This window comes from Thalia democratica, chromosome 3 (genome assembly GCF_965202585.1).
Source record: "Thalia democratica chromosome 3, ktThaDemo2.hap1.1, whole genome shotgun sequence".
NCBI lineage: Eukaryota > Metazoa > Chordata > Thaliacea > Salpida > Salpidae > Thalia > Thalia democratica.
Genome location: NC_139167.1, coordinates 83,790,661 through 83,862,749, shown reverse-complemented (window position 1 = coordinate 83,862,749; position 72,089 = coordinate 83,790,661). Strand labels below are relative to the sequence as shown.

The following is a 72,089-nucleotide window of genomic DNA, read 5'->3' as shown; positions in this document are numbered from 1 at the left end:
AATAGTAAAACATTCATATAATTTAAAATCTTAACAATATTTTATAGCTGATTTATAAATATTTAATTCTATTTAACTTTGACTTTAACGTTAGTTTATAAGCATTATACTATCTATGCTATTTAAAATGTTTGTATTTTATATCGTCCCATTATTGTTAAATTGCTTGAAGTTTTCAAACTATTAAGCTAATAATTTATAAAACATTTTTTTAAATAGAAAAATTTTAAAATTAACTTAATGTATCATGTTAACTTTTCTAAGATAAAAAGCTTAAAGAAAAATAGTAAAAAAGATTATTTAGTTCAAATTATGTTTTAATGTTTGTATAAACTATCATGTGTAAGTTTTTTCTACATAGAAATGTTTTAAAGTTTTTGAATATTTTTTTTTATAATTATTTTTACAAACTAAAATTTACGATTAAATAAATATTAAGTAAACCAGTAAACTTAGTCATCTTTTAATTAATACAAGTGTGTTTGTTTGTTTTTTATTACCAAAGTATTATTTTTACGACCACTTTTTGATATTTTTTTGGGATAAATTTTATAACTGCAAAATAGAGATTAAGCTATTTCTATTATAACTGTTTAGACAAAACTTAGATCAGAAATTGATAATCTGGTTCATGCTTAGTAAAACTGTTAACAAAATAAAAAACGTTTTAATATTTTTAAAGAATAACCTTTACTAAAGAATTAATAAACTGTTCTATTCATAAACCTTGTTATAATATAGTTCTATGATATTTGAAATTCTCAGGCTAACTAAGGTTAAATGATTTTTTTTTATCAAATTCAGTTTAACTTCTTTTATTTTATGAAATTTCAAACTGTTTTTTTTTTTTTAAAAAGTATGATTTTTGGATTATTTTTCTTTCGGTTAGCTTTTTTTATGACTGGATTAATCAAAACTTATTTTATATCAGCAAAGCCTTCACTATGTTATTAGTAATACGTTCAAAAACTCAGGATAGTTTGTTGTAATCAGACTACAAGTTAATCACTTAGACAAAAATTTTGATTGAAACAGTCGAAACCCTAGTAGTATTCAGTTCAAGCTTTATATACAATTAGTTGTTTCCCAAGACTTAATACAACTAAGGGTAGCTTAAATTGATCAAAATGAGGGTTTGCTTGCAGAAAACTGAATTTTTCTTACGTGTATAAAGTTAAAACACTAGTCTGTAAATAAAATAAAACTTTTGAATTTGTTTAAATTTTAATAAATATACTTACAAACAGCACTAAAAAAGACTACGAATACAAGTGTTCAAAGCTTAGTTGTATTTCTGATAAATACAAGATTGTAAAGTATTTCTTTGATAAAATTACTGTGACTTCAATATTGTACAAAAATTTAGGTGTTTTTAACGTATACAAGATACTTGAGGCAATCTTATGAAAACATTAAAACAAAAACGCAGCAATTTAATGTTGTTTCATATTACAAGTGAAGAAGCATCTGAAAGAATATTAAAAGAAGGTTTTAGACACTTTAAAGCGGGTTGGTTTGGAAAGGGAACGTATATGACTGAATACTTAAGAACTGCTTTTATAGTAGTCGTTTTGATAAATATATGACAAGATATATATTAAGATACGTCAACAAAGTTCTAGAGTCAGATAATCTGAAAACATTCAAACACAGTAGAGATCAATACATCCGCGATCAAACTATTAAACTCGAGCACTAGTTTGAAAAAAAAAAAGTTTTGCAGTATGTCAACAACCAATTAAACGAGATTATAAATAAAAATCTATCGGAAAAAAATACAGAAATGTTGAAGTAAGTCATGTAAGTGCAATTGATGAGTATGTAGCAGATGAAAGTGTTGTAATTCCAAGATACTTAATTTTAGTTAATTTTACACCAAACTAGTTTTCGAATAAAGCTTAATTTTCGAACCTTAAATATAAATTGAATGATTATGAATTTTTAAAACCTGACTATGAAGTCTTGAAATAAAATCATAAATAACGAAACTCTGATGATAAACTGAGGAGTAATGCTGTTTAATCGTGTTTATTGTGGCAAAAAACATTTTATATTGCATTTATAAAGTTTTTTTAAAGTTTTTCTTTTTGTACTTTACAATAAATTTTATTAATGTAAGTTATGTTAAGTAATATTGTGTGTATGATTAAAATATCTTTTAACAATTATATGATTTTCTACGAATAAAGTTTAAATAAATTACACTTATATAATGTAAATGTTTATGTAAAAACAGTGTCAACTTATAAACAACTATTTTCCCTTAATATGATTTAATAATTTATTAGTATAATATTTCTTATCTAAATTTTTGAGACTAATAGATTTTCACAAAAAGTAATTGTTAGTTATTTTGTTAGTTTATTAGTTATTGTTAGTTTATTAATATACGTAACATAGTCTATTGACAATTTCTTTAAGTTTCACGTAAATAAGTGGTAGTTAGTTTATAAAATGATTATATGGTATTCACATCAAAAAAAGTTTTCTAGAGTTTGTGGTATTATATGAATCTCGATTTAAGAGCTTGTCAAGTCAATTTAATTTTGAATCAAGTTTTTTATTAATTGATTCATAAAAAGCAAGTATAATTTGCGTATGACTTATTCTTAAAAAATATAATTTTAAAATTAGTAGAAAGTTACTTACAAACTCTTAATAATTCTATAGATATTTTACAACTAGTTGATTAAAACTTTTCTTTGTTAAACCAATTAATTGTTTAGACGAAATAAATGAATAAAAAACTAAAAGCAAAAAAACAATTTTGAATTTATATATATCTTAATAGCTTAATATTTAAAACCAAAATACTATTTGTTTAATATATTTTTTGTTTTATTAGGAAACAGTGCTTAAACGATTACTCTTACAATTTTCAACAATAACTTATTTACTTTTAAATGCTGTTCGTTATTTAAGAAAAAAAACCATAAAACTACAGTTGACGTTATTAGGCTTATTCGCACAAATCTCAACATGAGCTATAACTTTTTATTAGTATTTTTTTATTAATGACACGACATTAGTTGTAAATTTTGTAAAGTCGTTGAAGTAGTGTCTAACATGTTTTAAGTAGCTAAAAGTTTTATAATGTGAGGCAAACTTTTTACAATGTTGATAAAACAATGACTTTAGTTTATATTTGTAATATTTTAATAAACTTAAAGCACTGGTTTACCTACTAAGATTTGCATTTTGTTATAATTATATATGCAATAGTAAATTCATATTTTGACTAGAAGTTTTTAGAAAAATGCTATATCCGAAACTATTAATAAGTTCTAAGTTTTTAGTCTTTGTGTTTCTTTTTCTATTTAAATGACGTAAGATCTTGAATTTAAATGTTTATTAGAATGTAATTGTAAGTCTCCTGACATAAATCGTTTTTTATATTCTCTTTCTTAGCCTGAAAACTATATACTTGGCATTTAACTTATAAATAAGTTCAAAATTTTATCTTACACATCAAATTTAATTTTTCAAAGATATTTGTTTCTAAAATTTTCCTACTATTTTTGCATTTAATGTCTAAGTTAAGCTTTTTTAACCTAATTCTTTTTCTATTATTAAAAGTAACTTAAACTATAAATAATGCAGTTGGTTTTGAAAACATGATACTTTTAGCTACTTTTAGTGGCTTACAAGAACTGCAATACAAAATATTTTACTGTTTCATATTTTATGTTTGTTTGTATGAAGAAACAATTATTGATTAGGTGTTAAGTTTGAATCTTATTTTAATTTTTATCTTCTAAAAACTTAATGATCTATTAAAATTCTACTTTATACCTATTTATTATTCCATTAACTCAGAAACTAACTGCTTTATTATTTACTGAGTTTAATATATTAACCACTATTGCAGTTGTTTAGAGAAACAATTTAAATTTTAAGTTCGTCTGTAAAGATAAAAGACCTCACATAAATAAAAATTACTAGCTCTATTATTAATAGTTTTATTTAATATGAAATTCACAGGAATCTTTGGTTAGGTTAGACAGACTTTTTCTCGATAGAAACCCCAACAAAAATGCGATGCTTTTGTTTATTTTTTAACTAAATATCGCCAAAATTTCTTTTAGATTCATATATTACACACTAATAATTTCTAAATTTTTGCTAAGTTATTTTATATATCGATATGCCAGATGGTATGTAGAACAACATAAAGTTACACAACATAATTTAATATTGTTAAGTATTTGTGAAACTATACTTTTATATTAGCCAGTTCTTATCCGAATTACAGCCTAATGTAATTCAACAAGGTAGTCAAAAATAAGTATTGTATGTTTAAACGTTTACAAATAAAAAGCTAAATGACGGTATATAAAATGAACGTATTGTATTGTTTTGTTTAATAACTAAATTAAATTTCACTTTTTACGCATCATTAAGGTAATCATTTATATTAATATGTTTATATTTTTCTCCTTTAAATATTTTATTTATAATTACTATTTGCATAAAAATATAAAGTTCCGGCAAACAAAGTGTTCACATTAATAATTTTACGACTTAAATATAGTTGTAATTTTAATCTGTTTAAGAAAATATCACGAAAGATCTGATACGTATAAGTAAAAACCTTAAGAATTGTAACCAAACACATAAATGTTGAACGAATTTTTATAGTAGCAGTCGAATATATATAAGAACAATGTTTTTTATTTGGATTTGCATATTTTTAGTCATTTTAATATTTTGTTGCGGTACCATTAAGTACTACTTTATTTATGTATTAGAAGCTTGAAGTAACAAATTTTACTATTTCTATCTGAGTTTTAAATGCTAAATAAAAATTATTTTTTAACTAATAGTAGTAGCTACATTTGAGTAACTTAAAAATTTCTTTCTTTGTGTTAAATGTAAACCATAGTCTCGTTAATTATTATTAAAGCAATAAAAAAAGTTAGTACTTGTAGCTTTTGACCTTTTACGTCATTAAGAGCTTAATAATTCAAATTTTTAATATAACCTTAATCAACATAAAATTTCGGTAAGGAATATTTAATAAAATGTTATGTTGCTTATGTACAAGTAATTAAAGCAACTATCAACAACAATCCATATTATATAGACGAACATTTTTTGATTTAGACAGGTCGTTTTAACGTAGATATAACGTAGTAATAAGTCATTACAAAAAAAAAATTGAACTCATAAAAAAAAAACGATTTTTGTTTGTTATACGTTAAACTTTCCTTAATTCGTTCACCTAACATGTCCTAACACCTCGTAACAAGAGTAGACCTTTCAGTTATAATGACCCTAGGTCAGCCTATTATACCACGACTGGGTCGGATCACACTTTGTGATTGTTTCTCATATAACTTGTGTGTTTTACTATTTGTTCGATATTTTGCCTGTTTATCTACCTAAATTTAAAGTATGATGATCCTATTAATTATCATGCTCAATAAAGGTTAATCATGAAGTAAATTTAATTAAATAAATAAACTATGTTCAGTATTTTATAAACGTTAATTTTTCTAGTCACTACTTAAGTGACTTACAATCTAATAGTAATATGTATTCCAACAAGATAATACTTTTGTTAAGTATGTCAAACAAATTTTATTTAACTTCCATATGTTCATAACTTTTATTCAAACACTTGCTAGAAAAAACTAAATGACGCAAGAATGGCGGTTCAGAAAGCAAGTTGTATTATTTGCTGTTATAGGTAAATAAAATTTTAGTTGCATATTTTGTTCATACCTGACTTTATTATATTATTAAATACGGAACAACGTATTTAAAAAACACACTTTTAAATCAAGTTAAACGTAAGTGATATTATTTCCATATGTATGCAAACAACTTAAGCATGCATAAAATACTTGTTTATCAACTACTAAATAATCTCTATTATTTAGTATAGTAATTTTAAACATAACTCAGTCATTTCTATGACTTATAAACTAGGAAGTTAGAAAAGGTTATTATAAGTTGCATTTACAGTTAGTAATTTAAGTTTTGTAAAGTTTAAAACTTGTACGTTTAAGTAAATTGGCGTTACTTTATAAAGCGCAATTTTGTTTGTCATCATACATACCTGAAGTAAATTGAAAAACACTTTTATAGTTTTTGTTACAAAGTACATAAAGTTTTGTACTTAGTAACTCGGCATGACTATTATTTATATTTCGTATTAAAAACTCAACAGTTTTCCCTTCTACGCTATATATTAGTTTTTGTTTAATTAAAGTAGTTTTACATATTATATTCAAAACTTACTGTAGTTTTAATTCATTTAAATTTTTAAACAACTATAAATGTTAACTTAAATTAACAATACTATATAATATTTGCATATAAAATTTTCATATTATTATTCTTCAAAAATATAAAAACAAGTTTGAGTTTTTTTTTATATATATTTTACCGAAGGTGAGGGTCAGGGGTAACAGTGATAGTATAAATAAGTTGAAAAATTAATAAACACCGAAAGAAAGTTTATTAATAAACTAAAGTTTCGGTTCAAAGTTTGCGTGAAATTGCTTGATTGCTTCGCAAGATGTTAGACAAAAAATATATAATAATATATCCTGTATCATATATATATATAACTTAGTATGCACAAAAAATAAAACAAAATAAATTAATAAAGGAAAAAAAATGATGTTATAGCATGCTTAATAAAATAGGATAAAGTTTTTTTGGGGTTCTGATGATTTTATCATAAGATGCTTTGTGTTAATGTCTTTATAACATATAAAAAAACTTTACATTTTACTGCATTTTGTTTAAGGTTTTTAAAAACTTTGATGATTTTGTCGTTGTTTAAATAGATTTCGAAAATTTTTATTGAAAAGTATGGCTCTATCAAAATATAATTTATTTCTTTTCAAATTATTTAGTCACAATATAGTTAACATCTATGTTTAAATTGAAGAATTATGTAAAATACTTAAATTTATCCAGCCTCCATTGTTCTAATCAATTATATTTAAACAAAGATTAAATCTAATTCTAGAATACTGCTTAATCATTTGAAAATTTTAAAATTATAGAAACTAACTGTTAAATATACATAAAGATTTAAAAATTAAAGTTCAAGAAAACACATTCGATATATGTCATTTAGTTAGCTCATGAAGTTTAAATTTGATAAAAGTATAATGTTCTGTATATTCTTAGTTTTACAATTTTAAGAAATTACATTTTTTTTAATATTTTGACTTTTTTCTGACAGCATATTACGAAATCTGTTAAATAGAATTGCGTCCACTGAATTATACTTTTAACTATCTTATAAAGAATATTTAGATAAATGAGTATTATAGATATGGTACCTTTAACTTTTAAAAGTTTAATCTCAATTTAGTAAGGAGTTTTTCTATTTATTAAGTAAAGTAATACAAGGTTTAAAACATGCTGTAGATTGGAAAATATAAAACTAAGTTTGACATAGTAAACTATTTTTAAACTGAGTACGCCAATGACTCTCCCTAATTTACTAAAATTAGCCATTGCATTTAACAAAACTAGAGGTTAGTGTAACAAAGATAATTATTTTTTTTAGTCGCTTGTTAAGTGACTTAAAAACTAGTACAAGAAGGTTATCCCTCATTATTACTTAAAATTGTATAAATTAACTAAAGTGTTTTTAAAGTTTGCGTGAGTGAGCTAAATGACGTCAAATGTTAGTTTTTACAAACAAATTTAAGTTTAAAATTGAATTTTTAACTAACTTTAGATATATTTTATTTTAAAATTAATTAAATTTTAAAATATAACTGATAATCCATTTATAAGCATTAAAATTGAACAAAAACATTTTTTTAATTACAAGTATAATGACTATAAAACAATTTTTCTGTTTTGTGTATAAGAAAAAATTTGTTATAATAACTCAAATAAAGACTAAAAAGAACATTTTGTATGATAATAAAAGGTTAATTTAGAACATACATCAATACTAATTTTATTTTAGAAAATTTCATATTAATATAGTGTCATATCTTTAACAGCACATTTGTTAGAAACTATACTATATAATGTATATTTAAAGTTTAAAGAAAGTAAATAATAGCTTTCAGCGGCTATAGGTGTAAACTGCATTGTTGTTTGTTTTTTAGTTTTGATTTACATTTACTTTTAATTTTATTATTTTAAATTTTGAAAAAATTGAATTATTTTATAATAACTTGTTAATTAGTAATTAATTTAGTTTTTTTCTGATTTTTTAAAGAATTTTCTCAAATTCTTTTTTATTTAGGTTTGTATTAACCACTTATAAATTTAAAATCTAATAGAAAATTAGAGGTGAATTTAAATTGTGTACAGTATTTTAAACACAGTTATTCTGTGTTTTTTATAATGTTTAAACCGTTCAATTGACTTAGCTTGTACACACATAGGCGTATCATCACTGAAAAAAGTAAATTTTTAATTCAAAAAAGCCTAAAGTTTAAGTACCCTTTTAATGTATAATGCTATAGAGATTTTACTAAATGCTATAAATTTCAGAATAATCAAATATCTTTCCTTCAAAAACAACAGAGCAAAATAAATTAGTAATTTGAAGTAACTGCTGAAAAAGTACTATTGATTGTGTGTTTTACTTTATTTTCTAGGATTTTGTCTTCATTACATAAATAGAAAAGTCTGAAGTGAAATGGGAAACTTTATTTCTGTCTTGTTTTTAGGACTAGTGATTTTTACGATGGTCCTTTTAATCGTTTTATTAATTATATCCGCTGGGTGACCTAATGATCTAAACATACTACTACCATTTTCATTTTCTTTATTTAGTTTGAATTTTGAGCAGGTTTTATACGCTAAAAAAACTAAGCACGAGAAAAGATTTACTTTTTGAAAAGTAGGATAGAAGCACTTCAATGGGATGTGTTGGCCAACCAATGCTGGCATCCAATGTATGGATGTAATAAAAGAAATTGATGTTCGTTGTAATGACACCTCTAGAAAACGTAAACACTCGTCAACTTCATTTTCACGAGTAAATTTAAGTGTATTATATAGTATAAAGTATAGGTTAGGAATTGTATTAAATAAATGTTCTACGTTGTAGCCTTTTTCGTTTGAGCTGGAAATATCATCTACATAACTAATATAAATTAACGATTAATCTATATACTTAAATAAATAGATTGAAGGTACCCGATAAAAATGCTAGCTAATGCAGGACCCAAAAGACTCCCTTTGAAGACAAAATCAATTCGTCTATAAATAAAAATTTTCTAAATGCAACATTCTTGACAGCAATATATAGCATGCTTTTACAATCAGTTCAGGCAGGAAAGACATTGAGAATTTAATATTCAATAATAAGTGTTTCAAACTGTTTGATAATTGTTTATTGTATGTTTTTTTAAACTAAAGTTGTAAAACACACGCTTTGTTTTATGTTGAGTCAAAGTATTTTATGGATTAGGGATAAGATTTTAAGTATTGTATAAAATAGATAAGAGCCTAAATATTATTACTTTAAGTGTATAAATACTAATTCTCAATTGCAGAAATACACGTTTTATATATATTGTCTTCCATGTTTTCTTATGTTCATAATAAAACCACTGAAAAATACATAACAGAACTACTTCAACCTGATTGTTAGCTTTAATATTACGTCACTATTGAACTGTTCTTTTTAGACAACTTTTATGAAAATAAGTTTTTTTCAGTTGATAAAACCTTCTAGTCAACTTTTTGATTTTATAACTTTACTCAAATTTTTCTTTCAATCATGCCTGAGACAAAAATGAACAACAGACAGTAAGCAGTTTGAAATTTTTAAAAGAAATTTGAGAAAATTTTGTTTTGGTTTATTTAAATTTAGATAAAATGTGAATTTGCAGTAATAAATTAGCCTATTTTGTTACAGACTAGTTTTTGTGTCAGCAGACATTAAGAATTTCTTGCATAATAAACACGCATATACGCCAAAAATTTAAGAGTAAATAATCACATAGTAACTCGAGCATGATGTTTTAATTTAAAACAAAAAATATTTATTCAATCATTTTTTTTTTAGATTTTATACGAACCTGGCTTAAATTTACATTAAAACTCATTATTTATAACTTTAGTCATTAACTATTTATCTAAATTGCTAAATTATCCATACTTTATAGTAGGTACACTTTACAGTTTAATACACTTAATAGATTTTTTTAACAAAGTATTTCTTTAAAAATTTTTAATATGTTAACAGTGTGTACAAACTTTAAATAGTCGAGATGAAAGCAAAAAAATACAATAATATAAACTTTAACTTTTTTCCATCTTTTTTTTCTTTTGATGACAAAAATCTTTATATTACAATATACTCTCAAATACGTTGGTAAAAAATTGATTAAAAAATAATATGATTTTTCAATGTTTAAAGTAACCGGATTATGATCATTCATGTTAAGCAAATAATGAATAATATCTAAAATTTTAAAATAACTAAAGTAATCTGAACACTTACAAAATATTTGTAAAAATTAACTTAAGAACTAAGTACTATACTAAAATATTCCGACAGAAAATTTTATGTAAAATACAAAGTTATTGTACATTTAGGCGAGAATTTAATAAAAAATTTCCTAAATTAGGCACTATAGCTCCTTATAATAAAAATAATAATATAGAGGTGAATTTGGCTATCAAAGGCAACTAGTAAAGTTCTACAAAAAAGTCGGGACGATTGATTTTCAAACGGCTGCCAATTTAATAATTAGGATTTTTTTTTTTGTAGAAAATAATTTTTATAAAGAAAAGTCCTGTAATTGAACAGGTAAGTACAATATATTAAAGTAAGGCTGTTTAAAACCAGGTTTTATACTTTTCAAAACTTATATTACCTTATGTTATGAAAAGTTTTATTTGGTTAGTGTTTACCATTAAAGTCTTAGTACCAAAAATAAGTTATTTACTAACTAAAAGCATATACAAGTTTGATACGTGATTATTGTTTTATAAGAGTTTTATTTTTTGCATTTAAAGTAAAAGTAGTATACTAGTTATTTTTTCAGTAAAATATAGTCGAAGAATTTTAAACTTTTACAATAAGATTAATGATGCATATTTATTATTTTTATCTATTGAATTAATATAGACAACAATTTAATGTTTCAAAATTTATAAAAGTAGCAAATATATTTATAAAAAAAGGCTAATTAGATATTTTGTACGAGTAAAAAGTATTAAAGTTATAATTTTATACCGAGTTACAATTAAACTAAAAAAATAGTTGATATACTTTAAAAAGTATAGGAAAACTAGTAGTTACTATTCAAATTTATTCTCTCTTATTTTTGAAAACTGCAGATTACCATTAAGTTCTCAAGTTTTTGTTCAATGTTTTAAGTATCTGAGAAAATACAATATTGTTTATTGAATGAAAAATAAAGCGTTCAAATATTTGGTCCTACGACCTGGTGTACGAAAGAACCTTTTAGTTAATGAGTTACACACCAGGATACAGTTTAAAGTCATATCCAGGACTAATATATAATAGCATGTTTTTTTAGTGCATTATTTTCTTATATTTTTTAATGTATGAAAATTAACTTAATTCTAATTATGTCTTATTTATTATTTAAAATTGATTAAATATGTCTTATTAATTTTTGGCATTACTAAATAGATAACAAAACTTGCGCGAGTCTTATTGAAATTCTAGGTGTTTCCCAACATTTGCTGAGTCAGCATAAAAATAAAATAAAGCTCCATTTTATTGTTAGTTTTTAATATGTTTGGGTAAGGTGGATTAGGGTTTAGGGTATAAACAAAAAAATAAACAAAAATTGGGTAAAGTGGGTTAAAGTAAAGGATTAAGAAAGAAAAATACTGTTTTTTATTTAAGTTGCTGACTTGAAAAGTATTAGGGGAAACACCTGTAAGTAAAAATCGGACTCAACTCATGCTGTATCAAAATGGCTTTTTTTATTTAGAACATGGTAGTTTATATAAAATATAAAAATAAAACTTTTAATATTCCAATTACTACTAAGTGTTATTTTTATTTTGTTTATTTTGTGATTTTTTATTAAATTTTTTTATTTTTGACAGGAATATGTTGAAAAATGCATTTAACAGAACATACTTAATTAAATTAGTTTAAAGTAACAGTGCTAGAAGTAACATCTCAAGAGGTAAAGTTTACTTAAAACATTTTCTATAATCAAATAAATTTCAAGTTTTTCAGCAAGTTCTTCAGAAAAACTAACTATTTGTTTTTTAGACTGTATATTGTGTAAGTTTACCAAAATTAACAAATTTTAGTCTATGTACTTAAATAATTTTAAAATGTTAAAAGTTTCATATTCTTGTCAATATGTTTTTTTTTAACTTTTGTATAATAATATAAGTAGAAAAAGAGATGATAATATTATAACATTTTTTTAGTACAAGGTGGATTAATTACTGAATAATTTTTTTTAAACTATGAAAATAATAATAATGTTCACATTTGTAGTAAAACAATCAATAAGAACAATGAAAATTTGCAACTTTTATGTGAAATATAATTTTGATAAAGCTACTTCAGAGATTACAATAGATTACAATTATAAGCCTATTTTTAAATTTTTAGTACAACTCATCTTAAGACAGGTTTTTTTTCTATTATTTATACTATTCAGTCTAATTTGAATTGGATCATTGTTTTTAAGTCAGGCTACTTATGACAATTTATTTTCTTTAAAGTTATGCTAAAAATTATTTTTTTCATGAGAAATATAACTAGTTGCATTACCTCTGTCTAGGAAGATTAAAAAATATTCACATATAACTACAAAATTAGTTAAGTTAAAAATTAAAGGAATCTTTTGGAACTTTTTTATTCACCTCAAAAACTTTTGACCTAATTTAAGTAATTGGAATTCATTAAAACTCATGCTTTTATGTAGTTTATTGCATGACTCAGCTTAGTTTAGATCAGGGTTTCCTAAATTGATTTATAAAAGGCCCTTTTTAAAATATTAAAAAAGTTCTGGCCCTTTCCAACAAGATTTCCCAATATTTTTTTTGCACTTTACCATCAACTCAAATAATTTAGTGTAAGTATTAAAATATGTCCTCATTGGCCCCTTTGCTGCTCATGATCCCCTAAAATTCTATAATGGCCACCAAAGGAACCACTTGGCTTAATTTAGGAAATCCTAGTCTAAATTGTTATCAATGTATCAAACCAGTTTTTATAACTACCTATGTTTGTTATTGTATTGTATATCATTTTCTTATTATCATTATAAATTTCAAAAATATTAAAGCCTAGTTAACATTTTTATAGGTTATGGCTTTAAAAATTCTTTTCAACTTTAATTATTAACTTAGGTTGACCCAGGCTAGTTTCTTGTTATTCTGGCATTTTTTTAATTTGGCATTCTTGGAGTAATTAAAGTTTAATAAGTTACTCAAATTAAAATATATTGAAATTTTGACTATAGAACTTGGTAGACAGAAATACCACTGACTTGAACTGAAAATTAAACAGCTGAATTTGTTTTTTATATTCTATAGACTGTTTATTTATTAAAATATATGCAACATTTTATTTTTTTAAATTTTAATTAGTTTTATAAAAGTATGTAGAATCTTCCTTGCTAAGGAGGTTCAAATTTGCTGGTCAGTTTTAAATAAGCTATATAAAAGTGTTGCCACCTTACCTGATAAACCTGTAATTTGATGTATTAGGTAAAATAACCTAGAAAAACCTGAATTTTGATAAATTTTGAAAACTCTTGAAAATCCTTAGGTTTTAAAAAATCTTTACATGTTAAGTATCAACATTTTGGTTTGACCCAAATAATCTGCCAAATAGATAGAACAACTTTGTAAACAACACAACTTTTTTTATTAATAAACACTTTTAAAGTAGCTCAACAGTGTTTTTTTAAAGTTCTTAATACAATTTTTCACAGTTTTTTACAAAAAAACTTTAGTTTAAATTAAAAATAGACCCAAAAATAAGTTTTTTCAAAAAACTGGAAGAAATTTTGAAGACCTGTAGAAAACTTGTCAAAAGTCACTGGCAATCCTGATATTAGTAGGGTTGCCACTTTAGCTGGAACAACTGGAACTCAAAAGTTTAGGCAAAAATGCCAAGAAAAACCTGGAATTTTGTACGAAATCCTGGAATTTTTAAAACTTTTTATATTCTCAGTAGTAAAATTCTGATTTAACACAAAAAATATTTCGAATAAACAAAATTTTTTGTCACCATCAGATTTTTTTTAAAACACATTTAAAGTAATTTTACAGCGTCTTTTCAATCTTTTATTCTATTTAACACAGTTTTATATATAGAAATTAACTCAAAACTAAAAGTAGATCTAAAAATGTGTTCTTTCAAAAACCTGGAAAAAAATAAAAAAACGAGTGGTAACCCTGTATTAGTCAATCCTTTAAAAATTAAAATCAAGTATAAAAAATCATGCTTTAAAGTATGTGCGTATTAGTTTTAACTTAACCTGGTTTTAAAATGCTATATTTTTCAAATGTTTCTATGTTTTTTGAAAATCAAAATTAGTTCTTTAAATAAGCTTGTCTACTTGAACATTAAAAGACTTTTAAGCTTTTAAAAGCCAATATCTATTTCAAAATAATTTATCATCAAAATTTACAATCTTACTGCAGCAAATTATATTGAAATTAAATCTATTGCAAACCTAAAGAGGCTTTTAAGTTTACATCAGGGTTTAAATTAATAAACTTTGATAACTAATTCTTGTGATTTGAAACATTTTGCTACTATTTTGAAGGTGCTGCCCACATTCAGGTGCTACATTAGAAGAAAATTTTTAAGAAAACATTAAAAAGTTATTTTACAATCTAATAAATTTTTAGATCTATAAAGTATTTATTTATTATTGCATACGAGCATAAAATTAATTTTATAGGCAAATTTATAAATTTTTCAAAAAACATAAAACTTTAATGTCAATTATTTTCCTTATCTTAAAAGCTATCTAAAAAATTTTTTTTATCTCAGAGAACGCACCTTTGTCTTGAATTTAAAAAAAAATTTGGTTTGGGGTTTGAATTATTTCATGGGCTCCCTCCAAAAATAAAAGTTTTTTTTTCTTTTTTTCATTCTATTGCCTTATAACCAAAAATGAATATTTTTTTTAATTTTTTTTTTGATTTCCCTTAGTTTGCATGTTATTTAAACTCTTAAATAGTTATTTTATAAATAATGTTAATATCTTTTACGATTTGGCCCCAAAACAAAATGATGTATATTATAAACTATAATAATTTAATAAAATTTGTTGTAATTCACATTCTTATTAATTGTTTTTTTCCTTTTATCAATTTTTTATCTAGGAAATGGCAAAGGCAAATGATAGTGTAATTTACATCATTTTGTTTTGGGGCCAAATCGTAAAAGATATTAACATTATTTATAAAATAACTATTGAAGAATTTAAATAACATGCAAACTAAAGGAAATCAAAAATAAATAAAAAATCTTTTTAATTTATTTTTGGTTATAAGGCAATATGAATGAAAAAAAGAAAAAAAACCTTTATTTTTGGAGGGACCCCATGAAATAATTCAAACCCCAAACCAATTTTTTTTCTTAAATTAAAGACAAAGGTGCGTTCTCTAAGATTAAAAAAAAAATTTTTAGATAGCTTTTAAGATAAGGAAAATAATTGACATTAAAGTTTTATGTTTTTTGAAAAATTTATAAATTTGCCTATAAAATTAACTTTATGCTCGTTTATTGCATTACAAAATAGATAACAAAACTTATGCTGTTACAAATTGGCTTTTTTATTTAAAACATAGTAGGTTTTAAAAATATTAAAATAAAATTTTCAATATTCTAATTACTACTCAGTGTTGTTGTCTATTTATAATTTTATATAGTATTTTGACAGGAAGATGTGAAAAATGCATTTTAACAGAACATACTCAACTAGATCAGTTCAAGGTAACAGTTCTAGAGGTAACAGCTCAGGGTGTAAAATTTACTTAAGATAATTTCTTTACTAAGTAAAGTTCAAGTTTTTAACAGATTTTTTAGAATAACTAACTATTTCCTTTTAGTTCTCAGTTATTTTTTAAATATTAAAATATTGACTTTATTGTCAATATGTTTTTAAGAACTTAACTCATCTTTTGTACAATAAAATAACTAGAATAAGGGATAAAAATCATAAAATATTTTTATTATTACCAGGTGGATTTAGATTTTTAGTTTTTTTTTAATTAGATAAGCAATGATAATTTTCAGTTTTCAAGTAGAATAATTTAAGAAAGCATTGACAATTTACAATTTTTATGTGGGATATGAGTATAATAAGCCTACATTAGATATCACTATTACTTTAAAATTGTAGTAAAGCATATCTTGAAACAAGTTCTTTTTTATTTTCTACATTACTCAGATTAGCTTAAATTATTGTTTGGCTTGTTTTAATGACAATTTTTACTTTAAAGGTTTACTAAACTAAAGTTTTAAATTCTTCTTTAGAAACATTTCTAGTGACTTCAAAACTTAACTGAATTTTTTTTTTTTTAAATATAAACACAACTACAAAATAATTTGAATTGAAACTATAAGAACATTTTATAATTTTTTTCTTTTTACTTAAAAAAACCCGATCATGTTCAAAGTTTTTTGTAAACATTAAAGCTAATAAAGATGGTTTCTGTACCTTTTTCTAGCAAGGTTGCCTGAATTAAAAGTAACAAATCTGAATAGTGAATAAATACTTGTTTGTTTTAAGTTGAAATACCAATTATCTGTAAGTGGTTTGTAGTCAATCCGGCAACTATGGCTCCTTTTGATAATTAGTTGTTGTTGTATAGTTGTCTATTCTTTATATATAAAGTTTTTTTTTATTGATGACACTTTAAGCCTTCTAGCGTGATAATAACTTTTTTAAATTTTTGAACTTACTGCATGAACTAACTACAAAGTTAAAAAAATTTAGGCTGACTAATAAGAATTTTTATTTGAATCATTATTTTTAAAAAAATATATCTACTAACCAAGAAAAGTCATTAAACATATTTTTAAAATGCTATCAAGAATTCTGGTGTGACAAAAATAGATTTTGACAAAGTTGTAAAAAAAGTAAAACATAAGAATTTTAGACTTTGATTTTGTACAAAATTTTAGCTTACTGGTGGATGAATGTGTATTTATGTTATGCTTAACTTAAGCAAATTTTATAAACTAACCTTAATCTGTTTAACCTAAAGGTTTTTCAAGTAGTCAGTTGAAAGTTAAAGTTTTGCCTATACATAATCTTTAAAAAAGTTTTAAATCATTTTGTTGACAAAATATAAAAGTCTACATTCTACAACCACTCTGACCCAACAGTTTAGAAATTTTTTATATTTTCTAATAAATTATGAAAATGAATATTGTATTATATTATTTTTGAATTTGTTAAAATTTTGTAAGGCAATTGAATAAGCAATTATAAATTTTCTACCATGAAAAAAATTGTGTTAAAAAGCTTAACTAATATTCATTAATACCTACTGTTTGTAAGATTTTTTAATTAATAATTTAAACCCTGTCATTAATTACAGTTACCACAAAGTATGAATACTCAGGCTAGTTTGAATTTTTCTTAAAACTCAGGCTTGTTTATTTTTAAAGAGTAATTAATATAAGTTTTGGTTAATTTTTAATAAGTTCAGATTATTATTCAAATTAAAATGTTTTAGATTTTAAGCAATTATATCTTTATTTCTCTATTTTTTTTAATTTTTAATTTTGTGTACAATAATATACATATTTTAAAATTTACTCAGGTGGCTAGTTTTTTATAATGTAGGGTAGTTTTTGTTCCTTAAATCTGTTTTTTATCAATCATGAGTGGCAACGAAAATTAAAGAAAACTCACTGAATAGCTAAAATTTACCATATTGGTTCTGTTGATTTTTAATTCTTTATTATTTCTAAAGTTAAATGTGTGCTGGGTTGCCAACAAACCTGGAATCCTGGAAAAATCTATATTTTGGTGATTAAGGCAAAAAGTACCTGGAATTTGAGAAGTTAATAAAAACTTTCATTAGAAAAGAAAAATAAATTTTTAAGACAAACAACATTTAATCATTAAAAGTTTTATCTCTAAAAAAATAATATTTGAAGTAGCTTTTCAGTGTTGCTTCAATTCTATTATACTATTTAAGACATTAGTTAACTTTAAGTTTACCTTTTTTTAAATAAACTAAAAAACTTGTTGTTGAAAACCTGGAAGAAATTTACACCCTGTATATAATAAAACTATTGTATGTTAGGTTGCATAATTTAAATACCAAAAGCTGTTGATTGAAAAAATAATAATTCTAAGTTTAATTTTCGTTATCCTGCCCAACAAACTGATAAAATTTAGAACTAATTTTAACTTTTAGACATAGCGTTATTCAGTGATAATTTATTTCATAAAAAAAGGGTATTATTTTAGGAATTATGTTATGCTAATTAATGACTGGTAAGCATTCATATGTATGATAAAAATTGGTGTAGGCCAGGGTTTCCCAAACCTTTTTCAAATCAACCCCTTTGAAGAAGATAAAAAAGCTATTGCGCTCTCAAACAAGACTGCTCAAAAAACTACATTTAAAACACATAAGACCTTCTTTTTTTTTTTGATCTTCATCTGCATTTCAAGAATATCTAAAGTAAATTTCAAAATTATTAATGAAAACCTGAGACATTTTTTTTTCGCCCACTTTGGCGCCTAAAATTTTAAAATCATTCCTTCTCCCTTTCCCCGCCCTTTAAAAACTAGGAGGTGACATTGCTAACTTTGGGAAACCCTGGTAGGCCATTAAAGTAATGCATAAAATGTGAATTATAAACCTATAAACAAATTTTTCAAATACTCATACTATAACAGTTTAAATTATTTATTGAATCTTAGGTCAAGTAGGATTTTTTTTGAGTTTTTTTAATAGTTCAGGACAATCAAAAGTTTTTTTTTAACAATATTGTTAAAATTAAGATTAAAGGTATTTTTCAAAATAAGTCTCAGATTAATGTGTATTTTTGAGCTTACTTAATTTTTACTTATTAAAACTCAGGCACGTTTGTAGTTTAATGCTTAACTCAGCTTAGTTTAGATCAGGGTTTACTAAACTTTTTTTTTAAAGGATCCTTTTAAGAAATTAATAACATCTTCTTAGTTAATAGTATTTTTTTGGTTTTGATTAAAATTTTTTTTTATAAATTTGATTATTAATTTGGGTTGACTCAAGCTAGTTTGGTGATTTCAGGCATTTTTTTTTTAATTAGACATTCATGAGTAATTTAAATTTTAAGACTCACTAAGCTAAAAATCTTGGGAAATTTTAACTTATGAAGTAAGTAGTTATAAAAGAACATGGACTTTAACTAAAGGAAGCAGATATTATTTTGTTTGTTTTATAAAAGGTCTAATTTATTTATATACAACTCCTTATATTTCAAAATATTGTTAGTTTTGTAACAATTTAATGGATTTATTTTTATAGTCAGGTTCAGATTTGCTGTTTAGTTTTTAATAAGATATGTTCATCAAAACTTAAAAAAACTACAACTAAGTAAGCGGAACATGGTTGCCACTTTACCTGGAATTCTGGAAAAACCTGGAATTTGACAATTTAGGCTAAAAAACCTTGAAAAACCTGGAATTTGGGAATTTGAAAAACAACCTGGAATTTGGCAAATTTTGAAAAAAACCTGAAACAACCTGTAATTTAGAACAAAAATCACTAATAAAACCTAGAAAAACCTGGAATTTTAACAATTTTCACAAGTTCAGTAGTAAAAATTTGATTAGACTCAAAAAACAATCGTTTAAATAAAAGTTTTTTGTCATTATTAAATATTTTTTTGTTTAAAAACACATTTGAAGTAGCTTTACAGTATCTTTTCAACGTTTTTATACTATTTAATACAGTTTGACCTGGAAGAAATTTGGAAAACCTAGAAAAAAATTTTGAAAAAAGGATTTGCTATCCTAAGAGAAAAATAATGCTTTAAAATGTGTGGAGATGTTTTAACTTAACCTATTTTTAAAATGTTATATTTTTAAAATATTTTTAAGTGGTTTTTAAATCAAATTAATTTCTCCAAATTTATTTGTTTACATCAAAATTAAAATTTGACTTTCAACCTTTTAAAATTAAGTTGCAGTATGTATTTAAGAAACGGTGTTAAAATAAAATTTATAAATACATATCAGCAAAATGTTTTGAAATTAGATTAAATCTAATGTTAACTAAGAAAGGGTATAATGTTTAAAGTGTAATATAAATAATAAAATTATAAATTTTATGATCTAAAATTTCAGCAACTGCTTCTAAAGTCCTACATTAAGCTGCTACAATGGAACAAAATTTGTAAGATAAACATTTAAAATGTTATTAAAAAACAAAATCAAATTTTTAGGATCTGTAAAGTATCTTTTGCAAAATATATCTTTAACTCCTTTTTCAGGATTAGCATATACTCCTGGAACTGGTCTAAACCCGCCTTTTTTGGGTAAAAATTACCATCATGTATGACTACTAGTTTAGGTTAGGGTTTTCCAAACTCATTTTCATATTCGTCACCTAGATTAGTTGCCCATTTTTAACCCCTTGCGAGTTATTGCCCTCTGAAAGCCAAAATCGCCGATAAAGAAGCGAAATTGTCAAATTTGGAAAAATGTTGATCCTTAAATGTAGTTGTTGCATCAAATTTATTTCCACGTTAAAGTTCCACTTTGTTAAAGCTCCCCACATAAAAGTGCAATTTTGAATAAAATAATAAAAAATTAAAAAAGTTACAGTTTGTATAAAAATGCTCCCAACATTATCCAATATTTATTTTAACAGTTTATTACAAACAAAACAATGTTTCACTCCTATACTTGCATATAGGAGATCCCCACATTATGATAAAAGTGTGTAACAAAATGATAGCCACATAAAAATAATAGTTTGTCTCAAAATACTCCTAGATTGAAGTAATAAGTTGTATGATAATTTTCCTCACATTAAAATAACAATTTGTATGAAAATGCTCCCCACAATAAAATGGTAATTTGTATGAAAATGCTCCCCACAATAAAATGGTAATTTGTATGAAAAGGCTCCCCACAATAAAATGGTAATTTGTATGAAAATGCTCCCCACAATAAAATGGTAATTTGTATGAAAATGCTCCCCACAATAAAATAATAATTTGTATGAAAATACACTCCACAATAAAATGGTAATTTGTATGAAAATGCTCCCCACAATAAAATAATAATTTGTATGAAAATGCACTCCACAATAAAATGGTAATTTGTATGAAAATGCTCCCCACAATAAAATGGTAATTTGTATGAAAATGCTCCCCACAATAAAATGGTAATTTGTATGAAAATGCTCCCCACAATAAAATGGTAATTTGTATGAAAATGCTCCCAACAATAAAATGGAAATTTGTATGAAAATGCTCCCCACAATAAAATGGTAATTTGTATGAAAATGCTCCCCACAATAAAATGGTAATTTGTATGAAAATGCTCCCCACAATAAAATAATAATTTGTATGAAAATACACTCCACAATAAAATGGTAATTTGTATGAAAATGCTCCCCACAATAAAATAATAATTTGTATGAAAATGCACTCCACAATAAAATGGTAATTTGTATGAAAATGCTCCCCACAATAAAATGGTAATTTGTATGAAAATGCTCCCCACAATAAAATGGTAATTTGTATGAAAATGCTCCCCACAATAAAATGGTAATTTGTATGAAAATGCTCCCAACAATAAAATGGAAATTTGTATGAAAATGCTCCCCACAATAAAATGGTAATTTGTATGAAAATGCTCCCCACAATAAAATGGTAATTTGTATGAAAATGCTCCCCACAATAAAATGGTAATTTGTATGAAAATGCTCCCCACAATAAAATAATAATTTGTATGAAAATACACTCCACAATAAAATGGTAATTTGTATGAAAATGCTCCCCACAATAAAATAATAATTTGTATGAAAATGCACTCCACAATAAAATGGTAATTTGTATGAAAATGCTCCCCACAATAAAATGGTAATTTGTATGAAAATGCTCCCCACAATAAAATGGTAATTTGTATGAAAATGCTCCCCACAATAAAATGGTAATTTGTATGAAAATGCTCCCAACAATAAAATGGAAATTTGTATGAAAATGCTCCCCACAATAAAATGGTAATTTGTATGAAAATGCTCCCCACAATAAAATGGTAATTTGTATGAAAATGCTCCCCACAATAAAATGGTAATTTGTATGAAAATTTTCCCCACATTAAAGTGCAGTTTTAAATAAATGTAATTAAAAAATAAGCTACTTTGTATCAAAATGCTCCCACATTATGATAGCAGTATGTATAAAAGTGTTACCCACATAAATATGATAGTTTGTCTCAAAATACTCCCCAAACGAAAATAATAAATTATATCAAATGCTCCCTACATTAAAGTAACTGTTTTTATGAAAATGCTTCCCACATTAAAATGATGGTTTTTCTTAATTTTTTCCCTACATTAAAGTTCAATACTAAATAAATTTAATAAAAAATAAAGCAAGTACTAGTTTTTTTTTTAATTCCCAATATAAAAATGCTAGTCTGTATGAAACTTTCAGTTTGGTAAGAAAAACGTTTAAAATGAAACATTTACGCAAAATTAAATTTCACAAATAAACTACAAAAAGAACTATTAGGAGTTGGTTATTTATCAATATTGTTTTACTTTATTTTATTTTTAACTAAACTTGTACCGAGTTAAAATTAAAGTAGAAAAATGTTTCAATTGATTTTCAGAGCTAATTTTAAAAACTTATATATTGATAAAACTTATAAAAATGAAATCTCCAAGATCGATTCGCAGCAATATGACTAAAGGTGAAAAAACGCCAAAGGATGATTTCTTAGATTCAGACTTGGATTTTTTTGCAAAAGAATTAGGCAAGATTTCTGAACGTGCTGCAGCGTTTAAACATACAAACTTTGTATCAGGGTCTTCCAAGTATTTTATTATAATAAGAAAACTCGAAATCTTGACTGAGTATGTTAAAAGTAAATCAAAAGAGTATAGGATCATGGAGATTAAAGAAAAAATTTCTGTCCTTACTAAAATAGTAGAAAAAGACACGAAATTAAAAGCAACTCTAACTAAAAGTATAAGAGAAGATACAAGACTCATTGCTAATCTCAGAAGAGAGTTGGCATCACTTAATCAAGATCCAAACGTTGAAGAAAGTAGTACAGATGATGATGATGAAGACAGTAGTTCAGATGTAGATGATAATAGTAGCACTGACAATGAAGGTATTGGTGGCGATGATAATGAAGGTACCGAAAGTAGCAGTGAGGAAAGCAGTGATGGAGAAGAAAAAAATCATGTAGAAGAGATAGCTGATAAACAAACCAAAAATTTTTTCTTTAAAGCAGAATCATTAAAATCGATAGAATTGGGTAATGACGCTGCTGGTTATCATAGTGATACTGATGATGATACGGATGATGATGATACGGATGATGATAAAAATGAGGATGATGGTAGTTATTCAGACGATTCTAGTGAAGAAGAAAATGATGATGATGATCGTGATAGTAATGATGACAGTTCTAGTGCAACAGATAATGATGATGGTAGAAGTGATAATGACTATTCTACTGAAGAAAAAAATGATGATGATGGTAATTTTTATGACGGTTCAAGTGAAAAAGATCATGATGATGATGGTGGTAGTGATAATGACAGTTCAAGTGAAGAAGATAGTGATGAGGATAAAGGTAGTAGCGATGAAGAAATTAAAGATAGTTTTAGCGATGATAATGACAAAAATGTTAACAGCTATAGTGACAAAGATATAAATAATGATGTAAGCAGTAGTGACGGAGATGAAGTAAGTCATACAGATAATGAAAGCCACTCTACCGGTGAAGAAAGTAAAACTGCTATTAAAGAAGATGATGCTGTCATTGAAAGTAGTGATGGTATTAAACAAGACTTGAAAAGTGATGAGAATGACGAATGCCAGAAAGATGAAGGTGACTACAATGACAAAAGTGGTAACAACCATTCTTTAGAAGGAGGCGTCGATGTAATAGAAGAACATGTTAGTAAAGAAGGAGATACTTGTTTTGCCGATAAGAAGACAAACAATCATCTAGCTTCGATCGATAAAAAAAATGAGCTTACATCTGCTTCTAAACTTACTGAAGAAGTTTCTTCTCCCGAGAAACAATTTACTTCTACTGAAGTTGTAGAAGAAAATAGTCAAAAAAATGCAGTCGAAAAGGTCGAAAAAAAGCAATTGGGTACAAAAGATGACCAAAATTCAGATGAAAAATATAAAAAAGTTCAACTTGTAGACCCCAATTCCACATCTGTTCAATCTAAGAAAGAAAAGAATGATATTTATGCAGAGAAAGATAAGAAAGATCAACTTGCCTATTCTAGATCTGTTCAACATAAGAAACACAAAGTACCTTATCCTCGCGAGCAACAAGTATTCATCGGCAATGTCAATTATTCATTAACAAAACAAATGGTTGAGGAGCATTTTGGTTAGTACGGCGTTGTGGTTTAAAATTTTTTACAGATATTTTAGAAAAAATTATTATTTACAAATTGACTGTACAACAGCTTGAAAATATTTACTTATTGTCGGTCAAATCTTTAAAACATTGATAAGTACGGTTTTAAGTCTCATAAAATTATATTTGAAATATATTAGAAGGGTTTTTAATTTTTGAAAACTATCTTCTATTTTTAACAGCTTCTTTAGTAGCTTAAAGATTATTACTTGACTGTTAGTTAAGTCTGAGTATTATTTTCACACAGAGAAGTATGGAAATGTTGGCCAAGTTATTATAAAACGCAAGTTTAATAAACCGAACTACGGATATGTTTACTTTGAAAGTGTGGAAAGTGTTGAAAATGTTTTTGAGAACTTGGTTAGTAATGTACTATTTATTTAATTATTTTTGTATTTTAACTTATATTGTAAAATTATACATTAATTTTAGAACATTCATATAGAAAAAAATATATTAATGTTAAAAAGCTTTATTAAACTCTTGCTTAAAATTTTTATAGTAGTCATAGATAAACTTGCACGTAGGACTCTTTCCGTACATCTTGTATATTAGCTTAAACTTAATCTTTTGCTTTAAATAAAACACTTTAAAAATGTTTTGCTTAGGTGGAAGCTTGCAAGATTGAAAACTATAAAATTAATATTGAAGCCGTAAGACAGAACAATAACGATAACATGCCAAAAATAGAACATCCACGAAAAACTAACCTTTCAAACAAAGTTCAAAAAGAGACTGAAGCCAATGAACAGACTAAAAGATCGTCAAAAGTGAAAACTAAAATTTCACAACAAGTTGAACAAAGAAATTGTTCACAAGTTACCAACCCAACGAACAATTCTCAAACGAAGACTTCTTGGGCGAATGCTGTTGGCTCTACTTCATCTCTAAAACCAGTAACAACAATCAGGCCTTCTATAAATAAATCGAAAGAAACTGCCGTTAAGCATTATGTTAGTTTTATTTATTAGCATAAATTTATTTAAACCTTTTAATACAGAATTTTTATTTCTACATAACTTGTATGTTTACTTCTCTTAAATTAACTTATTATATATAAATTCTTAGACCACTAAAGCTAAAGAAAAGTCATCAACCACCAATCAATACTGTGTGCCGAGTGATAAACCGAAAAACCACAATAAAGCCAAACAAAGAAATTCTTCTGACCAGCGTAAAGTTTACATCGGAAATCTGAGACATTTCCTCACTGAAAATCAGATTGGGGAACATTTCCAGTACTACGGAAACGTGGAAGATGTTAATATAGTCGATCAGAATGCAAGACAAACTGGCTACAGAGGAAAACCTAACTTCGGTTTTGTCACTTTTGAAGATGCTGATTCCGTTAAACAAGTTTTTGATGATTTGGTAAGCTTTTACTAACTTTATATTAACATTTTTATTTATACCAACTCGTTTTTAAAAATAAGTTTTTTTTTATTCTTAGAAGGTGTATAAATATTATGATTACTTTAAATTTATTTTGAAGTAAGTTTAGCAGACAATATAAATTAAATTTTAAACTTTTGCAAAGACTAATGCATGATTAATTGAGAAGCACTGCCTTAGATTGATACACTTAGAATACTTACGTGATTTACATTTGTTATTCTTAAACTAACGTTATTAACTTTATCCAGACTAATGCACGGTTGATCGGTAGATTTCAAATTAACATCGAGGAACTGAAGTCTGGAAAAACGAGGGGAGATAAAAGCAATCAGCACATTAAAAAACACAAAGAATATGATAAAGACGGGTTTGAAATGGTACCAATTAGAAGGAGAAAGTAGAAAATAAGCTGTTTACGTTCAAATCACAACTAGGAAATTTATTTAGATATATTTAATTAAGTGTTTGTTCTTTCATCGTTCAGTTTAAATAAACATTAGTAAAGTTTAATTAAAACAGTTTTTATCTTATAATTATATTATTTAGTTTTACTAAAAACTATGTCTACATAAGTAAAAAAAATGAATTTTCTATATGTTTTATTAATTGCCACGTTATAGCTTCTCTTTTCTTTTTTTTTTTTTTTGTTGACAAAATATTTTTTAATGCAAGTAGTTCTTAAAATAAGATAAAGGAAGTTTATAAAAACCTTTGAGAATTATTTATCGTTTGAACACATAAAGTATTATTGGTACTTTTTCTATAATATTGTGCAATTCACGATATTTTGATAATATATTTATAATTTTTATACACTAAATTAATAGATAAGAGAATATATATACAAAAAATAATGATTAACAATGTCTATATGAAAAAAAAATTACGAGTTAGTTCTTAGAATTAAAGACTTCTACAAATTCAGTTTACAGTCAAAAAACAATATTATAAATTTTGTTTATTTTTTAAATCGATAAGTATTTTAAATAAATTAATTAAAAATCTCTAAACTACCAAGTAGTAGATCATATGTAACTTTCGCGTAAGCATATAGCAAAGAACAAAGACGTTGATATTTAATTAAAGTAATTAGCTACATTTAAGCAATGAAAGTACTTACATTGTACATACTTTTAAACAAATAAAACACTTTTGAATATAAATTAAATATTACCAGTGATACTAAACTATCTAGTTGACGTTTTATTTCCGCCTTAAGATCTATGAATTGCCAAAGGCGTTAATATCTAAAGTTATTAACCAAACATTTTCTAGTAAAGTATCTTGCTTGTACGTATCTCATAAGTAAAATACTAGTTTTCTACAAGTCATTATGAAATTTTAATTTTTGTATTATTTATTTTGTCTAATTTAAAATATATTTTCACCGGTAAAAGTCTAACCTAGGACCTTATATGAAACAAGTAGAAACAGTTAGAAAAACTGTTTACAATGGTTTATTAGTGAAGTAATAGATAAATTTGCTGATATTATTTTTTATTTTTGTTTCTTTCTTTACTTATTTCTCGTTGTTTTGTGCCTGGAGCTAGCGGCTATTTTAATTCCCGTGAAATTTTTCGCGTCGGTTGCAGTTTTAAGGTCGCTTCTGATTGGCTAATAATTTACTTATTTTTATATTAAGTTTTAAGTAATAATTTTTTTTTGGTTAGTTTTTTAAATATTTGGCTCAAGTGGGTAAGGGATCATGATTTAAATGTTTTTGATATTTTGCTGTATTATCAATTTAGCTCATTTATGCTAATGACAAGGTTTCCAAGTTCAAAGAGCCGAACTAAATTTATGTAAAAATATACTCTCGGGCCGCACTGTGCAGAAAAAAGTCGCCCATTGGCCGAAACCCCGCAGCTTTTCATCGAAGGTGGATTTTAAATAAGCTTAAAACACTTTTACGTTGAGTTTTATAAATACTTTGTTTTAATACTTAAACCCTTAATTTTTAGTTTTAATTTTATAGGAACATTCAAAATATTTATGTATAATAAATAAATAATAACATATAAATTTTATTACTTTTTAAAGAAGTGAATTTAACCATTACTCGATCAAATTACATTAAAACATGCTAAAGCTAAAAGTTTGTAAATATTCAAAACAATAATCTTAATAAATAATCTTAAGAATAAACACATAGCAAAATAGACTAAATCATTGTTATTATAACCAAGCAAACCAATTTTTAAAATAAAGTTAAAAATCATTATTTCCTTACACAAAAATAATTTAAAGTCTATCTTGGAATTTCTCAAAATGATTTAGATTAAAATGAAACTTGTTAATTTCAAATATAAAAAGACTTTGATCATATATATACAGACTTGGAAATTTTTTTTATTGTTCTTGCTTATTCTGGTTTAATAATTAATAAAAAAATAGACTAATTTTTTGATTAAGTTAGTATAATCTAAATTTAAAGTTATTTTGACTATATAAATGATTTTTAATATAATTTTTTTTTGTTTTTGTAATAAAACGGTTTTTATATTTTTTTTAACGAAATGAATACAACCACTGCAATTTTTTAAACATAAATTAACAAAATTTGTACAAGCTGAATAAAAACTATAAAAATTAAACATTCTAAAAATTTAGAAGTGTTAATAATGAGTAATGTTTGGTTACAATATACTACCAAACTTTATTATAACAAAAGTCTTTTATTTAACCGATAAAAGGAAAACGCTCGTAAAGTCGTAAGTTTAGGTCCTAGAACATAGTGTTAAAAAAAAAAACTTTTGGTCATAGAATATACCATGTTATAAATTATATTTTTTTTAGATTTGTTGCTTAATTACTCAAGTAATAAGAAAAAGGAAGTTGAATAACTGTTAACGAAGCTTACTGGTAATACTGAAACTTTGATAAAAATTAAGGTTAAAGAATGACAATGAACATTATAATACTAAATATGCATTTTACTCTTGGTTAGAAAAGAACTTTGTTATAAAAGTACAAAAACCTATACTAATTATTTTTTTAATCTAAAAGGTTTAATATAATATTTTTCACACATTTGTATAGCTTTTGATATTTATCTTTGAAATTACTATCATGAGTAAAAGCTTAAGTTTATTGCATAAAAGATTAATCTCCGCTGCAAAAAAAATTTGTTGCAAGAAACAAAAAAGCCAATTTATCTTGCCTCTTTAAATTTTGGATGCAAACACATTTGAGGGACAATTGACCAATAAAAAACCAAATATCATAACTGCCCACAAAATATGGTGTATGGAAAAGTACACAAAAAAGTATTAAATATAATAATGAAAAACAAAAATAATGTTAAAAATGAAGTTATTTTCCAAGTTTTCTGGAAAATATATAATAATGTAGAGAACTAATAAAATATAATAAAAAAATAAAAAGGAGAAGCAATGTTTCTTGTGAGAAAATACAAAAAGAATTTATAATATTAATTATATAATATTTTAATGTATATTATTAAAAATGGTATTCTTCTTTCATCACATCAAGAGAAGTACAATATAAGTTTTCTAAGCCCTAAAATCAATTTATCATTGTATATTAATTTTCTTAAGTTAGTATCAAACACAATCTAGTTTAAACAAAACTAAAATGTATATAAGGATTATTAGTTTTTTGTTTGACTTGTTTAAATTAGTTTGGTATACTTTTTTTAATAAAAACATTGACCCCTCGGTTTTAATTGTGAAAAACACAACTCAAAAAATTTTTAAAGCCAATTTTAGGAAACCTATGTTGTTTGGCCAAACTTTTATTTTCATAATTTCCATATAATAACTGCTGAGTTTTTATTATAAATATAGTAACATATCTTAAAAACAAGTTGACATATGTTCTCTACCATTTTTAGTTTATTGTTAGGTAGGTTTTTATTTGGTTTTACTGGTACTTTTACCAGTTATAAGACTCAAAATAGTTTTAAGTTAGTGAGTAAAGAAATATATTAAGGTGGAAACTTCTAGCAAAGCTTTAATATCTTTGTTACTATAATGTTTACTCATAATTGCAAGGCTAATTTATTCAAATAATCACTTTTGATTCCTAGCTTGACTTCAGAAACAATAAATTGTAAAAAAATCTTAAATTTAAGAAAATTATTTTCTGTGTATTTAATAAACCTTTTATTTTTTATTTATTTTTTATATCTTTTCTGCAGATTTCAAGGTATTTGAAAATTATCTATTAAACAATAACCAAGTTTAAAAAGGTAAGGTTTTTAAAAGTTTTTTATTTTCGAAAAAAAGGCAATGTAAAACTAATTCACACATGTTTGTAACCTAAAAAACTCACCAAGCTTAATATTTTGAACACTTGAACTATTTGTTTTAATAAAGTTTTTTAGCCATACATTACAAGATGGCCATTTAATGTGGAATAGCTGAAATATCTGGAATTTATTCTGGAAAATAACTGTAGTTTGATGTTTTTTGAAATAAAAATTGAACTAATTTTACAAAAAAAATTAATAAAAATTAATTTAGATACAAAGAATAATTTTTATACAATGAAATTTTTTTGTTATTTGAAATTTTATTTTGTAAGAAATATGTTGCAACACATTATTATTTCAGTATAATTATACTATTCAAAAAATAGTTTAAACCGTTAAATTAATTTATTCTAAATAAGTCAAGAAAAATTTTTTTTTTTAAGTCCTGGAAAAACATCAGAACACTTGAAAGAAACTTAAAAAAAATCAGTGGCCATTATTTTTATAGTTATGTTATAAAATCACTTTTAATAAAAAATTACCCAGTGTAATTAAACAAACAGTACTTAAATTCTAAACTTGCCTCCTTAATTAAACTGTTTCCATTTTTTTGTGTGACTTTGTTGCATTTTTTGTGTTTGCAGAAAGGGCAAAAAATTTGAATTTAAATGATTAAAAACTAAAATTTAAGGGAGAATAAAATGTAGACTATAGTAAGTATAAATACTTTGGATTTTTATCGCCAATATGGCAGTTTTGAAAAGAGTGTTTACCATTGTTTAGCTCAAATTTTTTAAATTGTTTTATTAATAAACAGTATATTTTATAAGATGCAAACTTATAATTAATCTTAAAGTTTTTATTTGGAAACAATGCAAACTAAAATTGCTCACCAAAATGTTATCAAGCTTGATGACCAAAATAATTTCCCCACACTAATACATTGACCATAATTGTGAGTGTTTCACACATAATTCTAAAAAGATAGATTTTTAGTGATTTTTTTAAATTTTTGAGAAAATTGACTCCAAAAAATTTGAGGTCTATACATTTGTATTGGAAACGCTTTACAAAAATTAACATCTCAAACGTTAAATAAACATCTCAAAAGTTAAACAAGGTTTTTGAATTCTACGAAAACTGACTTGTAGTTTGTACTCAAAGCTTTCATTGAAAAGCAAATGTTATTTTTAGTAAAAAAAAACTTTAGACCCCTCTATACCCTCAACATGTTTTAAGTTTATTTAATAAACATTTTTTAATAAAAAGACAAAACAATAGTATTTTTTGAGTTCTTTTTACCCTACTTAATATTCTATCCACTGTAATTTTTTTTATGTAGTTATGCACAGTTAATGATATTATTTATTTGAAAGTTATTAAGCCTTATAATTTTTGAAAATATTTTGCCTAAATATACCAACAGCATATTAATTTAACAATAATATACAATTTTTAATTTACAGTTATTGTTATAACATTAAACAAAAATGGGCAAACCAAACAAGCGTCGTTCGGTAGCAATTCCAAACCAGCCACAAGGTGGAAATGGTGAGCAGAAGTTTGGTGGTGGAAGAGTTAACAAGAGGAAAATGAAAAAAAGTAAATCAGCACCCAACATAAAAGATAACCAGGAGCAAGTACGTTGTATTATCACACATTTTAAATTATCAAAGCTGCCACTCTTGGTAGTATGTTATATGTTTGTCATTTTTTCTTTCTTTTGTATAAGTAATAGAACAACTGTTACCTGTCAATCTATTACCCATGATATTATTCAGCATATAGTGGTTAAACTTTGGTTGTATTGTGAACATGTATGTTGTACTATCACATAATTATTTAGTCAAAGATGCAATTTTATCTAATCAAGGTTTTCATACAATAAGGAATAAGTAATATCTAGTTTGGACTTTTTAATTTATCCGGGTTGCCACACTTGGCGTTATGTTGTATGTTGATTGTTCTTTTTAAAATGTTTTTTAAGTTCTAAAGTCCTTTTCTGTGAATGTTATACTCTTAACAGGGTTGTTACAGACTAGGATAACTACTGATATTTTGTAGTTTTTAAAAATCTCAGAATAACTTGGATGTTTTTATTTTTTTAAACTTGAACTGATTCAAATCAGTTTATTTTTGCTGTAATAAAGAGTTCAGGATAGTTTTAAGATTAAAACATTTGACAACCGTTTTTACTAAACTTTAAATGATGTATAGTTAATTAACATGCAATATTTTGTTATTTCATCATATATATTTTTTTGAAGACATTTATTTTTTATTAATTTTTTTTAAGTTATTTTTTTACAATTTAAAATACATAGGATGATTCATGACATCTTAAGGTCACTCAGTACAGTTTTTGGTAACTCTGAACAGTTTTTTATGACTCAAGTGGCAACCTAGATGATGACGTAAAAGTAGTCAGCATCTGGTGTTAAATATGAATAAGCTTGTGATTATTTTATTTAATGTTTGAAATTTGTCTTAGCTTATTTTAAGGGCATAGGGGGGGGTAAACACCCTTTTTTTGGTTTTGATCTTATTTTATATAGTTTTTACTAAGCTACAAGATGATTTTTACAGATTTAAAAAAATCAAAACAACTTTTGAGATATAGCTGGTCAAAGTCAGAGCCAACAATAGGTTCCTTATGGGAGGCGCAAACTAAAACAGCAAAAATAGATAATTTCACTAAAAATCTATCTTCTCCTACGTTTTTTGAGATAACTACCTCAAATTTTCAGGAAGTGTTCCTTGATATATTTAGAAAATTCTGTAGGAAGGAATTTAAAAAAAATTAAAAAAAAAAATTATATAAAAAATAAACAAAAAAACATTTTTTTTTGTTTTTTTATTATAAATTTTTTGAAATTCCTTCCAACAGAATTTTCTAAATACTGCAAGGAACATTTCCAGAAAATTTGAGGTAGTTATCTCAAAAAACGTAGGAGGAGATAGATTTTTAGTGATTTCTAGTTATTTGCCGTTTTAGTTTGCACCTCCCATAAGGATCCTATTGTTGCCTCCAACTTGACCGGCTATATCTCAAAAATTATTTTGAATTTTTTAAATCTGTAAAAAGCATCTTGTAGCTTAGTAAAAACTATATAAAATAAGATCAAAAACCAAAAAAGGGTGTTTACTCCCCTATGCCCTTAATATTTTTAACAACTTTTATTATAAGAGATGTAGTTAGGAAGATGTTTATAGTTTAATTTTATAATATCAACTATAATTTACATAAATCAAAGCAACCACACACTTATGTACAGATAAAAAGTTTTTTTTTAACTTCTGTAAGACTTTACTGAAACTTAAATTTGCTGATAAATGAACACCAACTTTGATTAATTTTATTAATTGTTTAACTTAAGGGCATAGGGCGGGTCTGACATTTTTTTACTGAAAATAACATTGGATCTTATTTGAAAGCTTGAAGTACGAACTACAAGCCAGTTTTTATAAAATTAATTTTTTTTTTAACTTTTGAGATATTGTAATTTTTATATAAAACTTCTGATACAAACTTATAGACTGCAAATTTTTTGGGGTCAATATTTTTGGAAATTAAAAAAAATATTAAAAACCTATCTTATCCTTTATTTTTTGAGCTAGATACCTCAAACTTTTAGGAAACGTTCCATTTATAGTTTAAAAGACTTTGGCTGTTGTAGTTTTTAAAATATTTAAAAATAAAAACTTAAGATTAAAATAACAAAAAAAAATGGTGTTTTTTTTGTTTTTTAATTTTTGTTATCCAAATTAAAAAAATTCCCGCATTTAATCTTTTTAAAATTTAGTAATACACTTTTTGTAAAAATTTAAAGAAGATTGCTTATAAAATTAAGGAGGAGATAGATTTTTAATGAAATGGTCATATTTCGCATTTTTAGTTTGTGCCTTCCATTAGAAACCTATTGGTGTCACCAACTTTGATCGCTCATATCTCAAAAAATACTTGGAATTTTTTCAAGTGGTTAAAAATTTCTGATAGCTCAGATAAAACTCAATAAATTAAGATCAACCTGTAAAAATCAAGGTGCACCCCCTATGCCCTTAAATTTATTATTTGCAATTTAGTTTTGAAATCTTTTTATCAGATTTAATTAACTTAAACATTTTTGACCAAAAGAAAGTTTCTTTGGCACCCAAAATAAAACATAACCAGAGACAAGTTATATATATAATTTTGAATTCATCTTCTTAAATTTAAAAGTTGAAAATGTTGCATATTTGTGTGCAATTTTTAATGTGCATATATCAAGGTTGCCACTTACTTGAGCTAAATTGATAGTTTTTTAGGTTTTTGTATTTAGTAATAATTTATTTAAAACTTAAGATAACTTATACATGTTCTTATACTCAGACCAATTATTATGTCTTTAAGTTCAGCTCATTTTAGCATATTTTTGAGGCACACTATATTTTAATTAGTTGTCAGCTGTAAATGTTTTCAGTTTTATTGCCTTTTTTTTAAATTTCTTTCAATATTTTTACAACTTGACACATGCCAGTTTGAAGCTAGTTTTTAGTCACTACGACTGGCTATTTTCATTCAAATAGTAGCTAATCTTTGATTCCTGGTGATATTGTTCAAATGTATTAAAAAATTGCAAAAGTAGATTAACAATTAATATTTATTTATTTTTTTTCAGCAAGTACCCAGTAAGATGAAGGACTTCATCAGAGCCAAAGAAGAACTCAAACAACCAATAAAAAACAAACAAAAGGAGAAACTTCCTCTCAAGGAGAAACTGGTGGGAGCCCACGGTGTGCATTACAAGGGTGGCATTCATTTTAGGGAACTCCCCAAAATTGAAGAAGAAAAAGTGAATACGAAGAGCGCTTACGAGAGAATGTTTGGAGAAACAGATTATCAGATGAATAAGAGGTTTAAATTCGTATTTAAGTTTATAATGATACATTTATAGTTTGTTGAAATGTAATATATTTAAACTATTCATATGTTTTGAAAAACTAAATACCAGGGTGGTAAATAAAATGTTTAAAACCATTTATCAGTTAATTGGATTTTCATTTAATGCCATTCTGGGGTCAAGACATTTTATACATAAAATATCTGTTCTAAATCTTAAGTAATCACAAAACAATACAGGGTTGCCAAAAACCTGGAAAACTTTTTATTTAGAAATTTTTTATATTTAAAGTAATGAAATTTCGATTTGACATAAAAAATCTATCATTTAATATATATTTTGATATCATAAAATTTTTTTAAATAAAAAAACACAGTCAAATTAGCTGTATAGTATTTTTTCAATGTTGTTATACTATTAAAGACTTTTTTTAACCTTAAGTTTAATTTTGTGTTAAAAATAGACCAAAAAAATTGTATGTACTTTTGTAAACCTGGAAGAAATTTTTTAAACCTAAAAGAAATTTCTTAAAATACATTTGGCAACCCTGACTTCAGTATTGTTTTATACAATTTAAAGCGTTTAAAACTAAGTATATACACTTTTTTACATTGAAACTGCTGATGTTTTAAAATGCATAAACAATTAAAGTAAAACTTTTAAGCATGTTATTTATTTCTAAGATTGTGTACAGAAAATTCTGATTTATGTACGGCCTAATCACATATATTAATACTGATATTAACTTTTAATGTAAAACTTTGATTTGCATTTGATTATATCTTTATAATTTTATATTAGATCAAACATTACTTAAAGGTTCTAATTAAAATATCTTTTGCAATACTACATATTTTTCGTCCCTTACATAAATAGTTATGTTTTACTTATGTAAAGTAGTACTGCCACCAACCACTAAAATTGTAAGGATCTTGCTTGAATTGACATTGTATTTTATAATATAGCTTTTTGATTTTAATGACATGTGTTATAAATATAAATTCATTAGTACTACAACATTTGTACTTACACATGTTTTACTGATATTTTCTTGTACAGTACTAATTGTATGTTGTTTAAGTTTTATAAAAGAATTGTGCATTATATAAAAATTGAAGCTACATACTAAGTAATGTTGTGGGTATGCTTGTTACAGTACTTGTAAAAGTTATTTACCAATAGATTAAGTACTGATTTGTTTATTATTGTTTTGAATTGACATACTATAGAGAGTAAAGATTGCAAATGTAAAATATCAACTAAACAGTATATAATAAAATCTTTAATGTTAAAAATGTTAAATGAGTAAAACCTAGCTTTAAGGGACAATAAGGGGGCAATATTACTCTTTTTGAAATGCCATATTTTCCATTATAGTTAAACATGATTAATTAAGAATTGCTCTGTTTTAGTGAATTTAAGGCCATAGGAGGAGGGAAAACTAAAACAGCGAAAAAAGACTATTTTGTTTAAAATCTATCTCCTACACTTTTCGAGCAATCTTCTCCAAACTTTCACAGTCTAACCTTTATACAATAGCAAAAAAAGTTTTACTTTAGACTTTGAAAAATTTTGAGCAAAAATTACTTAAAAAAAATATTTTTTCTCCTAATTTTTATGATAAAATTTTAATTTTTTTAATTTATTAAAATTCATAAGTTAAGTTTTTTTCTTATAATGTAAGGAACATTTCGTAACAATTTCAAGAAGATTGCTTCAAAAATGAAGAAGGAGATAAACTTTTAGTGATTTTTTTAATTTCCAAAAAAAATTGAATCCAAAAAATTTGCGGTCCATACGTTTGTATCGGAAACTTTTAACAAATAATAAAATATCTCAAAAATTTTTTGATATTTTTGAATTCTATAAAAACTGGCTTGTAGTTTGTACTTGAAGCTTCCAAAGAAAAGCCAATTTTTTTTTGTAAAAAGTGTGTTGGACCCCCATATGGCCTTAACTACAAACAATGTATAAAGAACATTTACAAGTAATACTCCACTTTTTTATCAGCCTACCTTTTGTAGACTTGATTAAAAATTTAAAGCGCATTTAGCATTTGCCAAGTTTTTGACATACACTTTTTACATACTAATAAATACAAAATATTTTACATACTGCCAATTCTCATATCTTTTATTTGACACATTATATAAAAAATTGAAAACTAGAATAGCAAATGCAAAGCATAAGATTAATATTATAATTGATGTACTCAGTCCTTATGTATTTATATAATCATTATCTAAGTAGACAACATACTTATGAGTTTTGGAACTTTTTACACAATTTTATTTGAGTGTGCAATTTTTTTAGATTAGACGAAGAAGTAAGAGCGCAGATACGAAATGCAAAACTTCAGCCCGATGTTTGCCCTGAACTTGAAGATGAAAAAGAAAAGAAGAGGTTGAAGAGAAAGGAGAAGAATAAAGCAAAGGTGATTGAACAATAAATTATATTTGAATCACTTTTTATATTGATAAATTTATATTTCAGTTGTTTTAATTAATATTTGTACTCAATAAAATAAGGTTATCTGATTGTCCTTCTACTTTTTTAGTGTAATTTGTGAATATTTAAAAAGCTTTTTAAAATTCAATATAGCCTGTACCTAGATTTTTTTCTATAAAAAGCTATATCTTTGTTATAATTTTTTTATATAAAACGTTTTGATCTAACAGCAAGACAAGAAGAATGAAAAGAAAATGAAGCGCAAAAGTGACATGTTTTTCAAGAAGAAGGAGAAAGAAGTTTTCAAAAATGAAAAAGTTGGCTTTCAAGAAGTTGTGCATAAACCTCCTAGCTTAAGGGTATGTTACGTTGTTATTGTTTTTTATTTTATAACATAAATAGATGGATATCAAAAAATTGTACATAAGCCTTCTAGTTTGAGGCTATTATGTTTTTGTTACTACTTGCTTATTTGTTCCCAAAAAATTTTAAAGAAAAAAATATTTCAGTAGTACTAAAGCCACTTAAATTAGGACTTGATTAATTTGCTGTTAATTGTAATTAATATACTGTAAAAGTAACTTACAGTTTAGCTTATGGAATTATTGTATAATACTAAATAATATATTATACTTTGTTTTACTATGTATTTAATAAAAAAGAAAAATTCTTAGTTTTAGCTTTTCACCAAATATCTATTTTCTAAAATTAGTAGTTTTAATTAAAAGAAAGTTTATTTTAGTAACAGCACTATATCTTAAACTTTTTTTTCACAGACCAAACCCAAGGGTGCGAAGAACTTGCCGGACATGCCAGCCAAGAAGAGATACAGTTTCATGAGTATGTTCAGCACAGATGGTAAAAAGTTCATCGCAAAATAAATTAGTATTGGATTGAGCATGGCAGACTTATTGATGTTTATAGTGGTCTTAATTTTACATTGTGAGCGTTGAAAGTTATGGATCTTATGAACATTTCACTGTTTTGAACTTTTTGAAATGGTGCTTTTGATACTGGTTTAGTTTTACAATAACTAAGTTGTTCAAAAATACTAATTTAAGTTTAAATGCTTTAGATTTTACCAATAATCTAATTTGAAAAATTCAGGATCTTTTGAACTGTCTTAGAATGTTTTAAATATTTTGAAATGGTGCTATTTATAAATACTTTAGATTTGTTGTTTTAAAAATTTATAAATATTAATTTTAGTTTTTTACTAATAATCTAATTTATTTAAAAATAGTTTTTATGGTTCTTAACTTATTCCATTGTATATTGCATAAAAATAAAAAGTGCTAATAAAATATTTATAAAACAGTTGAAGGAATTTTAAAATATTTTACATTGATATGTGTTTGTTGGCTTTAAGAATGCTAATAAACTATCATAAAAATAAAAGAGTACATTTGTATATTTATTTATTTAAACTGAGCTTAAATTAGCGCTTATGTTTTGTGTGTTTCGTTTAATGTTTTGATGTCAAAAATTTTTTTAATTTTTTTTTGTTTATAGAAATATGACTAATAACAATTATTTAAACGGTACTAGATTTAAAACTTTTATTTTGTTTTTTTTTGAAATATTTTTTGATGAACTAATAATTTCACACCATAGATTTAGAGTTTCGTTCTATCTAGTTTTAATTCTTTTTATATTTTTCTTGAGATTTAATTATTTCTTCAAATAACTCCTTAGAGCAATATTAACTTTGCCAATAATTTATATATAATTGGTTGTTATCTTACATAAATTACAAAAACATTTTAAACCACTAATCTTTTAAAATTTTCTTCAGATCTACTTGGTTGTTAATGTTATGTAAGTTATATTTATAACTTTTTAATGAAGTGTTATCAAATAATGAAATTATAGATTTTAAATTATTATCTTACAATACTTTAGTGAAGTGGTTTACTTATATACTTCAAGTTTTAATGAAAAAGTTCAATGAAAAAATTTCAACTTTAATATTTTGAGTTAACAAGATTATAGTTATTCTTAAGAAGTTTTAAAATATTAAATAAATATAAGATGTTACTTTTTTGAACTTTCAGTCATTTTAAGTATAAATTAAAACTAAACCAATTTTTAAAATGTTGTTCAAACGAATCCTGCCATCTTTGATGCGTCACTCACGACTAGTTCGCAATTTCAATATGACGTCACAAAAAGTACTCGTGATCACGTCACAAAAACCACCAGCAATGACATCACCCAACGTAAGATCTCTTCACACCACTATGACGTCACACAAAGTGGTGCCGTTCGTGTTGTCGGATATCGGGGAGGGTATCAAGGAAGTCGAGGTTAGTTTTACAGAAGATTTTGTATGTAAATAATTTTATTAAACATTATTTTTTGTTTGATATATTATATATTTATTTATACATACAGTTATATTATATATACATATAAATTTGTAGGTCATCGAATGGTTTGTTGACAAAGGAGACGAAGTGTCGCAATTCGACGACATTTGTGAGGTTCGTATTTTTAATATCAGTTGATATTTTGAAATAAGTGTTTTAGTATGTATAGGATAAATACATGTAAGTTGAACAGTTTGTTGATATGAAGAATTTTATCAATTTGATAACGTTTTAGAAATGAGTATTAATTTTTTTAAACATTTAGTGTATGTTTATATTTATCGAAGTTATTTATCCAAATCAACATTAACAGCTGTTTATGTGTTTTTTACACTTTCTTAGAAAAAGTGTTTTTTGTATTAAAACCAAATAAACTATTCCCTGTGCTTAGGAATGGAGTAGAATAGAATTATATATTGTGTGTATAGTTTATAAACACCAACTGTAATTTAAATAATCAATTTAAGTTGTTTTATGTTGCTTTTCGTCCCCCTTGATGTCAAACGCGCTGTCTGGGTAAGAACAAAAGTTTGTCGAACAAAAAAGAGAGCTTTGTATTGGTCACAGGTCGCTCTAAAAAATAATGTAAGAAAACTTGAGTTAGCTTACAAAAAAGATAAGATTAAAACTTAGTAACATTAACAAGAGGTAAATTGCTATTTTAGGTAAGAATTGCAGTGAATAAAATTTATTATGAGATCATAGTTTCGTAATAAGTCATTGTATAATAACGTTTAAACAGGTACAGAGCGACAAGGCATCAGTGGTTATCACGTCACGGTTCGATGGGCACGTGACGAAATTGTATTATGACGTAGGAGACGTCGCTCAGGTCGGTGACCCGCTTGTTGACATCAAGCTCGAGGGAGGTGAGAAATGCACTTAAACGTAGTTATTAGTCAATCCAGATCTTGATTTTTATAAAATATCCGTGTCCTAACTGTTTGATCTGGCAGATAACTGGTTATAATTAATAGTTCACTTCTTATTATAGTTTTATCAAAGTGTTGTGTAGATATTATAGATGGAGGTGATATGAATATACAGTTGTGCTTATTTTTATTATTAGCTTTGAAGATAACCATCAGATAATTTGTTTTTAAAATAAACCCTACGTGTAAACTTTAAACGTGTATTTATTTTTTTATCGAAACATTTTTAAGGCTCAGAGACAGAGGAAGTCAAGAAAGAAACCCCACAAATAAAATCTGAACCGCCAAAAGTTGACCAATCCGCAACAGTTGAATCTACAAATGTTTCATCAGATGTATCAAGTGGGAAAGTTCTGGCAACTCCAGCTATCAGACATTATGCCAAAACTAATAACATTGACCTGACTGCTGTTACTGTAAGTTGAATTCCTAAATTAATTAATCAGTCAACAATGCTACGCTTGTTTGACCTTTTTTGTTTATTTTTGTGTCACTACATTCTTATAAAGAAATATGATGGAAGAAAATCATTAAATTTATAAAGTTTTATTTTATAAAGATTCTGAACTTATTAGCTTTTGTACATATGTTTTGTATATACTTATTTTTATTACAGGGTTCTGGCGAAAACGGTAGAATTTTAATGGAGGATTTGAAGAAACCGGAAACACTAACTTTAGTGCAACCAAGCAAAGTTGTTGTACAACCCACTGTTGTTGCAGAAGATAGAGTTGAAAAAGTTAAGGGCATTAGAAAGGTAAGTTATTTATATTAAAATTTAGTTTAAACTTAATTTTAACTAAATTAATTGCTCTAAAGCAGTGGTCGTCAAGGTGTATACTGGTGCACACTAGTGTACACAAAACTTTTATTGGAGTGAACGAAATTTTTAGGGTACACGAAATTCATTTAGGGGTGCACAAAATTTTGAGATTACAAAAAATATCTAGAGTTAGATTAAGTATGTAATTAATATTTAATAAACTATTTAAAGAATCTGAGCTGGGGATTTTGTAGTAATTGAGGAGAAAAGTTTATATATGTGAGACAAAGCTATATAACTAAAATATCATTGTCCCTACGTATTTGTTCCTTCGATGACAACTTACAACCTTAACCTTTTGAATAATTTTACCTTTTAAATCTACCCCATGCCAAAAACGAAATATAAATCCATAAATGCTGTGTTAATTTACCAACTTATTTTATAAAGTTATGCTAAATTGATTCTTATAACGTCACAACAGGCGATCTTATATAAAACTTTTCATTGATCCCTATTTCTTATAATCTTTACATTTTGTGCGAATCTCACTTTGAAAATCTAATTAATAATTAGAAATATTGTTACGTCACAACAGGCAATGTGGCACAGTATGACGTCATCGCTGCAGATTCCCCACTTCGGGTACGATGACGAAATAAACATGACGTCACTGGTCGAGCTGAGGAAGCACGTGCAAGAAGAAAGTTTGAGGGTCACTGGTAAATCAAAATTTTATAACTTTATATATTTTATTGATTTACAAACTTACAAATTTATCACAGGCTATAAATTTTCATTTGTTTAATAAGTTTAGTTAAATTTTAATAATGAAAGCTCTGAAAAAGAAAATTAATGACAATTTGTAATAAATATTTGTTGTTCAGTGTGTAAAACTAAAAATATCCAATATACAATGAAATTACAAGTATATTTTAAAATGTAACATATATTTTCTAACAGGACACAAAATTTCATTTATGCCATTCATACTGAAAGCTTGTTCATTAGCGCTCAACCAATTCCCCATATTAAATTCACACATTGATGTTGAAAACGAGTCTATTGTTTACAAGGTTTGTTTTATATAAGTTAGTTTACTTAAGTTTACTTTTCTAATGTGGAATAATTTAACTTGATAAATAAAATTTCTTCAGTCTCAACACAACATAGGAGTAGCGGTAGACATACCATTTGCGGTCCATACGTTTGTATCAGAAACTTTTTATAAAAATTACAATATCTAAAAATTAATTGATATTTTATAATTCTATAAAAACTGGCTTGTAGTTTGTACTTCAAGCTTTCATATAAGATCCAATATCATTTTTAATAATAAAAAATGTCGGAACCCCCTATGCCCTTAATATTTTTATTGATCTAACTTATTATAAAATTATCAATCATGATAATTAATGAAGAAGTTAATGATGATAGTAGTTATACATAGTAAAAATATTTTTTTACCCACAGTCCCAGCACAACATTGGAGTGGCAGTAGACACCCCACACGGCTTGCTATTACCAACAGTGAAGCAGGTGAACGAAATGTCTGTAAGTGAGATCAGTGTTGAACTGAGGAGGTTGCAACAACTCGGTATGAACAACAAGCTGCAACCTTCAGACTTGATTGGTGGCACATTCAGTCTTAGTAATATCGGAAGTGTTAGTTGTTCATTAACAAGTGTATATGATAATTTATAGTTGGTTAAAAGTTAGAGTGTATATTGAAACAAAAAAGTTTAAAAATTGAAAACTCATTAATATTTTTTCGTTAAATGTTCATGTCACATTGAGGTACTTTTTTTTTTTCGTTGAAATTTAAATAATTTTTTATTTTGTCAATTAATTTATACATTTTGGAAAATTTTACTACTGTTTTATGTTATAATACGATTATTTAGTTGATTATATTTTTTAGAGATTGGGGGAACTTATGCACATAGATATTAAATTTTACTTATTTATACTTCATAAGTTTTTTATACAGATCGGAGGCACTTACGCACGTCCAGTAGTTTAATTTTATTATTTTAATATTTTTATACAGATCGGAGGTACTTACGCACGTCCAGTTATTTTCCCACCTCAAGTTTCTATTGGAGCTCTCGGAAAAATACAAGTTCGTTTTTTATCTTTTTAGTACGTTGTACATAAAGTTATTTATACTTATTTACTCTAACTCCAAAATTTTAATTATGTATGATATCTTGTCTGCGTTGATACTTTTCCCGCCAAAATACATTGTGTTAAATTGTGACGCAGTTGATCAAGAATTGTTTAGACAAAATAAAAAATACACCTTATGTTAAGCTCTTGTTGTTTGTAATGATATTAATATTTTCCCGCCAAAACAGCAATTGCCACGGTTCGTTTCACCGGATTCAAACGAAGTTTCCCGCCAACACCTCATGTGCGTTTCATGGTCCGCTGATCACAGGTAATATACAAACTATAATAAAAAAAAAATTAGTATAATACATATATGTGTATGAAATTACTACTGATAACAGTTAATATAACAGGTATTATAGATAATATTTTTTTTCTTTTTAAGCTCCTCAATTCAAGATTGAAAAACAATATACAGGGTTGCCACTCAGTAAGGAAAAGTCAGGAAATCAGGAAAAGTCTGGAAAAATTTAAAAAAATGACAAAAGTCAGGAAAAGTCAGGAAAAAATGGGGGGTTTTGAAAAAAAGTCAGTAAAAGTCAGGAAATTTGATAAAATTTAAAAAAATCAGATTTGTCAGTTTAAATTTACAAAATTCCTTGTTTTCCAAAGCCTTTAAATGGTAAAAATTAATTAAAAGTCCTTTAAAGTCAGGAAAAAATTCCAAATTTTCCTAGAAATTTACAAAAATATTTAAATTTATAAAAGTAGGGTACTTGTTCAATATGTAAATAGAAAATTTTTGCAGTTTTATAAAGGATATTTTATTTCCAATGCCTTCACCCGGTAGAAATTAGTAAAATATCCTTTATAAAACTGCAAAAATTTTCTATTTACATATTGATTAAGTACCCTGCTTGAACAAGCAGATTTTGTAAGCTTTTTAGTATTGATGATCTGTAGCACGGACACTTCCATAGTGAAACTGTGATGTATACACAAAAGTTTATCTAGCATAATTTTAGAATCAAAGTGTTCTTTGTTTAAATAATCGAGTTCTTTATAACTAAGCAGTTAGTTTAGTATTTTATGTAACAGGTTAATGTGTATGCTTTACCTCTTTATAATTTTTTCAAAGTTGTTTAAATTTATAAATTAAGTTATAAGAAAGGTATATGCCAAGATTAAGTTTACTTATTGTTTGTATTTGTTGTAGAGTAACTTAAGTTTTGAAAGTAAATATTATATTAATTTGTTACAAATTTTATACTAAATGATAAGAGGAAATATTTTATACAACAGATATATAGTTTACTTTTTTGTGTCTTTTTTTTTACAGTTACTTAAGTATATTCTTTTTTAATTAATTTTTAATTTAAGGATTTGAATTAAATAGTTTGGGTAGTATTTTATTAAAATAAGTGAACAATTTATATAAGTAAAACTGATTTAGAAAAGTCAGGAAAATTTTGGTAAAAAGTCAGGAAAAGTCAGGAAATTTTTCTCAGTTTGATCAGTGGCAACCATGAATATAATTTATCCATGACTTATGTATGATTTTCAAAGTTTTAGATTTTTAAGCATTGATGAGTTTTGAAAGCAAAAACTTATTTTAATGAATAATAGATAAGTCATTTCCATATTATACAAATTAGCTATAATTAGTTATGATATAAATAAGATACGCAAGTATGTGTATTAATATAGCTGAACACTTACTAAATAATTTAAGTAACTTAACTTACAAGTAAAATATTTATATAATAATTATATGCATATCACAGAGTCATAGAAGGAGCAACAATGGCTAGGTTCAGCAATATGGTGAAGAATTATTTGGAAAATCCTGATCAAATGTTGCTGCATTTAAAGTAGAAACTTGTTATAACAATTTGAAATGTGTGTTTCATTATGTTAAATTGTTTTTGTACCTAAAGATGGTAAAATGATATTAAAAAATATTGCAACATCTTAAGTAAATCTGTATAAGAAACACTAACCTGCTACAAAAAAAAAAATTCATGAAAAATTTTAGTTGTTCTGTGTAGAAAACTTCTGTAATGATAAGATTTAACGATAATAAGTTCTTTAAAAGGGTTAAAAATCAGATCAGCATAACAATTTTTTTCTAAATGTTTTACTACATTGTTTATAAATGTTTATAAAGTAGTTTCTAGGTAGTTGGTTTAGTATTTAATCTTTAATGTAATTTCTTCATTTAGTCAATTTAGGTTTGAGACTGTTTCATTTAAAAAATAACTTATTATATTAGTCAAAAATTGAACTTTGGTGTCAAACATTAATTATTCAAACATAGTTTTTATTTACTAATTTAAACTGAATGTAATTTTTTATCAAATTTTTTGAATTTGTTTCATTTAAAAATAAGTTATAGTTTCACAACTTAATTAACATTTAATCAATTGAGTATTGTTTTAGTCAAACAGCTTGTTTTGCATATAGTGTATCACTGTTGTTCTATTTTTCAAACTTACACAAAATTATTAAGCTGCTTTTGATATATTAACAAACTTGGAAATTGTGTTTAATGTCAATAGCTTTGTTTATAAATGTAGGAAATGTTTTAAAAAATTACTATAAACAAAATATTACTATAAGTAAAATGTTTTTCAAATTTAGTTAAAAGCTACAATTATGATGTATTTTTAAGGTGGTATTAAATAGTGTCTAGTTTGTTATTAATGCCAAAACTTGTAGGATATCATATTTTACTGTTAGTCGATACAAACTCTATTTTGATGGTTTTAACATTTATTTTTTTTATTTTAGCCTACCACATTATATTCAATAGATTGCTTAAATTTTATTATATTAATCATTTATATATTTGTTGCTGTAATAAACTTCTACTCTTTTTTGTTGTTTTTATGTGTCGTTTTTTCTTTTTTTAATTTTACATTTATGGTTTTGTAAAATTTTTGTATATAAAAAGTTTTATCTTGAGAATAATAAAGGTAAATAAATACAGTATTTTTGTATATATTGTCTAATAAGATAATTAGATATTAGCAAACTTTTTAGATTATGTCACACAATAATTGGGTATTTGTACATTTACTATTTGTAAATTTTATGGTTTTGGTTTAGGAGTCAAATATGCTCGAAGGTACATTTTTGCACGGATTGATTTTTTTTATTATTAATTAATTTAATGTTTTTTATTAATACAAATTTTTTTATTCATTTAATTTTTTTATTAATTTATTTTTTAAAATTTTGCTCTCACTGTTACCCCTTACCCATGGTCGGTAGGTAACTAACCCTAACCCAGTCGGTAATTGAGCATTTTTTTATTCTTTTTGTTTCTTCAAATTAATTTTTTTTTGTCAAATATTATTATTAAAATTTTTTTTTTAATAAGTTTTTTGTTTTTACTATCACTGTTACCCCTTACCCATGGTAGGTAACTTATTTTTTCTCCAATTTTTATAATGTATTTTTTAAAATTTTTTACTCTCGTTCAAAAATGACTCTTCGTGCATATTTGACTTGTTCCCATGGTTTTTCCAGTTTCAATAAAAAAAAGTTATAATTTTCTTGTTCACTAAATAAGGATTTCCCGAACTTAAAAGTTATAGAAGCTATAAAATGTCACTCTTACCTACTTTGCACTAAGTAAGCACAGTTTTAAGTATTTCCTGCTACTTACCTTAGAAACTTACTTTGAACAAATAATTAACTTATATCTTACTCATTAAAAACACTAAACTGTTCAACAATATTTGAAAAAAAATAATGATATAATGTTATAATTAAAAAGTAGTATAAACTTAAATAGAAAGATATTCTAAACATAAATTACAATATTAAGATACTCTTTTATTAAAAGTTAAAAACTAAAGTTCTATGTAGTGACTTTTTGTAGTACAGTTAAATTTTTTATGTTGTAATTGAAATGTAAAGCATGATCAAGTTTTGAACTGACATTCTCTAAAAAATCCTATTTCTAACCTAAAATACTAATAATAATTTATTTTGAAAACACTTACTTAAAGTTAATTATAAGGACTACAATTTCTATAAGGTTAACAATAATGATCAAAGTTTTCCCAATGCAACATTTTTGTAAAGAACCTTATGTTGCATTTATTTTTATATAATTGAACGGCAATAAAAAATCATTCAATTTAGCTAATATTTTAGAATAATATAATACTCAAATAATTTTGGTCTTATTTTTGTTACACAAAACTGACAATTCAAGTAATTAGAAAGCAAACTTATAATAAAAACTTCGTTTTGCAGTTAATAACTTAGGTAAGATAAATGAAAAAAAAATAAATAGTTTAGTTAGAATGTAAATAAATTTTTAGTCAAACTCGCTAAAAAAAGTATTTAAATGTATGTCAAAAGAAAATAAGATTTTTAGATTCTATTATATAAAAACTTGAAAGAAGTTTTTTAGATTTTTTGTTAATTCAATAAAGCGATCTTAAAAACTTAAAACATATAACGTAGTTTTATTAAGAACTTAGTAGATATAACAATACAAAAACTCTTACATACACCCTAAAATGTCTTCAAAAAACAACCGTACTTAGAAAAATGATTCTTCTCAGTCCAACTCCTCATCTTTGAATTCATTAACATCAGTGACTTCATTTGGACCTTCAGCTTTACTAATGTCATTACATTCATAATTGGTTTGAATATTATCATCATTAAATTTAGTTTCGCCTGCCTCCTTGTAATACTTTTGTAAACTTTCAGAGCTTTCAGTGATAACTTCAGCCCTCTCCTTAGCAAGTTTCGCAAGCAAACTAAACCTGTTTTTTAACACCTGCAATTTGAGCGATGAAACACTTCCATCTTCTAACTCCATGTTAACAAGAAGCTCATGTAGCTTATTTGCGTTCGTTCGAACAGTATTCAGGTGCAAATTAGCAATAAACTTTTCAATCAGGCTCCTACTGTTGAGGCGACATGATTTATCCATACAATAGTGATAAATATCAGACGTCATCATTGATTCTTTTTTAATAAATTCAAAATTTTTAGAAGACAAAACAAATTCTTCACAATCATCGTTGTTGTCAACAGAAACTACTCTTTCACGATCAACTGTTGACGCGCTCATTGTTTCGTCGTCACAAAAACTGTCTTTGTTTACGTAGTTTCCTACGTCATCAACATCTGCTACATCATTATTAACAATGACGTCATCACCGTATTTAGCAACATCATCAGACACGTCATCATCTTCATCATCACTACTAACTAGCCAATTTGAGAATTTTTCATCTTTCTCATCCGTGTTGTTATCAACTCCTACGTCATTAATATCAACTTGGTTTGTTATGACGTCATCTACATTTCCTACATCATTGTTAGCAAGTACGTCAACACCAATAGCTTTTACCAGATTTGAAAGTATTTCAACATCTCTTTTGGCATCAGCTACTTCAAGCACTTTAATGCTGGTTCTAACCGCTTTTGTTGAGCTCTTCAGTTTATATTCAATACACTTGAGTTTTTCTATGGATATGATATATCCTCCATTTATAGAAACTAGTTGATTGAGATTACTTTGTTCGTTCAAACGGCTGAGATGTTGCTTGATAAGGTCAGTTAGTTTATTAGTTTCCTCCAATATGTTGTCCAATTTAGCTTTTGTAATAGTAGCTTCAACAGATGAACGATTACTTTCAGAATTAATGGCAAAATTGTATTCAACAGAAGAATCTGACTCCATGCTTATTATTATAAACAACTAAATAAGGTTATTTGTTATGTTTTAAAATTGATATAACTTTTGTAAAAATTTTAAGTTATTTGAGTTCAAAATTAGATACTTATATATCTAATGTATTATTATACTTAGGTCAAAAGTTGTATAATATCTAAAAGACTCATGTTTGCATATTTGTAGAATATATTTATAAAACCTCTTTCATTATATTAAACATTTCGGACACAAATTTCAGTTGAAGTTGCTTAAAACTATGAAAATAGATTTTCTTTGCAATTCTGAATCAATAGAAAATTGTTTGCAAAATTGATTATTTTAGAATCTTAAATATTCATTTAAGATTTATAAAAAGTAACTAAGCTTATTTTAAGTTATTAATAATTTATGATATATACTTTAAAAAAGACTAAACTTAAAAATTAATCAAAGTTCTGTAAATTACAATTAAAAAAAAAAAATCAAATATTATCTTTTACACTTTATGCAGTTATTTCAACAAGTAAGAAAAATATTTATACATAGTTTTTTATAATAAAGATAAAGTTAAGTTTAATATTTTCAATATAGTAAAAAAACGTAAATTGTTCTTTGACAAACACTTATTTAAGAGCCACAGAACAAATTTTATAATTTAGCATTTAAGAAATTTTATTCTAAAAAATTAAGTTTTAAATAATACAAAGTGAGCCTTTTTTGCTTGAGTTTGAATCTTTTAAATTGTTAAATTTAAAAGCGATAGTTAGTTAAGTTCTGATGGTTTTTTCATTCTAGTGAAAAAGTTAAAGTGTCAACATTGCTAATAAGTGTAGCTTATTTTGTAATATAAAAATGATAATTGGTTTTATACTTTTTGATAAAGTTGAGAACTAAAAACATTATAAAAAGTTTTCACATGTAAAATTCTACATCATTCTATTGACTATAGTTTTAAGTATCATTATCAAATTTCTTAAATATTCATTGATATTATCATAGAAAAACAAAAGAACCTTAAAAATTAAAGTTTTTTTAAAAACATATTTAATAAGTTAAATAAATTATAATTTAAGTATAATTTAAATTTAATCAAAAAAAACATAAAAAACAGTACCGCTAACAGCTATGGTAAATGGAACTGTGTGGAGAAAGACCTTTTGGTGTTGAAACTAACCAACACTTGCTTTGTTTAAACTGCTTTAAATTTTTTTTTTCTAAAATACTCTCAAATATTATTGATATCATTATCACTAAATCTTTATATAATTTGGTTAAATAAATATAATAACTCTTTTTAAAACCAATACTGTCATTATTGCATATGAAAACTATTGCTAACCTTTGGCAATTTAAAGTTAAAATGCTTCAATATATCTTAAAGAATTTAATAATGTAACTGGTTCTTTAAAAAGAAACATTTCAAAATTAAATTAACATTCCACTTACATTAATTTTCTGTTAATGTAATATACTAATAGAGATATTAAATATTATAAATGTTATAGATGTTTTACACTAATACTTCTTGCCTATTGCTCTTTTGATATATCAATTAAAATATAAACTAATAAATAAGCTTCTTCAAACAATTTATATTTATATCCTTAAGTGTTGAAAATGGCCATACTATATTTTTGGTTACACGTTGGTATGATGTTTTTGTAAGTGAAAGGTCAGATTAACTAAACAGTTTTTACAAATAATTTATAGTATAAATTAAAACTAAAAAAAAATGTTTTTAAAACTAAAAAAAATATTACTAACATGTTATAATAACTTAATTATTCTTTTGTTAAATAATTTGTATACTAGTCACACAACTATATTTTTGAAGTAAAGTCAAAAAAATTAAGGGTTAAAATTTAAGAAGTGTATATTTATAGACCATTCACGTCAATCTCTTTACAACCTACAGTAAACTTCGTTTTTTTTTTGTTTTTGAAAATTTTAACTTTAAATGTTTTGCTAAACAATTTTAGTTGAAATTTATTGTCGGTTCGGATACGTTAATTTGGCTTCTAATTGACTTACAGATTACATCAGTGTTCATTGTGAACCTCAAAATATTTGATCCTAAATCTAGTGCACTTTCTTGGTTATCGAGTTGCACACCTATTAGGCTAAGTTTAACGTCTTGTCTAGTCAACCGCATTTGGTATTTTAGTTAAGTGTTTAGTAATTTACCACGGAATATACTAAGAAAAAAAAAGCTTGAAAAATAAATTAATACTAAGTTAAAAAGTTTGGATAGGTATGTTGAAAAAAATATTTGCTTAGCGTGTAACTTAAAAAAACTATTCTATATAAAGAAAATATAAATTCTTATTAAACAACAATTTTAATTAGTACTAATTTGTGCTAAAAATTGTATCGATAGTATTATTTGATAGTACTTAATTCAAAATTTATATTTTTTTATTTACTTGTGTGAGTTTAAAAAATACCGTCATATATTCACCCCTACTCTAAAGTATTCTTGTATAATTTTTTAGAAATATTTCTGTTGATTAGTTAGTTAGCTTATAAAGAAAATAGTTTTAAAAATTATAAACTTTATAACTTAGTATTTTCTTTTTAAGCTTATAATGTAACTTTATTGACTTTTAGATGTAAAAACTTTTATTTGAATGTTATTCAAAAGGCCCCTTTATTGAAACTTAGAAAGTATTCAAACAAGTATTAAAATTACTATTAAAAACGCCTAAAACCTTTTTTTTTGCTCTTCATCATCAACTCGAAAATTCTAGTGTAAGTTACAATTTGGCCTACTTTTAGAAAGCCTGATCTAACATATTCCTCTAAAAAACAAAGTGGTGCAAAATTTTTGTAAAATACAAGTTTTGTTATCATTATTCTACATAAATGTAGAAAGTTATAAAAACTTAACTTTAAACTAGTAAAGAAAAACTTAACTTAAAATTAAAATTTTGTCTTGTTTTTATTTGTTTTTGAAATTAACAATAAAAAATATTTCGTTTGATTAATCCCAGTTAACTTTATTTAACATAACTTACTAGTAGAAAAACTATATTGAGAATTAAAAACTAATCAATTGGTAATCTGGATAAATTGTAAAAATGGTTTAAGTATTTTCTGCAAAAAAATATACAGAATATTGAGTGTACTGTTTATCTGTAAAAAAAAAGAATAAAAATTTGTTTATTGATAGCTCTTCAACAATTTTTACTTCAAGTAAGATAACATTTAAGGCACAATATAATTTAACTAGGATATCTTTTTTTTTTTTAATCGTTGTATTTTATTTAGTTTAATCAGTTTTTGAACATTTAAACGTTCGAATTCAATTTGAGTAAATGCAAAGATTTTAATTAAAAAATTCAATTGATAACAAAATTTATTTTACTTACAAAAATTTTAATTTTAAGCAGATAAGATATAGTATTGAGTATTGATATATCCATCAATTTAATATACTTTAAAATCCAAGTTTTTGCAACTGAATCTATATCACGTAATTTTTTTATAAAATTAAATGCATAACTATTTTTCTTACTAAGAATTGACTTTTTTTAGTTAAAAAAGCTTTACTAATAATAAATAGTTAAATAAAACAAAATTTATATCTAAAAAGATTAAAAATTATAAAAATCGTTATATACGTAAACTTCAGTAAAACTTTTTCATTCTTTTGATCAGACAGTTTACTTATTCAAAGATTTTGTGTACTAAAACATTTTACTAAAAGTAAAAGAAAACAGCTCACTTCTAATGCCCATTTATGCTTAAACTGATTCATGCTAGTGTGTTTTTCATTTTTTTAAAGACATGATATTCTATTGTAACATTACAGCAAAGTTTAACAAACTCATCTTTTCTTCTTGTATTATATGTTTTTATAAACATTTGTATGAAACATCACAATGCTTTATTGTAATAACAAAAATTCATTCGAAAAAAATTATATAATTAAGTCTACTTTGAAAATATGAACAAATAAAAATATTTTTCAAAACAATAATTTTTAATCAAAGCAAGAAAAAAATAATAATAAAAAGACTACAGTCAGGTTTTTTTAATAAAATATATTATTTTAGTAATCACACTTAGTATAGGCTTGCTTCTAAAGTTTACCATCTTAATTTGAAAACATCATTTAAAATCTTAGTATAATTTCAATATTGTTGATTTAATTTAAAAAAAACGTAGATCTACTATGTTGCAGAAAATATTTTCAAACACATAAAGAAATTAACTCATGTAAAAGTAGCTTTATTGACTATCGTGCAACTAATGATGTCTGTTAAACTTTACGACAAACGAAATTTTAAACAGATTGTACAAAAACGGAATAAATTTAAAATTTTTTAACCACATACTAGATATTTTAGCTTGTAAATATAACTGATTAAGTAAAATAATAATAATAAATTTTAACTGATGTAAGTTTTTTACATATTTTATAAATTTAACTATTTAGTAATTAAATTGTATTAAAAATGAAACTGTAAAATATTCAAATTTGAATTTTAACTGTTTTTTGAAACTAAGGTAAAAATTGTAAAGAACAAAAACTAATTAGGATTTATAGTATTGTTTTCTTTAAAGTAAAAAAGAAACTTAACACTTTAAATGAAAAGAGTTTAATAAAAAAAAAAAGTCCGAATGGTAAAAGTATTTTTTTAATATGTAAGTAAGTACTGTACAGTGTCATTGCCTACTTATGTAAAGTGTAAAGTGTTTTGTGAATAAAAAAGTGGATTTTAAATTCACGGAAAACTTACCTCTTTTTAAATATGACAAACACTTTAAAAAATTTTGTAAAGTTAGCAGATTTAAATTCAGGAGTATTTGAAATCGTTAAAAGTTACACATACATTCACAGTATTTTAGAGTTTTTTCTTTTTTTAAAAGTGTAAAAAAATCTAAAATTAAAGCATCTTTAACATTTTACTCCTTTGAGAAAAGTAAACGATTATTGTAAAAAAAATAATAATTTTTAAAATAAGATATAAATGACAGAAAAAATAAATGGTATAAAGTGATTACTTAATTTATTCATAGCTACAGCCATTTGCATTTAGATTATGTTTAAAATTTTTTAAACATATGTTATTTACTAGTGTACTTATAACTATATAATATTAGTGTAATACAAAAAGATAAAATTAAACATCAACTTTTTTTTTTTAGTTAAAAATTACTTTTTAAATTTGATTTATATTTAATAAATTGATATCTTCATTGTTTTACTATTCTAAATACAATAAAATCAAATTGAGTGCAATAACATTATCAAAAGTAGTTTAATTGCATTATTCACATTTTTAATTACTTAAGCAACATTGTGTAACACTTTTATTTATGTCAAAAACTTTATTAAAAATCTTTAATTAAAATAACAAGTATTAATAATGTAAATCATTTATTACTTGTAAAATATTTCGAAGCATATTATTAAATTTATATTCATCAAAAACTTTCTGTCGATTTTATATAAATAAAAAAAAAAGTTTAATTAATTGTCAATTCAAATGTAATGCTTTGTTTGAAATTAGTTGTATAACTAAATAAAAATACAAAGTTATTTTTTACGAGACTTTTAAAAATATTGATTTATAAACTGCTATAAAGGTAATACATAGTCATTTTTTTATATATTTAATGTTTTTAGTAATCTAAGCAAAAATGCAATCAAAAATTTCGATTATTACAAATTGTTTCAAACTAAATAAGATTATTTCTTAAGATATTTTTGTTATGATTATTTATTCAGGAAGCCTTTAAACTATATTATATAACCTAATCTAACGAAATTTTAACAATACTTTAATTCTGTTCAAAAACTTTTATATATAAAGAACAATAAGTTTAAACTTATATAAGCTTATTTAAAATAATAAGTAGAACTTACGTTAAATTAAAAAAAAAATTTGAACTTAACAAATAAAAGTTTAAGTTCATCGGCTTTACTTATCATAACCATAGGTTGTTCATAGTTTTTAAAATTCTGAAATATCTTAACAAAAAAATGAATAAAAAAACATTAAAATTAATCTAAAATAACTACTTTATTGATTAAAATTCTCAGAAAAACAAAATTATTTAAATTTTTATCAGGTTGCAAATTTAAGTAACTTGCTTGATTTTTGATTATAACACGAATTGTCAAATTCTCTAAACTAGGCTAAACTAAAACGATTTAAGCTTAACTCGAGTTCTTAATATGTGAAAAGCTTAATATGAATAGTATAAGTATTTAATAACCCCAGATTAAACGTGTTGTGGTTTGGGTCGAAGCATTATTATGTTGATTACCACTCTCGCAGAACGAGCTATCGTGGGTTCGAATCCCAGGAGCGTCAAAAATAAAACTGGTTGCTCTATTATAAAAAACAGACGTTGTTCGTTCATTTTATTTATTAATGAAGAACTTCAGATAATATATTTTGAAATTCGATTAGTACTTAACTTATTTTACTTTCAAATTTAGCAGAATAAATCAAGCTTAATACCTAGTAGTTTGTTTACAGTTATTAATTTAGTATTTCTTTTATTAGTTAATAAATGTTAATAACTTATAGATTTTTAATTTAAACTGTTTAGCTAATAAAAAAAATTAAATGAATAACTTAGCTGCTAATTAACGTAAATTAACTAGATTTAACTTACATTTTAGTTTATATTATATTTTTTTAGATACTATTTTACTATGATTAATTTTAATAGCTAAAATGTTTAAAAAAAGAAAAAAAAAACTACTTCACTAAACATTTTAATTTTGAGCTATCAACAGTTCATTATATAATTTTTTTATATACACTTTTGAATGAACTAAATAAATTCAAATACAATGACAATGATGTATTAGATGTATTATACAAAATAAAAATTCAGCAAATAATATTTTCTTTCTAAGACTAAGTTTTACTAAAGTAGCGAACTTATTTTAAACAATTAAGCTTATCTTTTTAAAAACTTCATATTAACTGAATACATTATTAAAATTTCATCTGAATCGTTTGCTTAATATCTATTAATTTATAAGTTTGGACTTTTCTTAATTTAAAGTCTCAATGAGAATTTTTTTTATTCGTATAAAACATCTATATCAATTTTATTCTGTACTGTTTTAGAAAATGAATTAAAAGTTAAAAACAAATATAGAAATATAAATAGTTATTTTTTTATTGTAGGTTAGATGATCTTATTAATAAAATACAGCAACAAACTATTGTAATTAATTCAATAATACATTTAAAGATTACTTTAATATAAGATATACTAATTAAGTACTTAAAAACTTGGATATTTCAAATTTTATTTAAAACTTGTATATTTTAATTTAAGATTTAAGTAAAAAAAAATAATAATGTTGCAAAAGTAAGTAAAAGGTTACAAATGCAATCAAACTACTTTTAATAATGTTATTGTACAGATTAATATTTTAATATAATTTTATTTCATGTAATATTGAAGAAATAAATTAATTTAAATGTAAGTCAGCTTATTTTGAATAAATTTAAATCTATAGAAAAAAGTGGTATGGAATAAAGGTTTATAATAATAAGTTTTATTCTCACCTTTTAATGCAAACTTTTGAAATATGTTAAATAAAAAAAATGTAAAAACATAAAGTGTGTAATATTTGCATCATATAAAAGTAATGGAAGTTTTCAGTTTACTACGGTAAGCTTCATTACATCAATTAAGTTCAAAACTACAAGTTACATCAGTTATAGTGTTAATTAAAAAAAAATTTACTAATACTCTTTAGCTATTTTAAACAGTTTTTCATTTTTAACAGGGAGCTGTACCAAAATTCATTGCGTCTAACAATTTTAAAATGTATATTAGTATTAATATTTCCAATATAAACATGTTTCACACTTACATGTTGTTAACGTTTTGCTTAATCATTTTAGTTATCGATATGCCAATCGTTAAGATATTACCAGATAGAATTATTTATGTCATTTATATATTGCAAACACAACGTACTTCGAGTAACAATATAAAAACCTTAAAAATTAGTTTAAAATTTTATTTTTTGTTAAAAACAAAAAATTATGTTCCATGCTAAAACAAAAATGATTTTATTTTAAGTTTAACCTAACTACATAAAAAATGACTGTTTTATTACTTGTTTAAAATCACGGTCAATTCTACACTTAAGCTTTAAGCTAGTAGCGATGTCTAACAAATATGCATGGTTGCTCATAAAAAAGAGAATCATTCTAAAGTAAAAACTAAAGCAATAAAAAGGCCTATTCAAACGAACCAAGGGCTTGAAAAAGATAAAACAATACAAGAGTAGAGAATAGAAGAAGACAACAATATACCACTAACCGCCTTAGAGTTTTACAGTTTATTGAAATAATTATGATTATACTAAATAGTATTTAGTTGTATTTATATAATTATAGTGTTGAAATTATATCATATAGTTTTAAATACAATTAAGTAATATTTTATATAATTTTTGGTTTTAAAAAAAAACAAGTCTTTTTAGATAACGAAGCAAAGTTAAAAACATATTTCATTCAAACACAAATTTATCATATATTTAGCAAAACGCATATTTTTTGCGTTAATTTTTATTTCAAATCATGCGCTGACGTCATAGATATGATCCTAGAAGCGGTCTAAAGTTTGCTACGTATATAATCAAATCAATTTTTGTTTGCATGATAAAGAGCATTTGGTTTCTTAGTCGTTGAAATTTTAAAAGTCGTTAAAATACGACTAAATTAAAACTCTATTTCAGAAAAAAATATTCTTAATTTCTGAGAAAGCACGTTTGTTTAACGGGAATCTTTTATTATTTATTCAATTAAACAGATAAAAATGTTAATACAATTTACTTATTCTGAAAAAAAAAAATTCAAAGTAAGTTGTTTTAAAATTCAGTATTACACCTTTGTTCTAAAAGTTTAACTCAGTTTGTGTGTAATAACTCGCCAGCAAAAACTATTTTATCCTACAAGTTACCTTAAATTTAGTATTAAACTTATTAAAATAAACAACTTATTTAAATTTTACTTAATTTTTTTACATTTAGTTATTAAAAGTTTTATATAAATTTATGTGTTTTTTTAGTAGTATTTATTATTTAATTACCAATCATCAGACACCAAATATATGTTTATAAACTACTTGTAAGAATTTTTAAGTTTAGTCAAGCTTAAATATTATGAAAACATTTTAAAGCTATTATAAGTTGTTTAATTGCAACATAAATCAGTAAACACAAAGTATGTTTAAAAATTTAGTTGAAAAAAAACGGGTTGTATAGATTAGGTTTGTTAATAAATTTAGTTAAAAAGTATTTTTTTTTCATTGCACCAATAAAAATCAGTTTAAAGGGCTCAGATGAAATTCATTTTGTTTGCGTATTTAAACCAAGTGATTCGAAACTACACTTAATTAAAGTGTACTGCATTTTAAACTTGTAATTACATAGTTAACAAAACGCAACATATTTAATTTTTTATTACAATTAAATTCATCAACAAATTAATGATAAGCCTGTGTTCTAAGTAGATAATTTTTGTTAGCTACTACTAATCAGCTAAGTAAAGTTTAATATGTTTGCTTATGCACATTATCATATTATTATTCTATATGAAACTTGCGTTTTAAAACTCGTATAATTTTGAATCAAAAGTTTACGAAATCAATTTAAGAAAGAAATTTTGTATCAAACAACAAATACAAATGTTTGATATTGGAGCTAATATTACGCTAATTAGTTTTAAGATACACACTATGTAAACTTTCTTTACTATGTAGATTTTGCTATATGTATTAAATGTTTAGTTTGTAATAATTAGTTTTACACAAAAAAAAAGTTACTTTAAAAAGCTATGCAAAAAAATATAATTTTTGTAAGTGGTTAAATGAAACTTAAAAATATATACATATTTTTTAAAATCGAGAATATAGAGTAAAGTTCAAATTATAGTTTATTTTTTTTAGTTGAAAGGTTTTAGATAAATTATAACGAAGTCATGTAATTTTCAATAACAGAATAAAAAAATTTATATCTAAAACTTAAAGAAATTTCAGTACTAGGTAAACTTTTAAACGTCAGAAATATGTGAGTCTTATGAATAGAGATTAAAACTATAACGTTTAGTTATTTCTAATTAAAAAATATTTTTAGCTAAATTTATTAAAACTAATGTCGACGTTTGTAATTAAAACTAACATTAAGTTCAAAAACTTCAAACTAAGTTATTTAAAGTAGTGCAGTTGAATTAGGATTAATTTATAAAAAAAGATGTGCACTAAAAATTTAAATAATTCGGTAAATTTAGTTTTTACATCAACTATAATTTATACTTTTCGTAGTATAAAACTTAAGCAATGTCAAAAAGATCAAACAAGCAAACTTAAAAATGCACTACTTAATTTTATTAATTTATAATAATTTTGACCAAATAACGAATCGCAGCTAGTTTGTAAGCTACTGAACACTGGATAAAAAAAACAATGTGGAATAAAAATATTGAAATTAAAGAAAGTTATACCTAGTGGACAGCATTTTAATTACTTTAATAATCATAGAAATACTTCAGTGCTTAATTTTTTATAATACTACATCTAATATTTAATTTGTGTTAACTAGTTTTAAATGTTAATTAACTGTAAACTTTATATATCACATTTAAAAATAGTTATCTAACGAACTATCTTAAAACTATTTTAAATTTTTCTATTTGAACCAAATTTGATTAGATTATTTTAATGGCACGATATTTTTACTAAATAACTTTTCTTTTAAATAAAATAAAAAAACCCATCTTTAGACATCATTAAATAAAAAACCGCAAGTCAGAGTTTATATTTAAAATTTTACTAAATTTATTAGAGATTAACTTTGTAAGGAAAAAAATATTTAAAAGCAAACTAAAAGTATAGTTTACTGCAAAATTGATAAACGAATATGTAAAGTTGTCAACACGCTTATGAAGGAATTTAAAAGTAAAAAGTAACTATAGAATTTTCTTAAGCCTTCCTTTTTGTAGTTCGATATAAGCTTTTAAATATAGTATAAAAAGTACTTAAAATGACTTTATAAGGTATCCAATTCGTGTGCAAGTCAATAAGCGAAATATTTTTACGGATAAAAGGTCCATAGATTAGTTATTTTCTGCATTTATTTTTATGTTTCATATTTAGTCATTTATTTAGTAACTAGAAAATTTTCTTTTGAATTTTAAAAAAGCTCTGAGAATGTTTCAAAAGTTTAAAAAATGTATTTACTTCAATCAACTTTATATATAATATGTGAAGAAATTATTATGGCTAAATTCAAAACTCTTACTAGATCCAAAACTGTAGTTAGCTGCAAATTATCTTTTACACTATATTTTAGTTTTAAATATTTTAAAACACACTTAAAATAAATAAGAAATATGTTTTTCTTTTGTTTTAAATCGTATTACAATTTTTTAACAATTAAATTTTTTTTTTATCTTTAAATCCAAGGTTGTTACAAAAGTAATACGATTTTAATTAACTTATATAGTATCATGATTTGTTGGTATTGTGCTAAATAAACTTGATATATACATATTTTGTAGTTAGTATTGAACTGGCGTTTTAAGCTTAGATTCTAAAAACGTTTATTTCTTTTGCAGCTGGTTATTTACTTTAATTTTTATTTATATATCTTCATTCAAACTATTTGTTTGTCACAACGAGATTCATGGCGTCACTTAAACAAAGAAAGAGAAATGACGTCATTTTGCGCGAGTAAATATTTATTATATATACATTTATACTTTTATATTTAACAAACACTTTTAACTAAAGTATTAATTAAAATCTCAATTAACTTAATAAATAAAAATATGTAATTCATCCTTTTTTTTATACTGATTATATAAAACATTTTACAACTTAATAAATTTTAAAAATGGTCAATTAAACCTCAATTATTCTTCATATTGAACACAAAAATTCTTAATCAGTAATTTTAGCTTTTTAATTTTAGATTTATTCCTTAGATACATAACAATAACAAAAACAAACTTGTTTACAACCCAAAGTTGAAAATAAATTATTTATTGTTTGTTCATATTTTTTCGCATATGACATTATATATTTACAAAAAAATCTGTAACTTCTGTACACATTAATACTATAACTAATACACATTAATATTATAATACATATTAAAATTAAGACATAATGATTTATATATAAGATAGGATTGTTTGTCGTATAGTTAAAAGTTTTATTAAAAGATTCTAGTATAACAATTAAGCTTTGTAAGCTAAAACAGCTTTTATATTTATTGTATCTCTTTTTAAACTTTTCACATATTAGCATTAAACTTTATCTAGTTTGTATTAGTCAAATAGTACATACAAATAGATGTGCATTTGTATATTGTAAACCTTGTAAGGATTTGTCGTCATTTCAGAGGAAGATGGTAACTGCATTGGGACTTGAGCTTGGTATGCAGGACAAGCAGCCAAAACTAAATCGGTTGGCTGTCCAGCGCCTACTTTTTTGTTTGTTAACGAATATAATGAATAAATCTTAGTATAAAAAAATAAAGGTATTTACTTTACTAAAATTTACGATGACAGTATATCGGTTCAAGCTTTAGTTAAACATGTTTTTATATAGATTTTAATTTACATTTTTAAAATTTATATTTCTAGTTAGTTTGGCTTAGTTTTCATTACTAAATATCATTACAATCTTTTATTTTTTTAGTAGTTTAAAACGTTTTAAACATGAAATAAATATAATGTACTCTTGAAAAAATTAGCATAAACCAGCTTTTTAGTATACTATAAAGATTTTGTACAACCAAACATTAAGAGATTAATATTTAAATTTAGTATCATCAAAATGTTATCTTAAATTTAAGTTTTTTTTTATTAATTAGAGCACATTAATAAACCAGCTTCATATTTAATCAAGTATTGAGTATAAAGAGAATAATCTTTTGAAGTTTATAAAAGCTTTGAGAATTTTATAAAAGTTTAAATAATGTTTTTACTATAATCAATTCCAAATTTAATGTGTAAAAAAATTAAAATGGCTAAGCACAAAATTTTTGCTAAATCTAAAACTATAGTTTGCTAAAAATTTATTTATATACTAGATTTTAGTTTTATCATTTTATAACACACTTAAAAAAAAATAAGAAATGTGTTTTTATTTGTTTTAAATCGTATTGAAATTTTTTAACAATTTTAATTTTTTTTATCTTTAAACCCATGTTATTAGAAAAGTAATACGATCTTAATAAAGTTATTAAATATCATGCTTTGTTTGAATTATACTAAATAATTTTGGTCTATATATTTTGTAGTCAGTATTGCACTGACGTTTAAAGTTTAGATTCTTAAAACGTTTATTTCGTTTACGGCTGATCATTTACTTTGATTTTTATTTATATATCTTCACTCAAACTAATTGTTTCTTACAACAAGCTGCATGACGTCACTAAAAAAACAAAATGAAATGACGTCATATTTCATGAGCTAATATTCAATTTACATTTATACTGTAATTTTTAACAAAAACTTTGAGTAAAGTATTAACTAAAATCTCAATTAACTTAGTAAGTTAATATATGCCACTCATCATTTTTTTAAAGCTGATTATATAAAATATTTTACAACTTTAATAAATTTAAAAATTAGTCAATCAATCCTCAAGTATTATCTAATTTGAACACAAAATGTCTCAAACGGTTCGTAAAGATTTTCAGTTTTAGATTTATTACTTAGATAGATATTAAATACAAAATTAAACTTGTTTGAAACCTAAATTTTGAACTAAATTATTTTATGTTGTTCAAAATAACTTTTTTTATCTTTTCTGTCAATATATATCTACTAAAAAAGTTATGTAGTTTCTGTACACATTAATATTATTAATCATAAGGAATTGCATTTAAAAAAGGGTTTTTTATCGTATTATTAAAAGTTTTATTAAAACATTCTACTATAACCTATAAACTATTTTCATTAAAATACCTGTAAGCTAAAATAATTTTTACATATTTTGTATCATTTTTTATACTTTCCACATATTAGCAATACACTCAATCCAGTTAGTGTTAGTTAAATTATACATACAAATATAAAAAGTATTATAAAAAACACCAACAATAGTCTTAATCTAAGACCTAAGTAGTAGTAAAACCATTCTGAGAGCAAAATGTTTCTAGACATTAAACTTGAAAAATAAAACATAGATTTACAAAAAAAACTAATATTTAAAAATTTGTGTGATTTTTTTTTAAATATACCTAATTACGAGTTTTACTTTATTTTTATATTATTATGAAGTTAAGTAAAAAATAAATGTTATGTATTAAGTAGTAAAAGTGAGTAACGAAAAGCTTCATGAAATTGTTTTCTTTTTTTATTTACTTTTGAAAATTTCATTTTTTATATGTAAAACTTTTATACTCAAAATACGTTTCTTAACTATTTTATTATGATAACAATATTTAAACATAAAACCAAAGAAAAATTATATAAACTTGAATTGAAACAAAAAAATTTAAATATGTTACTATACTGTAATAGATAAATAACATTTTAAATGCACAAACTTTTTAATTAAATTTTTATTTTCAAAATTTAGTATAGAATATGTGATTATTTAAATTTATTTTTTTGTTCTTAACAAAAGTTGCATTGATAAGCGTGTTGTGACGTCATGTATAAAAATTCGTGGTAATGATGCAAATGCTGCAAATGTATTTAACACGCAAATCAAAGTAAGTAATATTGTCTCAATGTTAATTGTTATTATGTTATCTATTAATTTTAAAAGCTGTCTATAAACAGCTATATATATTTTTTTTGAACTAAGCTTATCTATCGGTTCTATGTTTTTACAGTTTAAAAGTATACAAAAATCTGATTTATATGAAACGGTTTTTTGAATTAATTTATCTCTGACATTAATAAATGTTTGCTCAGCTTTATTAAAAGTATTGTTTATGACAAATAAAGTATAAATGTTGTCTACTTCAATCATTAAAACCATACAAGTCTCTTTGTACGTTTTGAATATATGCACATATAAAGTGTTATATATATATATTTTTCATATTTTTGAATTATCTTTGAATTACAACTGTGATAAATTTCAATATTGGTCAATCAAACTTACAATTGTTCTTTAATTTGGACGAAAAACATCTTAGACGGTGTGTAATGAATTTTAGTCTTAGATTTGTTACTTAGGTTTAAAGTAAATATAAAAACAAACTGTATTAAGTAAAGTTCAAGTTTTTAAATAAGTATTTGTGATAAACTAAACTTTTAGTTTTTATACTATGTACTGTGTATTAATCTATTTTTACCTAATTTAGATTAGTTTGTATCATTACTTTAAAGTCAGACTTGTTTTTATGACAGCTTATTTTCCTTTATGTTATTGTATACCATAAATCTTTTTCTTTGAATATTTATAGTTACTCTACTAGTTTTCTAGAGAAGATTAAATAAGTTAGTTGATTTTTTTAACTAAAAAAAAGAAAGGAATCTTTTGGACTTTTTTTAATTTCACCTAAAAAAAAAGTTTGTTAGAAGGTTTTTTAAAAAAATCGAAGCTAACATAAATGTTTTCTTAAGTTCTTTTTAGCAAGAGTGCCTAAAAAGTAAAATATCTGGATATTGAAAAAAATACTCGCTTGTTCTAAGTTAAAATACCATACTCGAGTACCTATAGGCGGTTTTTTTAAGTTTACAAAATAGTCAATCTCAACTCACATCGGTACACTCAATTTGGCAACGGTGGATCCGTTTATGTATAAATTATTATCATGAAGTTGTTTTTTTTTTACACTTTGAGCATTACAGCATGATAATAACTTTTTTTTCATTTTTGGAACTTATAGTACAGTACAAACTACAAATTAAAAAAAAAATTAAGCTGACTCAGCGTGGCTTTTACCCTTTAAGAGCAGCTTAAATGAATATAGAAAAATCTTATATTTAAAAATGTTTCACTGTTCCTAATCATTTGTAAATTGAAAATAAAATGCGGCTAGCACTCTTGCTAGCCCGATGTGCACTTGTATATTGTAAACCTTGTAAGGATTGGTCGTCTTTTGAGACGGAAATGGTAACTCCATTTAGACGTAAGCTTGGTACGCAGGACCAGCATCCAACACTTTTTTGTTTGTTAACGAAGATAATGATAAAATCTTAGTATAAAAAAATAATGGTTTTACTCTACTAAAACATACAATGACAGTATATCGATTCTAATTTTAGTCAAATATGTTTTTATATAGATTTTAATTTACATTTTTTTAAGTTTATATTACTAGTTAGTTTGGCTTTATTTTCGTAATTAAATAGCACCACAAATCTTTTAATTTTTGAGTTGTTTAAAAAGTTTTAAACATGAAATAAATATAATGTAATCTTAAAATAATTAGCTAAAAACAGCTTTTTAGTTTACTATAAAAACTTTATCTAACCAAACATTAAGAGATTGAAAATTAATTTTACTTTTATAAAAATGTTATCTTAATATAAGTTAATTAGATTAGATAGAGTATATTAATAAACCAGTTTCATTTTTAGTTAATATTTAGTAGCAAGAAAATTATCTTTTGAAGTTTATTAAAACTCTGAGGATGTTTCAAAAGTTATAATAATGTATTAACTTCAAACTATTTTAAATTTAATAAGTGAAGAAATTAAAGTGGCTAAACTCAAAACTCTTACTAAATCTAAAACTGTAGTTAGCTGCAAATTTATTTATATACTAGATTTTACCACAGATGTTATTGTGTTATAACTTTATTCCTACTAACGGCGTTTCACTGCTCTCAAATAAATTTAAGAACAGATTACGGAGAGTATAAAATATTAACACACATTAGAAAAAAAGCAGAAAAAGCATGTATAACTATGTATAGTGTTTATGTAGGTAGTAACTATAAACGAACTTTATGGTTTAAAAACACTTTTAATAATTATATACACTTTTTCTGCTTTTTTCTAATGTGTGTTAGTATTTTATAGACTCCGTAGATCTGTTCTTACATTTATTTGAGAGCAGTGAAACGCCGTTAGTCGGTATAAAGTTTTAACACAATAACTGGTATATATTCCGATTAGCCTAGTTTATCAGAATCTCAAGGATTTAAGACCTTTTAACGTTACACTTTATACTAGATTTTAGTTTGGTCATTTTTTAACACACTTAAAATAAATAAGAATTATGTTTTTTTTTTGTTATAGATCGTAATATAATTTTTAAACAATTTCCATTTTTTATCTTTAAACCCAAGGTTGTTAGAAAAGTAATACGATTTTAACTAAGTTATTAAATATTATGCTTTATATGTACAATGCTAAATAATTTTGGTAAATATATTTTGTAGTCAGTATTGCACTGACGTTTAAAGTTCAGATTCTTAAAACGTTTATTTGTTTCACGGCTGATCATTTACTTTGATTTTTATTTGTATATCTTCATTCAAACTAATTGTTTGCTACATCGAGCTACATAACGTCACTAAAAAAACATAATGAAATGACGTCATATTAAACGAGCTAATATTCAATATATATATACATTTATATTGTTATATTTAACAAAAAACTAAAGTAAAGTATTAATTAAAATCTCTATTTAGTTAATAAATTAAAATTTGCTGTTCATATTTTTTCTTAACTGATTATATAAAATATTTTACAACTTTAATAATTTTTTAGCCAGTCAATTAAACTTCATGTATTTTTTAATTTAAACACAAAATTTCTTAAACGGTTCGTAAAGGTTTTCAATTTTAGATTTATTATTTAGATAGATATTAAATAAAAAAATAAACTTGTTTACAACCTAAGTTTTCAACGAAATTAAAATTTGTTTGTTCAGAAAAACTTTTTTATTTCTGTCAATATATATCTACTAAAAGATTATGTAGTTTTTGTACACATTAATACTATCAATCATAACAATTTGCATTTGAAATAGGTTTGTTTGTCGTATTATTAAAGTTCTATTGAAACATTCTACTATAACAAATAAACTATATTTCTAAAAATACCTGTAAGATAAAACACCTTTTACATACTTGTATGACTTTTTTATACTTTTTACATATAAGCAATATGAATTATCCAACTTGTGTTAGTTAAATGATACTTACAAATATAAAAGGTATTATAAAAAACACCTACAATAGTCTTAATCAAAGTGGTAGTAAAATCATTCCGAGAACAAAAGTTTCTAGACAGAAAACTTAAACAAATAAAACATAAATTTACAAATAAACTAATTTTAAAAAAATTAATGTGAACTTTTTTTATGTTTATACCTCATTACAAGTTTAATTTTAATTTTTTTTTATAATTTAAGTAAAAAAAAATTATTTGCATGAAATATTAAAAATGAGTAACGACAATAATTTTAATTTTTTTTCTTTTTCTATTTAATTTATTTCCTTTTTCATATGTAGAACTTTTTTATTCAAAATCCGTTTTTTAAGTATTTTTTAATTCACAATATTTTAATTATTTAAATATAAAACCTAGAAAAAAATACTTTTCCTTGAATTGAAAGATTAAATTTCAAACAGTGATTATACTGTAACAGATTAATAATAAATGCACAGATTTTTAAGTTAAAATTTATTTTTAAAATTTAGTCTAAAATATGTGGTTAATTAAATTTATCTTTATAATCTTAACAGAAGTTCATTGAAAAGCGTGTTCTGACGTCATGTATAAAATTTCGTAGTAACGATGCAAATGCTGCAAATATATTCAACGGGCAAATCAAATTAAGTAATATTGTATCAATGATAATTAACATTATGTTATCTAATAATCTTGAAAGCTATTTTCAAACAGCTATATTGATTTTATGCTTACCTAAGCTCATAAGTCGGTTCTATGTTTACATATGTTTAAAATTGTACACAAATCTGATAATTATTAAACAGTTTTTCAAACTAAATTATATTAATTAATAAATGTTTGTCAGTTTTATTTAAAGTGTTGTTTATAACGAATTAAGTATGAATATTGTCTATTTCAATCATTAAAGCCATAAAAGTCTACTTAACGTTTTGAAGCACCTATAAGTCTTTTTTTTACGTTTTGAATAAATTCACATAAAAAGTGTTTTATATATTTTTGTATTTTTCATGTTTTTAATCATCTACTAAATACAAATGTGATAAATTTTAAAATTGGTCAATCAAACTTAAAATTATTCTTCATTTTAAACGAAAAATATCTTAGATGGTCCGTTATGCAATTTAGTTTTAGATTTGTTACTTAGATTGAAATTAATAAAAAAGAAAACTTTATTAAGTAAACTTCAAGTTTTTAAACAAATACTTCTCATATACTAAACTTTTATTTTTTTAGACTAAATACTGTGTAACTATTTTATCTATTTTTCACATTATTAAGATTAGTTTGTATCATTACTTTAAAGTTAAACTTGTTTTTATGACAATGTTTTTCCGTTTTTGTTATTGTATACTAAAAATCAATTTTTATTTTAAATAGTTGTAGCTATTTTATTAGTTAAAGTCTGTAATATGTGAGTTAAATTAGTTAGAGAAAAAATAAAAGGAATTTTTTTGACTTTTTTATTTTCCGCTAAATATTCAAAATTGTTTCACAACTTTTTACAAATATTAAAGCTACTATAAGTGTTTTCTTAAGTTTTTTTTTACAACAATTTATTTTTATCATTTAATAAAACATTTAAAGTAAATAAAACATATATTTTTATTTTTTTTTAAATTTTAATATAATTTTTTAGCACTTACAATTTTTTTATTTTTAAATCCAAGGTTGTTAGAAAAGTAATACGATTTTAATTAAATTATAAATATCATGCTTTAATGTACCATGTAAGTAATTTCGATATAATTTTCTTTTTAGCCACTATTGCACTGACGTTTAAAGTTTAGATCAGGGTTTCCTAAACTTTTTTGCTAATGGCCCCGACCTTTTTTTTTTTTTTTTTTTGCTCTTCATCTGCAACTCGAGAATATCTAGTGTAAGTTTCAAGTTATGTGGCCTCATGGCCCCCCTGAGGCTCCTTTACTGCTCATGGCCCCCCCTTTGGCCCCTTTGCTACTCATGGCCCCCTGAGTATCTGTCATGGCCCCCAGGGGGGCACTTGGCCCACTTTGGGAAACCCTGGGTAAAACTAATTAGTTTTTAAATTCTACAAAATTTTTTTTGTACGTTATACTTTTTTGTTACATGATATACTAAATACGAATGGTGTACGACACGTGATGTATGACTTATTTTTTACTTAACTTAGTAATTATACAAAAATAAAGTAAAGCTCGTAATGAGGTAAAAGAAAAAAAATCACATTAAATTTTAAAATTAGTTTTTGTAAATCTATGTTTTATTTGTTTAAGTTTACTTTCTAGAAACTTTTTTTTGTTCTCAGAATGGTTTTACTACTACTCAGATTAAGACTATTGTTGGTGTTTTTTTATAATATCTTTTATATTTGGAAGCATCATTTAACTAACACAAACTGGATAAAGTATATTGCTAATATGTGGAAAATATAAGACAGATATGAAATATGTAAAAGTTGTTTTAGCTTACAGGTATTTTTAGAAAAATAGTTTTTTTTTATAGTAGAATGTTTCAAAAAAACTTTTAATAATACGACAAACAATCTTATTTTAACAAAATTTATTTTGATTAATAGTATTAATGTGTACAGAAACCTATTAATGTTTTTGTAGATATATATTAACAGAAAAGAGAAAAAAAAACTATTTGGACCAAACAAAAAATAATGTAGCTCAAAATTTGGGTTGTAATCAAGTTTATTCTTGTATTCTATAATTATCTAAGTAATAAATCTATATTAAAATCCTTACGAACCGTTTAAGATATTTTGTGTTCAAATTTAAAATACTTGAGGTTCAATTGACTTATTTTGAAATTTACTAAAGTTGTAAAATATTTTATATAATCAGCTTAAAAAAATGATGAATGACATATTTTAATTTATTTACTTAATTGAAATTTTAATTTGTACTTTACTTAAAATTTTTGTTAAATACGGCAATATAAATGTATTGAATATCAGCTCGTGCAATACGACGTCATTTAGTGACGTCATGCAGCTCCTTGTAGCAAACAGTTAGTTTGAATGGAGATGTATAAATAAAAATCAAAGTAAATGATCAGCCGTGAAACAAATAAACGTTTTTAGAATCTAAACTTTAAACGTCAGTGCAATACTGACTACAAAATATGTATATATCAAAATTATTTAGCATGATACAAATAAAGCATGATATATTAAAAATTAATTAAAATCGTATTACTTTTCTAACCACCTTGGGTTTAAAGATAAAAAAAATTGAATATGTTAGAAAATTACAATAAGATTTAAAACATATTTCTTATTTAGTTTAAGTGTCTCATAAAATGATAAAACTTAAATCTAGTATATAAATAAATTTGCAGCTAACTTCAGTTTTGGATTTAGTAAGAGTTTTAAACTTAGCCATTATAATTTCTTAAAACATAATGTTTAAAATTGATTAAAGTATATACATTTCTAAAATTTTTGAAACATTCTCAGAGTTTTAATAAACTTCAAAAGATAATTTTCTTGCTACTAAACATTAACTAAATATGAAACTGGTTTATTAATATGATCTATCTAAACAGAATACTTAAAATTAAGATAACATTTTCATAATAGTAAAATAAATTTTTAATATCTTAAGGTTTGGTTATATAACGTTTTTATAGTAAACTAAAAAGCTGGTTTGAGCTAGTTTTTTTAAGAGTATATTATATTTATTTCATGTTTAAAACTTTTTAAACTACTCAAAAATTTAAAGATTGTAGTCCTATTTAATTACGAAAATTTAGTAAAACTAACTAAAAATATAAACTTCAAAAACGAAATTTAAGATATATATCAAACATTTACGACTAAAACTAGAACCGATATACTGTCATTTTAAGTTTTATTAAAGTAAATACTTTTATTTTTTATACTAAGATTTTATCATTATTTTCGTTAACAATAAAAAAGTAGGCGCCGGACAGCCAACCGATTTAGTTTTGGCTGCCGGTCCTGCGTACCAAGCTCACGTCCCAATGGAATTACCATTTCCGTCTGAAAAGACGACCAATCCTTACAAGGTTTACAATATACAAGTGCACATCGGGCTAACAAGAGTGCTAGCCGCTGATCGCATTATTTTCATTTAACAAAAGAGTAAGAACAGTTAAACATTTTTAAATATACAATTAATTCGGATTTATTTAAGTTGCACTTTAAGAATAAAAGCCACCCTGTGACAGCTTAACTTTTTTTAAACATTTAGTTTTTACTGAACTGTAAGTTGCAAAAATTAAAAAAGTTATTATCATGCTGTAATGCTCGAAGTGTAATAAATATAACAAATAGATATTTTATATACAAAGAATAACCAACTTCATGATAATAATTTTACATTTATATGTTTATATGATAATAATTTATATATAATTATAATAATTTATACATTTATATGATAATAATTTTACAACAGTGAAAACATTTATAAATAAACAAAAAACCTTCAAACTAATTTGTTTTTCGGCGAAATGAAAAAATTTAAAAGATTCCTTTTTATTTTTAGTAGAATAATTTAACTAAGATAGTTAAACTTTTCTAGATAACTATTAAAAAATTTCAAAAAAAAATTATCAATTTTTAGTATACAATAACGTAGAGGAAAATAAATTGTCATAAAAACAAGTCAGACTTTAAAGTAATGAAACAAAT

The 72,089-nt window shown here is 24.3% G+C and overlaps 2 protein-coding genes across 2 annotated transcripts; both read left to right on the top strand.

Moving 5' to 3' along the window:
• Positions 1-31,623: 31,623 nt before the first annotated feature.
• On the top strand, positions 31,624-38,624 carry LOC145831911 (uncharacterized). Its single transcript, XM_082939266.1, has 5 exons — positions 31,624-31,790; positions 34,809-35,044; positions 37,344-37,464; positions 37,709-37,837; positions 38,255-38,624. Exons 1-5 carry the CDS (start codon positions 31,641-31,643, stop codon positions 38,357-38,359), a joined length of 741 nt encoding a protein of 246 aa, XP_082795392.1. The 5' UTR covers positions 31,624-31,640; the 3' UTR covers positions 38,360-38,624.
• A 913-nt stretch (positions 38,625-39,537) lies between these two features.
• Positions 39,538-46,537, top strand: LOC145832043 (lipoamide acyltransferase component of branched-chain alpha-keto acid dehydrogenase complex, mitochondrial-like). Its single transcript, XM_082939409.1, has 11 exons — positions 39,538-39,784; positions 39,902-39,961; positions 40,590-40,716; positions 41,011-41,195; positions 41,396-41,536; positions 42,141-42,264; positions 42,506-42,618; positions 43,016-43,207; positions 43,593-43,664; positions 43,900-43,982; positions 45,439-46,537. Exons 1-11 carry the CDS (start codon positions 39,572-39,574, stop codon positions 45,527-45,529), a joined length of 1,401 nt encoding a protein of 466 aa, XP_082795535.1. The 5' UTR covers positions 39,538-39,571; the 3' UTR covers positions 45,530-46,537.
• The last annotated feature ends 25,552 nt before the right edge of the window (positions 46,538-72,089 follow it).

Coding starts and splice junctions, on each gene's coding strand:
- LOC145831911 (XM_082939266.1), top strand. CDS start 31,641: ATGGGCAAACCAAACAAGCGTCGTTCGGTAGCAATTCCAAACCAGCCA. Junction 35,045..37,343: donor GATTATCAGATGAATAAGAG/GTTTAAATTCGT, acceptor CAATTTTTTTAG/ATTAGACGAAGAAGTAAGAG. Junction 37,465..37,708: donor AGGAGAAGAATAAAGCAAAG/GTGATTGAACAA, acceptor TTGATCTAACAG/CAAGACAAGAAGAATGAAAA.
- LOC145832043 (XM_082939409.1), top strand. CDS start 39,572: ATGTTGTTCAAACGAATCCTGCCATCTTTGATGCGTCACTCACGACTA. Junction 41,196..41,395: donor TTGACCTGACTGCTGTTACT/GTAAGTTGAATT, acceptor TTTTTATTACAG/GGTTCTGGCGAAAACGGTAG. Junction 43,208..43,592: donor GTCTTAGTAATATCGGAAGT/GTTAGTTGTTCA, acceptor ATTTTTATACAG/ATCGGAGGTACTTACGCACG.